This window comes from Gobius niger (assembly GCF_951799975.1).
Source record: "Gobius niger genome assembly, chromosome: 13".
In the NCBI taxonomy this organism is placed as follows: domain Eukaryota; kingdom Metazoa; phylum Chordata; class Actinopteri; order Gobiiformes; family Gobiidae; genus Gobius; species Gobius niger.
The window spans coordinates 31838014-31910102 of NC_136864.1; the positions used below are offsets into that span (position 1 = coordinate 31838014).

At 44.4% G+C, this 72089-nt stretch overlaps 3 protein-coding genes across 3 annotated transcripts; 2 read left to right on the top strand and 1 right to left on the bottom strand.

Moving 5' to 3' along the window:
* Positions 1–248: 248 nt before the first annotated feature.
* saga (S-antigen; retina and pineal gland (arrestin) a) lies at positions 249–20822 on the top strand (the record flags this gene model as incomplete). The annotated part of the gene is made up of 13 exons (XM_079570169.1): positions 249–296; positions 4120–4180; positions 4810–4854; positions 6688–6887; positions 8101–8160; positions 10358–10425; positions 10604–10739; positions 11557–11641; positions 11721–11793; positions 14204–14341; positions 15892–15969; positions 19279–19331; positions 20665–20822. The coding sequence occupies 13 exons, from the start codon at positions 249–251 to the stop codon at positions 20820–20822; spliced, it is 1203 nt and encodes a 400-aa protein (XP_079426295.1).
* Positions 20823–26589: 5767 nt separating this feature from the next.
* LOC306972824 (uncharacterized protein) lies at positions 26590–33217 on the bottom strand (the record flags this gene model as incomplete). Its single annotated transcript, XM_079569531.1, has 5 exons — positions 33039–33217; positions 32098–32178; positions 28750–28830; positions 27297–28139; positions 26590–26603 (listed from the first exon to the last, which is right to left on the bottom strand). The coding sequence occupies exons 1-5, from the start codon at positions 33205–33207 to the stop codon at positions 26590–26592; spliced, it is 1188 nt and encodes a 395-aa protein (XP_079425657.1). The 5' UTR covers positions 33208–33217.
* A 10087-nt stretch (positions 33218–43304) lies between these two features.
* Positions 43305–57548, top strand: proca (protein C (inactivator of coagulation factors Va and VIIIa), a). The gene is made up of 9 exons (XM_079570220.1): positions 43305–43351; positions 47026–47124; positions 49364–49521; positions 50998–51022; positions 51109–51219; positions 51545–51685; positions 54433–54551; positions 56766–56883; positions 56965–57548. The coding sequence occupies exons 2-9, from the start codon at positions 47052–47054 to the stop codon at positions 57543–57545; spliced, it is 1326 nt and encodes a 441-aa protein (XP_079426346.1). The 5' UTR covers positions 43305–43351; positions 47026–47051; the 3' UTR covers positions 57546–57548.
* The last annotated feature ends 14541 nt before the right edge of the window (positions 57549–72089 follow it).

A 72089-nucleotide genomic window follows, 5' to 3' on the forward strand; every position in this document is an offset into this window, starting at 1 on the left:
TGCACCAGCAGATCTGAAAGTCTCGAACGTAGGTCAACAAAATCAAAGCATAAAAATAAACTGAGCTCTTTCCATTATTCAGATTTTGTTGCCAAAAATGTATGTAAATGTAAATAAATGTCTTATAAAAGACCCTGCAATACATTTCCCTCATGTTTGTCAGGGATCTACAGCAGAGAGTGGATGGAGGAAAGTTATTATGCAGAACTAATTGTCTTTCTCCGTGCTTCCCCCTCAGAGGAGCCAGGATGAGTCCCAAAAATGTGGTCTTCAAGAAGGTCTGCAAGGACAAGTCGGTGAGTTCCGGTCATTGTGTTGGTTTAAGCTTTTATTACAGTGCAGTAAAGTGCATTAGAGACACGATCAAACATGTGTGAGTGCATCAGGGACACATCAGGTGGACACATCAGGTGGACATATGAGGTGGACATATGAGGTGGACATATCAGGTGGACATATGAAGTGGACATATGAGGCGGACGTGCGGCTGACAGGGATGTGTTGGTGGTTGCTAGGTTGTAAAGTCTTCTGCTCCATATCTGATGCAAACATGACCGATCCGTGTCCCCAGATCTGAGGTCATCTCGCTGTTACCGATACTAACCATCGTACTGTGGACTTATGCACATTTACAAAAAACATCTGACATGATGAATGACATGAAGTCGTACTGTTCCTCCGGTTCAGTTTTACTCAAACGTTAAAGCTTCTTGAAAAAAGGGTGAAAATAGTGACAAAAAGGAGACGAAAATGTGTGACGAACAAAAAATCAATGGAAAAAGATGTCTATAAAGTGTCCGTTTAGATCAGTTTTGTAGGTCTTAGCTTTTAAATCAGGCATTACACTGGCCTGTAGGCTGGGAGCTTCAATCTAGAAGCTTTTAGATTAGGGTAAAGCTGAACCGGAGAAAATGTGCTGGGTTCAGTAAGAGGTTAATGCAGGGGTGTGAAACACATGGTGGAGATGATTTAATCCGGCCCCGGCCCTGTAGATCTTAAATTCCAGAGTATGTGAAAAAAAAAAGTAAGTCTCTCGCCCATTCCTGTGCGGAGTTAAGATTTTTAAAAGAATAACCAGAATGCTCATTCTCGCCACTAGGGGGCATCACATTAAAAAAAAAAGTAGAGTTCCACACGTGTCCAGCAGAGGGCACTGACATAATAAGAGCTCAGGATATGGACAACACATTATATAGCCACATGGTAAATGGACAGTCTGCCCCAGGGCGGCTGTGGCTTCCGAGTGTGGAGTGAATGAATAATGATGCCTTGTGACACAGGCTGGTAAAGTGCAATACCAGCGTCAATTTGAGGCTTTGACCAAATCACAGCTCATTATTATTTATTTATTGGAAACATTTCTTTATTAAATGTGGCCCACTATGAGTTTGACCCCCCTGGGTTAATGGGCCTGAAGAAGATAGAAAAGTGCTTTATTAGTTCAGACCTTTTACCATTTAATAATAAAGACAACACATAAAACATACAAATCAAATGAAATGGACAAAACACACCTCACCATACGTTAGTATCGTGCCTGGCTTCACCATTCCCTTGTATGAGGATAGATCCATCCATTTTCTTCCACTTGGTCGTTGCCGGGTCGTGGGGGAAGCCAACCTGCTGTTGGAGCGGCCCTGTGGTTTGGCAGGTTGGTGAGAGGCCAACAGGCCCGGTTAGATCCATGAGGCCGTCCTTCTGTGGACCCACCACCTGCAGGGGGCGCCATAAGGGGCTGGTGCCATGGGATTTGTATGAGGATAGAACACTTGATTAAACAATGAAACAATGAAGAAGACTTATATAGCGCTTTTCCACATGCTAAAAGACATGGTGGCACAGCGGTTAGTGCTCATGCACACACACGGGTTTGGTCCCGGGCGGGGCCTTTCTGTGTGGACTTTGCATTTCCTCCCCGTGCGTTGGTTTCCTCTGGGTACTCCAGTTTCCCCACCACTAAAAACATGTACAATAGTCCAGGATGAATGAGAGTGTGGATTGTTCATTAACATACACTGTCCCAAACCAATAGACTTAAACATAAACATACAGCTGTACTTCTGTGTGGTTGGATGGCGGTCAGTTGATTAGCTGTGGTCAGGAAGTTGCTGAAGCTTGTGGAGGAGAGTGCTCTGTAAAGCGGCTCAGCTCGGTCAGCCCGGAGGTCGGCTCAAAGTCACGGCTGTGTTTGTCCTGAGGCAGAGCGGAGCGGGATTCCATCCACGTGCCTCATAAGCTGTTTTATTGTTGTTCAGCAGGAGAGACTTAGGGCACTCACACTTGTCCATCCTTTAGACGTCCGTCTGCAATTCAGTCACATCCAGGTCCAGCTTTGGCAGGTGTACACATGCACTGTCATGTGAATGGTAAACAAGAACAAGACAGGCTGTACCTTTATACCTCACTGCAACACCAAAAATGCAATAAAAGGCATTAAAAACACAATACAGTTACATTAAAAAATGTATGTATATTGTATATATTAAAATGTATTAAAATACAATCAGTTGCCATAGGCAGCAGTAAAAAGGCGTCCTTTCAGCATGGACTTAAACATAGTCAGGATGCTTTTTCACGTCCTCACTGAGGCGGTTCCAGACTTTTGCTGCGTGAAAGTGAAACGCAGCCTCACCATGTTTGGTGGTGACTCTGGGAACCACCAGGAGTACCCCTCCCTGAGGTTCTCAGGGCCCGAGGTGGTTCATACGGCTCTAACATGTCAGAGATGTACTTTGGTGCTAAGCCATGAAGGGACACAAGCAGGGCTATTTTAAATTCTTTTCTCTGAGTAACAGGAAGCCAGTGCAGAGACCAAAGCACTGGACTAATATGGTGGTATTTCCTGGTTCTGGTCAGGACTCGAGCAGCAGCATTTTGGATAAACTGCAGCTCGTTTAGAGAGGCCAGTGAACGTTACAAGAGTCTAACCGACTAGAGACAAATGCATGAATTAATTTCTCCAAGTCTGGTTTGGACACTATGGTTTTTATTTTGGTAATGTTTTTTGGATGGTAATAGGCCGCTGATGTAATGGACTTAATATGACTGTTAAAATTCAGGTCTGAGTCCATGATTACCCCGAGATTTCTAGCTTGGCTTTTTCGTCCTGGTGAAAGAGCTTCAAGAAGACCAATAACAACCTCTCTGTGTTTTTACAGGCAGTTTTGTCTGTATTTAACTGGAGGAAGTTGTTTTGCCTCCACACACTAATCTGTGTGACACAGTCAATCTACAGGCCCATGTTCTCCCACTGTCAGTGAAACATAAATCTGAGTATTGTCTTTTCCTTAATTGTGATAGGACACGTTATTACTGGATATCAATTAACCCAGTGGAAGCATGTACAAATTGAACAATAGGGGCCTCAGAATCGACCCCTGGGGAACCCCACAGGTCAATGCCATCCGGTCTGAGACACAGTTTCCCATCGCGACATAGTAAGTCTGGTCCTCTAGGTAAGCAGGTGCTGCTGTCTGTCTGAAGGCTGCCCGGGCCGTCTCTCGCTCGCCTTGGTCAGCGCCTTTGTGCTCCTTCCCCCCCCTTTTTCACTCTAACTGGACCCTGATTTGGCCTGATTTTGATTATCTGACCCATAAATGGTACATGTGTATGGATCGGTTCTCTTCCCCTTGTGATTTGGTGCATCACTTTGCAACCAAAGGGGAAGTCATCTGTTCTGTTCCCTCAGCACTCTCACATTGGCCAGGTATGTACATCTAGGCTCCGCCCACTGGACAGAGGGACAGCCTTGTTTCATAGATGATACGCATATTTTAAAACAGATCATTTCTCTTTTCCACACATGAGCTCGAGTAGTGGCTCCGGGACTGTTAGAGGACAACATTACATGGCTCTTTATCATCCTGGGGCAGGCTGTACAGTCGAAGGAGCTAAGGGGAGTGAAGGGGCTGAAACATGGAGGTGAGTCCTACTCCACGTTTCAGAAGCAGACGTTTGTGTGGGGAAAAGACCACATTCAGAAGGTCCAGGGTTCCTCATGGGTTTCCTGCGGTTGCTCCAGTTTCTCCCATCAACCCAACAAAGCACTTGACTGACTTAGCACTGCAGTGTCCTGATGTCCTGATGTCCTGATGTCCTCTCCTGTCCCCTCTGTCCCAGGTGACGGTCTACATGGGGAAACGTGACTTTGTGGACCGCGTGGACTCTATGGACCCAGTGGGTGAGTCTGGTCAAAGGCTGGAATTTTAAGAGCATCTTTTTGAAGCATTTACTGTATACTGTGTACAGTACTATGCTGTGTATTTCTTAGAATTGTTATCTGGCAACAAAAGCACTTGAGTCTGTAAATATTTTTTACTTGAATCAAGAGATTATCTAAAGTTTGAGTAGGTTTGGTCCGGCCGTGGATCAAATAAAACCTTCTATCGCTAGTGGAGCAAGGATATGAACAATGGCATTTGTCTGCTTTCAAGAAGGATTGATGCTTGTTCCATTGGCAATAGGATTCTTGTCTTCTCTTCAATTAGTTCAAACGGACTCAAATTCAATATAAAGCACCTTAATTCAAGTGATTTAAAGTCCTTTATCTCATTTAAGACGGCCCTTTTCCCAGCGTGCTAAGTTCTTTTAATCATGTTTTATTTCATCTTTTAATCACATTATAATCTAAAGGAAATATTTGATTCACAGAGATTCACACAGAAAGAGTTTTATGGGTTTGAAACAGATCTTTTGATTTGTGTTGAACATGGCCAGGGTAAAAGCACAATCTTTCACATGGGAACTAAATCTGCTGGTACTGAACATGGCAGTAATAATGAGTCTGAGCTGTTCTCTGTCGTCCACTAGATGGCGTCATTGCCGTTGACCCAGAGGCGCTGCAGGGACGGAAAGGTCAGTGATACAACACTGGGACTGACTGTTCATGTCATGTTTATGGAATGAGTAATATTCTGGTATGTTTTACAGAGTGAACACTGTGACTTAATCAGCATAACATTACGTCCAACAAACACAATCAAATACAAGCTTTCAATTTGCATTTGGTGAAATTACTTTTCTCAAAAGGAAAATGAAAACACGCCTGAGAGGAGCACCCTGATTCTAATTCTTTGCCTGATTCACTTTTAAACAAACATGTGTTTGATATCCCCTCTTAACAAAATAGAAAGATAATGAAAACCTACAAAATCCATCATTTTGATTTTGTCATCAAAACTAAATTTCATTTCATTCATTTTTCATTTATTTATTCATTTGAGCAGAAACATATTTCAAACATTTTTTACAGAAGAAAGAAAATAAAACAAGACTATGGTGCCCCAAAGGAGTAGGAAGAAGTTCAAAATCTTACAATAAACCTGCCCCTTACGTCTCATTCAAACTCTCAGTTACACTCATGTCACAAACCCATGCATGAGTCTGTGCTTATGTATTAATATAGATCATTTATGATCGTACAACATGTCATAAAGGATTTATCGATTACAGAGGCGGGAGACTCGAGTCACATGACTTGACCAGAGTCAGACTCCAGTCACAAATTTCAGGACTCGAGACTGACTTGACCAAAGCTCCAAATAGACTTGACTTGGGACTTGCTGTTTGTGACTTGAGACTTAACTTGGACTTGAGGCCAATGACTCTCAGTGACTCGCTGTGACTTTATAGTTATTATTTACATATGGTGATTAGCCTAGTGCTTTTTCAGCTTCCTGACACAGGCGTCTAATCAACACAGAAGGAAATGTGTTTCTTTGGATGCATTTGGCAGTTTTCTACAGTGAGTGAAGAGAGGACTCATAGACATGAAGGACAGGAAAAGGTTTGTGTCCTTCATAGTGCCGACAGCAGCCTCCACAACGACGATGCGTGAGAGCTGGATTAATGACAGAAAGGCGATGGTGTTTGGTGGTGTTTGAAGGCCTTCTCTCGACAGTTGCAGAATTTAGAAGTTATTTGCCACACAGAGCCCAGTGACAGCAGGACTGAAGGGACTTTGAGCAGGGGCGAATCCGAGTATACAGGGGCTGGGGCATTACAGGGGAACCACTGACAGAAAAACTGCCAGAAACTAACAAAAATACAAATATTATTTTATATTTATCTCTTAGACTGGGGGGAAAAGCAACGCATGTTTAAAAGACTCTGTAAAATGCTGTAACAGTAATTTTGTACAAAGACTGGAGCTTTCAAAATATATACTATATATTAAATACTAATTTGATTTAATAAAATCCGAATCCATTATATTTTAAAAAGTTTGATTTTAGCCTAAATTTTAAAATTGTAAAATCTTGAGAGAGCACTTGTTGCATATTTCCAAATAGATTAGACACATTTTGAAAAGAAGAATTAGGCTTAACGCTGACTTTTGCGACCTGAGGTGACTTGCCGGCTAAAGCAAGACTTGACTTGACCGATTGACTTGGACTTACTTGGGACTTGGACCTTCACGACTTGGACTTGACTCGAGACTTGCATTTAGTGACTTGCTCCCACCTCTGCCATGTGGTACGTAAGACTTACAGCAAGGCACATCTCTTTTTCAATCTGATCCTACAGAAACACACACACCTCAACATCGCACAGCCCTGCTATACCAAATACACCCACGAGTACAAGCTCTGTATATCATATACAAACACAAACTCTCTGCCTAAATCGAATGCTTTTATCAGTAAAAGTGAATGTCACTGTTATCTGTTGTTGACCTGTGACCCCTAGTGTTCGTCACCCTGTCCTGCGTGTTCCGGTACGGCCGGGATGACATGGACGTGATGGGGATCGCGTTTCGGAGGGAGCTGTACCTGTCCACGCGGCAGGTGTACCCCCCTCTGCAGGACAAGGAGAAGTCTGTGCACACCAAGACCCAGGCCAAACTGCTCCGCAAACTGGGAGACGAGGCCTACCCCTTCTTCTTCGAGGTGAGGGGTTAGGTTTAGTCCTGGCAAGAGTTAAAGAGTAACTAAACGGGCGTGGCAGAGCCTTTCCCCACCCACAAACTAAAGTCAAAAATTGCTGAGAAAGGGGTGGTCTCGGAGGCTTTGGGGGAGACGAGGGGGGTGAGTGTGTGGGCGGGGTCTGCTCTGTTGACAGTCTCAGACTACGCCCCTAGATCTGACAGGACTGACAGACGGCTGTTACCGCTGTCACCACTGTGCGCAAGGTTTATTTTTTCGTAGGAGAGTTGGTACATTTCAAAAAAAAAAAGATGGCCGCCGATACTTGCTCGCTGTCAGTGACTGCGAACAGAGAGAGCATCGCACAGTAGCTTTTCTAAGGGATTTATTCCTCTACACCTCCTCAGCCGAAGTGTGAGCATCGCGGGGCGCCATCTACTGGTTTGACTCATGAGCTCAATATGAAACCTCCAGATCTCAAACTATAAGTTAGCATCGTAGCTAAGGCTAAATAATACCACTCTCCCAAGTGAGCTGAATAAAATACCAGTAGAAATATTTATTACGTCGTTTGTTGTAAATGTACGTGTGTGTGGGCGGGGCCACAGAGGCGTGTGTGGGCGGGGCCACAGAGGCACAGGGGCAGAACCACGGGCAGATCTGATGACGTTTTCTGGACGCTGTGGACACACAAAAAAATCAAATGTAGTTGATGCGTGAAACCAGTAGAGGCGCTAACCATGCGGTTTTAGACACAAAAGTGAGATTTTGAACAAGTTTGCACCAAATGTCAAAATATTGACTGGGACATGTAGCTAACTCTATTCAACAACCATTTAGACCGTTTATCAGCAAAAGTAAGTGGATTTGGTGTTTAGTTACTCTTTAAGGTCGGTTAAAGTTAGGTCTAGTTAAGGCAAGATGTGTGGTATTTTGCATGATGATATAACATAAACACATAAAACGTTCCATGTGAAGCAGCCAGCGAACCACCAGAGGTAACTGAGAACTTTGAGAAACGCTCTACACAATAAGATAATACAATGGAGATGGGCCAAGTAGCAGGTCACTGTACACGGTTGCTGCACCAATGTGGCTTTTGTTTCTGAAACAGCAAAATATAGTTTGAAATGAGCTATTTATGTGGTTGGCGTGTTAATCAACAAACTTGGAGCATGAAGAAATGTAGAAACCCTGAACTGCTGGATCTTAACATGTGTGTGTATGTCTTTGTCAGCTTCCAGATAACCTGCCCTGCTCCGTGGCCATGCAGCCTTCAGCCACCGATGTCGGAAAGGTAAGCCTTTTTAACCCCTGTCCAATCAGGATTTAGATCTGGGTTTTCTACTACAACCGCTCTGCTACAATTCACCAATGATGCATTTTGTTTGGATCATAATCAGTTTGTGGGATCCTTATTTCTTGATCCTCATTATTTACTTGACAAATTGTATGCAATAGGTCTTGACACTAATACAGTTTTGTGGTTTAGTTCGTATCTTCACAATAAAAAACAATATGTTCTTTTTAATGGTTCTCAGTCAGGAAATTGTGTAATCGAAAAAGGGGTGCCTCAGGGGTCAACTCTTGATCCTTTGCTATTTTCAATTTTCATTAATGACCTTCCTCAAGCTTTTACAAATTGTTCTATTAGTTTGTATGCTGATGATGCGGTGCTTTATTCTTCTAATTCAGACCCTTCCGTGTTACAAAATCAGTCGCAGCTTGATTTCAGTCGTGCTCAAAACTGGTTTTACAACAAAAATCTGAAAAATGGTTTGCTCTTTGGCACTCATCCTAATTTACGTCCTGATTTTCATATTCAGTTTAATAATGGCTCTACTGTTCATAAAGCTGACGCAGTGAAATATCTTGGACTGTGGCTCGATCCTGAACTCACTTTTAAACCACATATAGATTATATTATAAAGCGAACTCACGCCACTTTAAATCCTATTTTTTGTTCAGCAAATTGCTCAGAAAAAGAGTGATCGCTCAGCTGGTTCTGCCCATCATTGATTATGCTGAAACTATTTATGAAAACACATCTGATCTGTACCTTAAGCCACTTCATATTCTGTTCAACATCATTGCATTTTGTTTGAAAAACTCGACTGGTTGCAGCCAAACAATAGATTATAATAATTATCACTGGATTATGTTTATTTTTGAATGTATTTACTTTAGCTGTCCGCAGTATCTGGAGCATTTTCTATTCCATTTACATCCATATATTCACTCAGAAGTACTCACTCTCTTACTTTTACTGTCACATGTATTAATAAAGAAATAGGACGCAGAGCTTTTCAGTTCAAAGCCCCCTCTGATTGGAACAGTTTACCTTTATCCATTTGTCCTTTAACATTGTTTGCAGAGCCGGTGCTGGCCCTTCTGGGGCCCTAAGCAAAAATCCATGTGAGGGCCCTACAGTTCGCACCCCATGGTTGTTCGACAAAGAGCGAACCCATTTACGGTCAAAAACAGTTTCACTGTGCAGGAGTGCAGGGCAGAAGGGGGACATAATGACCTCAATTCAGGCCCCGTCCCTCTGTGAGAACCACTAAGCCACTGTGAGACTGGGATTTAGGACTACAACTAGTCTATTTCCCAACTTTTTAAAATGGCAAATGGTCCCATTCTCTCACCTCTGGTCCCTGACCCACAGTTTGGGAACCGTTGATTTAAAACTGAAACCTGCACCTGACGTTTTTTTCTGTCTATCCTCTGAGAATTAGCCTGTGAGTCGCCCAACTCGTTTTAGACTGTGCACATTCAGAGAACCAGAGTTACTGTAAGTAACTGCATGCATGAGAACCGTGTGGATTCAACTCATCTTTGAGACAAAAAGGCCCGTACTAACGCATTGATTAATCAGTGTAACAACACCGTTGTTTGACTGAGATGTGGGGCCCTTGCGGCTGCGGGGGCCCTACACAACTTGCATAGTTTGCCTATAGGACAAACCGGCTCTGATTGTTTGGTTCATTTAGAGCCTCCTTATTTTCTCACCTAAAAACACCTTGTTTATGTCTTTAAGTGTATTTGTATTTTTGTACTTTTTGTTCATTTCTTGGAAAATGTATATATCTGTTTTGTTACTTGTCTCAACGTTTTTGTCTCAAATTTTCCTTTTTTTTTTTTTGCTTTTGACTATATTTCTGTTGTTGTTGTTTTTTGTTTTTTTTTAATTTTGTAAATTTTGTCTAAGCATCTTGGAGGGGTTTGGGAGGACTATGGAGCAAGTTTGTTTTATCTGTGTGACTGTCCTAATGTGTGTTTTGTCCTGTCTGTGTCCTGTCCTTTACTGTGTTTTGTTAACTGTAATCAGTGTTTTGTGTTAATGGACCCCCTCGAAAACGAGATGGCACAACTCAAGGGGCATTCCATCAATAAACTCTAAGCCCCGCCCCCTCTCTTGCCCTGGGGGTCAGCGCTCCTCCCGGCGGAGTTAGAACGTACGGCCACTGACAGTTCACCTGTGTGTGTGTCTGCAGCAATGTGCCGTGGAGTTCGAGATCAAGGCCTTCAGCGCAGACAGACAGGACGCCAAGGTCAAGAAGAGGTGAGACCAAGAAACATCAACCAGGAAATGACCACGAGGAGATCGGATTTACAAATCTGGTTCATCAGGCCAATGTAGAAATGAAGGATTTTGGGGAGATCCCTGGTCTATGCAATGGTTACTGTGCTGCATTAGTCCCGGTAAGAAGGACTAAGGAAGCTGTTTTGTGTTGGTGCAGGAGCGCCGTGCGTCTGATGATCCGGAAGGTCCAGTTTGCCCCAGAGTCCCAGGGCCCTGCTCCCTGTGTGGAGACCACCAGAGAGTTTGTGATGTCGGAAAAACCGCTGTACGTAAAAGCCAGCCTGGACAAACAGGTGAAGTCCTTCTCCTCCTCGAGCAAAGCCAGATCACATGTTTGTCAATCCACCATCATGCCCCACAGAAAGCTATCAATCTGTCAATCCTTTCCGTGTCCGGGCCGGGTGAGGTTTCCCGTGTTGAGTCAAATTAAGCTGCAGTCTCCACTCCTGGTGGTGCTCGTCTGTCAATTCCTTTAAGTTTCAGCTTTGCAACCATACTCCCCCCGGAGCCCAAAGACTTTGGTTTCCAAAGACCCCACTGATCTTTTTATGACCCAACTGCTGCATGGGTGGTTTTCACGGCACCTTTACTTTTGAGCACATTGGCCTCTCCAACGCCCCAGGGTCAATTGTTGTGTAGCTTTTCTGGTGAAAGAGTCGTCAGCAGTGACAACCTAAAAGAAACCCTAAAAACAATTGATCCTGGAGCATCATAGAAACCGATTTATGGAAAGTAAAGGCCACTGGGTTACTGAAAGGTCAAATATATATATATATTTCACATAAAGAGTTGCATAAGGCACCTATAATGTACCGTTGGGAACTCCAGATCAGAATCCCCAGGATCACCAGCAGTAGGCATTGACCTGTTGTGCATGTTTTGTTTAGTGTGGAGGGTTGGAGCTTGGATTCGGATCCACAACGCTGAAAACTGAAAAGCGTTAAGCCATTTCTCCACCACTAAACCATGAGCTGCATGACAAATTAGGGTATTTTTTGTAAACGAGACAAAATAAGTCAAACTCTGTTACCACAGACTGAATCTGCCTTTCTTATAAACATTATTATTAATGCTATTTGTCCATATTTCCACTGAATCACTGACCCTCAGGTTTACTACCACGGGGAGACCATCAAAGTGCATGTCCAAGTCACCAACAACTCCAGCAAAAACATCAAGAACATCATCCTCTCCGGTACGTACTACACCCCCTGATTCTGGACCCGCTCCCCCTCCTCCTGCTCTGGGCTGAGGGACCTCTGCTGTGCTTTCAGTGGACCAGGTGGCCAACGTGGTGCTCTACTCCAACGACAGCTACAGCAAGTCTGTGGACATCGAGGAGTCTGGGTAACTTCACCTTTGTTTTGTTACAGAGCCTGACAAGACAAGAGTTTACAAAACAGTCATATATAGTTAGCAGTCGTCACCACAGAGAAGATGAGCCAGTTCTGCCTTCTCTGCCCTTCAGTACCCGCTGTGCATGTTTGGATGTTTTATCGATTAGGGAAACCTGAGCAGTGAGCACCCTGTGATAACCCGCCCAACGCCAGGGAGAAAATGGTCCAGGGATGCCCTAACTTTTGTCTCTGAGGGCCAAAATGAAAAAGTGCCTGTGGATCAGCCCGCATCCAAGCGGACTTTGGCGAAGCATATTGCCCATAATTTTTTGCGGTACAGACCAAAGAGACAGAAACATGTCTGCATCTGCGGGTCTTGCGCCGAAAAAGAAATGCTTTTAATTAAATATTTCAACTTTTCTCATGCTGTACATGTGTAAATACAATAACGGTTTACTATGTTACTTAGAAAGAAGCATAAAGATATGATGAAGTATTTCGATGATTTGCGCATCGGTATTTACGGACATTATGCATCAATTTCAATACTTTTTTTGTGCTGTCATTCATATAAATCCAACTTCAACCAAACTAACTAATCGTTAGTTACCCACTCTACATTTAAAATAAAAAATATACAGTGAGCTCAAATAAATTACTAATATCTAATCTATATTTATTTTAACGTGTTTTAACGTCAACTCATTAACTACTACTTTTCACAGGGACGGACGAAATCACCTTCAACTTTATTAAGTTTAGGTCTGAAAATGACGTCAGCCGCACTGTCCCAATTCTGCCATTTTTGCACACTTGTAACCTGTGCACTCGAACCCTGCATGCACTTCAAACAAGTGCACACTTTGTAGAGGAGCGTAGGGCGCAGTGTGGGGATTGGGACAGGGCCAGTGTTTCCTTAACTTTGCAAAAGGAGTGAAACAGCGCCCCTAATTTGCCGCTGGTGGCCAAACAGTGTACTGCATCCATATTTAGCATTGCTTAGCATTTAGCATAGCGCTTATTGGTGAACGTGGTTCACACGGCAGGTGCGGGTGATTCCTGTGTATTGTCTTACGCACTCCACAGAGCACCTGAGGCAAATCACTTATAACACCAGACTGACCACATAAATGTCTGTGTCCATAGAGTAATCTTTGGAATATAACTGACCTGCATCACATGAATGATCCCATTTTGAGGGACTATTTTCCAGCAGATCACTCCGCCGCTGCTGTAGCTTATACAACCACGAAGCTGATGCTGCTCAAATATAAGGTATTTTAAATACAAAATGGTTAAAATGACTATCGACACATATATAGTTAGTCTGGTGTTTTAAGTGATTTGCCTCAGGTGCTCTGTGGAGCGGGTCACACTGTTTTTTAATGTAGGCTAGCTGATACCATAGAAATGCACTAGCCTTGCATTAGCCTAGCGCCACGAAACTCTTCAAATATAAGAACTGCTTGAATTACAAAAAAAAAAAAACACTCTGGATAACTAGGAAATGAGGCCCTATGTCAAACATCCTGAAATATCCCTTTAAGTCATTTTACCCACTCTCTACTGCCTCTGCTGGCCAACAACCTTGACTACTCCAGGTATGTTTGTTCTTCTGTCCAAACAAACCTGTAGTAGCTAGCACGCAGATCAGGGTCTGAATACTTTATTAATCCACATGGGGAATGAATCAGTTGCGACAGATATCAAAACACTGTGTGACACTGGTGTGTGAGTGGGTGAGTGGTTCCTTGATGTAAAGCGCTGTGAGCACCGAATGAAGATATATAAATGTTATCATTGCATTTAAGATAAGATAAACCTTTATTGATCTCACAAAGGAGAAATTCACTTGTTACAGTCGGCGTTCAAGAAGAAGAGTTAATAAAGTGCAGCTGATACAGAGATTATTGCACATGTTTACTTTACTTTATTTAGTGTGATTGTTCAAGGTATCAGAGAGAGGAGTTGTACAATCCTTCAAAGGAGCTTTTGTAGCGCTCTTTGGAGCATTTTGAGCAGGTCTGTAACTGAACGTCCCCTCAGACCGTCCAGTGTGCTGTGAAGAGGGTTAAGGGAGTTTCCCAGGATGGACCTGAACTTCCCCAAGATCCTCCTGTCCATCCCAGTTTTAAGAGAGTCCATCTCCTCCTGCATCACATCACTGGCCATCGAAATAAGTTTACTGAGCCTGTTGCAGTCAGTATACCTTCAGCCTGCTCCCCCAGAATGTGCTACGACTGGCTCACAAGACATTCAGAGCCCCGTCCTGCAGATGTTTTTGTGAACAGTTCTGTTGTGTTCATCCCTGTGCCGTTGATTTGTTAGCTTATCGTTGGCTGTTTTTATGTGGACTCGACTTACGACTAACAGCGGTCTAAACACAGTTACCAGAGCTAAAGCGGGTTTTCTTCTTTTAGGGATTCCGTTTCTGCCGGTGCTACCCTCCAGAAGACCTACTCTCTACTCCCCCTGCTGGCCAACAACAGGGAGAGACGAGGCATCGCTTTGGACGGAAAACTCAAGCATGAAGACACCAACCTGGCTTCCTCCAGCATGTGAGCGCAACAGCGGGCTAGTTTTGTCATGGAAATTCTACGACAGCTCAAGCTTCAAGCGTATGGTTGTCTTCCTTGTGGTGTCGCTTATGAAAATAGAAGAGGTTGACTGAGGAATGGTTTATAACAAGCAGCACTGAGAGCGGTGCCCTGATGGCAGCCTCACAGTCCTTTCCTCATTTATATAGAACACAGGATTAATATGAATTCCTGTGTTCTTCCTTAAGCACTATAGGCTCTCACAGGTCAAACTAAAAACTATCTGAACCCCATCGTAAGCTAAACAATGTCTGTATCCCGAACAGAGTTTTGAAGCTCTCAATAGCCTGTCTAAAGTTCAGAGGGAGTTCCACAGTTAAGGGCCTGCTACTGCAAAAGCTTTATCGCCTTTACTTTTAAAATGAGATCTTGGACGGTCCAGCAAACACTGGCCCGAGGATCGCAGAGCTCTGACAGGGGCAAAGGAAGGTGAATCAATGACTGCTTTAGACCAAAATACAAAGAATTGTGATCAAGGCATGGACAACCTGCTCAAACTGGTTTAAAGGCAAGTAGCGCTTTACCTTACTTAGAAGCCTAGATTGGAAAAAAATAGTTTTTCCTACTGTGTTTATCTGTTTTTCAAACTGAAAACTGTCAATATGAAATCCAAGACTTTTGGCGGACAAACAGCAGCGAGACGCAGGTGAACCAAGGGCACTGCCAGAGACTGCTGAACAGCCAGAGTTTGTAATTAAAAAAAGATCATTGAAAACCTTTAAAAGAGCCGTTTCAGAGCTGTGCAAAGATTTAAAACCCGAAAAAGTACTTTTTCAAGAATTTTGGACAAAAATGGCAGCTTTGAAATTGGCCGACAATTAGATAAAACAGAAGGATCCAAATCAAAAGAGGCTGAACAATAGCCTGTTTAAAAGCACTGGGAACAATACCAGAAGTCAGTGAAAAATTTAGTCTAGCCGGAAGGTTGTCCAGTGGACACTTAGATGGTTTTAGACTCTGGACAACCTTTAACAGTTCAAATAATGATACAGTCAAAATCACTAAAAACAGTGGAGCATTCTGGGGAAACACTAGGATCAGTGGCTACAAAAGGCAGAGATATGTATATAGTTACATATATGTATTTGTCAGTTCTTTATTTTGTCAATACAACTGACAAAACTTCTCACACAAAGAAGCAGAAGGAACAACACCCGTGGTTTCAATTGGATGAACAATCTTGTTCAAAACATTCAAAAGAACCTGAGGTTTACGGCAGTTTGAAGACAGTGTCGAGACAATTGTACAGTCACTCCACACTCGAAATACACATACATTTTTCGCTCATTTAAAGCACTTTGACTAATGTAAACTGAGCATTTAGAGACTATAAAATAATAATAATAAAAAAATGAAAGCACAAACAATTCTTCCATAGTTCCAGCTTAGTAAATAGTAAAGAATTTTTTGTACTTTTCAGGTGGACATTGTAATACCTCTAAAAGTCGAAGTCTATAAAGTCCATGGTCTGAGCTCTATCATTCTGAATATTTCTTCCTGATCTGTTGCAGAGTAAAGGAGGGCGTTCTGAAAGAGGTGCTGGGGATCATGGTGTCCTACCGGGTCATGGTCAAACTGATTGTTGGAGGGTGAGTCAAACACGCCTTTGAAACTGAGAATCGACATTTATCAGGAATATTTTAGATGAATGTCATACAGAGCTACACTTTTTGTTAAGTTTTTAGCTTTTCACCATGTTGTGATGTTGCTGCCAAAAAAAGACCTGGAGTAGTGCTGTGTGTCAACAATGCCAGTATCCATCCATCCATCCATCCATCCATCCATTTTCTCCCGCTTTATCCGGGGCCGGGTCGTGGAGGCAGCAGTCTCAGCAGAGATTCCCAGACTTCCCGATCCACACACACCTCCTCCAGCTGTTCTGGGGGGGCCCCAAGGTGACACCAGGCCAGCTCGGAGACATAGTCCCACCACCGTGTCCTGGGCCTTCCACGAGGTCTTGTCCCAATAGGACATGCCTGGAACACCTCCCACGGGAGGCGACCAGGAGGCATCCGGAACAGATGCCCGAGCCACCTCAGCTGCTCCTTTCGACGTGAAGGAGCAGCGACTCTACTCCGAGCTCCTCCCGGGTAACTGGGCTCCTCACCCAATCTCGAAGGGTGCGCCCAGCCACCCTGCGAAGGCCGCTTGTATCCACGATCTTGTCCTTTCGGTCATTACCCAAATCTCATGACCATAGGTGAAGGTGGGAACGTAGATCGATCGGCAAATCGAGAGCTTTGCCCCGACTCAGCTCCCTCTTCACCACGACAGACCAATACAGCGACCGCATCACTGCTGACGCCGCACCGATATACTTGAACTCCTCCACTTGAGGTAAGGACTCCCCACCGACCTGAAGAGGGGAAGCACCTTTTTCCGGTGGAGAACCATGGCCTCAGATTTGGACACACTTGGCTGCAAACCGCCCCAGAGCAGCTGAAGGTCCTGGTTTGTTGAAGCCAACAGAACAACATCATCTGCAAACAGCAGAGATGAGATCCTGAGGCTCCCAAACCGGACACCCTCCGGCCCCTGGCTGCGCCTAGAAATTCTGTCCATAAAGGTAATGAACAGAACCGGTGACAAAAGGCAGCCCTGGCGGAGACCAACACGCACCGGGAACAGATCCGCGAACCAAGCTCCTGCTGCTCATACAGGGAACGGACAGCCCTTAGCAGAGGGCCCCGGACCCCATACTCCCGGAGCACCCCCCACAGGGCACCACGAGGAACACGGTCGAACGCTTTCTCCAGATCCACAAAACACATGTGGACTGGTTGGTCGAACTCCCACAAACCTTGAGCACCCGACGGAGGGTATAGAGCTGGTCCAGTGTGCCACGACCAGGACGAAAACCGTATTGTTCCTCCTGGATCCAAGGTTCAACTATCGGCCGGATCCTCCTCTCCAGCACCCCGGAGTAGACCTTACCGGGGAGGCTGAGGAGTGTGATCCCTCTGTAGTTGGAGCACACCCTTCTTAAAGAGAGGGACCACCACCCCGGTCTCCCAAACCAGGGGCGCTGTCCCCGACCGCCACGCGATGCTGCAGAGATAATATATATCAATAATGCCAGTATTCATTCTCAAAAGCTCAAAAGACTGCTTCATCTGACTCCTTCAGATCGTTCATTCATTAGAACCATCTTAGGCACGTGAGGTCACCAGAATGCTGAAATGGTAAATGGTCTCAACTTATATAGCGCTTTTCCACCTACATTAGGCACTCAAAGCGCTTTACAGCAAGGATCCACTCACCCATTCATACTCTCATTCATACACCAATGTACGCAGACACTGGGCCAATGTGGGTGAAGTGTCTTGCCCAAGGACACAACGACAATGTGCACTTTCAGGAGGTGGGATGAAATGCCACCCTGGATTATCCTTGTGGGAAATGTTTGGACAAACAAAATTAGAACATGGTCAAAAGCTCATTAAAGTATGTTTATTAGTATAGAGACCATGACTGAAGTCAAAATGACATGTGCTAACCTCCTGTTCTGTGTTTGCATGCCTTCAGAATGATGAGCACCAGGTTAGTTTCAACATGTATCTGTGGACGTTGTATTGTGTTAAACCTTTTATGACACTGTAGTGATGGTCTTACTTCTTATTGTAACTGTGCCTCATGTGTCACTGCACGTAAACACGGGCTGTAATCTATACTGTAGTTCTGGAGTTCTCAGATTATTAAAGATGCAAATAGCATAATCTGATATACATTATCTGATATTCATATAACGTGATTTCTTCCTGATCTTTCACATGTGCCTAAACTAACCAGGAAAATACAGCTAAATGGCCAAAATAAAAATGAAAAATAAATAATCGCAAAAGTTATCCATGAAATAAATCTCAAATTAGTTTGTAGAGTAAAAGTCTTATGCAGAACATTACTAACTCCCTTAGTCTTGTGAGTTTGAGTTCCCACTCTGATTATTTACTAAACTGTCTCTCCATTCTCTTTGTCTTTGAGTAACTAAACTGTGCTGTACCCACTCAGTACCGAGACACCACAAGACACTAATGCAGGGGTCGGCAACGTCATAATAGAACCTGTGGCCCTCCAGATCATTTTGAGCAATATTATTACACAAATCAGAGATCAAATGCCTGTCAACCTCTTTATCCCCACCTTAACCTTTTTCTCCAGTTCAGCTTTAAAACTGTTACAGCCTATAGGCCAGTGTAACGCCTCAGTTGAAAGCCAAGACCTACAAAACTCATCTAAACAGACCTGTTTTCTCGCTTTGTTGCCGCGTTGACGTCACATTTTCTGTTGCTCTTTGGTTGCGTTTTCCTCCTCATTCTGGACTCATTTTTGTTGCTATTTTGACACTTTTTTGAAGAAGATTTTAGATTTGGGTAAAGCCAAACTGGAGAAAACCGGTTGGTTCAGGTGGTGGTTAAGAGGTTAAAGTACTCTTTCTTAGCAGAACACACATAGTAAATGACACACATTGGCATTTGTAGAGTGATGCTTCACTCTGGCCTAAAATTGGGGTCGGCCTTTTTGACTTTTGACGATGAAGAAAATCGTCCCTCCACAATTATTAAAGAGTCATGGACCAGGCACAAGATGGCTGCCAGAACATAGCCTGGGAACCAGACTCACCGCAGCGTCAATTCCACTTCCCACAGTGGTGCATACGCAAGCAAACAGGAAGCAGAGTCAACCGATCAGCCAAGGGTGGGCGCCAGGGGGTCCAGACTAATCCAGACTGATCAAAAATATAGAGGGGATTCAATTTGTACTCTCCAGGGTAGCCAAAAGGTCAACATTAGAATGAGTTGAACATCCACAGAACTGTCCATCATCACTTTGGTTTTGCTTTGTTGGAATGACACGTGTTTCCTCACATTGTAACGCTGTTTCTCTCTCTCCTGCTGCAGTGAAGTTGGACTCGAGGTCCCCTTCAAGCTCATGCATCCAAAACCTGATGCAGGTAAATTCGGACTAAACGGGACCCTGACCAGACTTAAACCAAGAGTGAAGCACAAACCAGGGCTTTCAATTAACGATCCCTCCAGGATTTCATATGCAGTATTTGTGATTACTGCGGGGAAATGTCGGATTTTGCAGGGCCACTTTTTCAAACGTTGCAGTGAAAAGTTGAGATTTATTTCCCCTTAAAGGGTGTGTATTATGCTTCGTACAGGTGCTTGGAAATCATTTGAAAAACATTTTGGTTACTGTCTCATAAGTTGGTTAGAAAATGCTATATTGATCTAGAATGGCTTCAGCCAATGTTTTGTGTCATTTCCATTATTTATTCCTGTGTCCATGTCAAATAAAGGAACAGGCCACCATTTTTCCATACTGAGATATATTCTTACTAGGCGATATAGCTCGATATATTGAGGCAAGAAAGTATCGCGATAAACGATATTATTGACTCTAACGATACTAGATACTGTCAACTCTCAGGCATAAAAATGGCAGTAAATCTTAGTTCTAAAAGTGCATAAACACATCGCTGCACAAGTTGCAATAAACATGACATATAATATACCTCAATTGGCTTTAGTGAAAAATCAAAGTTTTGCAAAGAAAGAATAGTGGGGAAATGCTGATAAATGTACAGACGATAAATATCGCGTATTGTTAATCTTTCATTTATTGAACGATAAGTGGATATAGTGATTATCATGTCAGCCCTAGTTCTTACCTGAGCTTAGACAAGTTGATGTGTACCCCAGGAAGAGCGTGGTCACTTCCAACTTCACCCCGGTTTGGAGCTATGGAAATACACTAGGAGAGGCCAAACCACATCTTTGGTCGGTAAGCGTGACTGAGCGCACGCACAAAGACCAGACAGGTACACATCAACTCGTCTAAGCTCAGGCAAGAACATATCTCAGTGTGTAAAAACGGTGGCCTGTTCCTTTAAGTTGTGAGAAAGTTACAGTCATGCAGTAGTTGTGGGAAAGTTGGGTATTTTGTGAATATTCGCAGGGAAGTTGCAGGGTTTTGGAAACATAACAGAGGAACTGTGCTTTTGTAGAATTTGTGCCAATAGTTGTGATTGCAACATTGCAAAATCTTGGGGGGACTGTCTACATCTGAACCTAAACTAGGACTAAACCAGTGTGAACAACCAGGACTAAACCACATCTGAGCAAAACCAAGAAAAATCCTATTTCTTGTAAGCACCAATCTAACTGCTGCTCTTGTATTTTGCTGCCGCAGTGAAGGAGAGGTGAGTGGCTGTTCTCAGATCTGTTTGTCAGAACATTAGTCTCCTCCTCATGTTTTTTATCCACAAATGTTTACCTCAGCCGTGGGTCTAAGTACTATGTGTGTGTGCAGCGAGCTGGAGGAGGAGCTGGTCTTCCAGGAGTTCAAGCGCTCCTATCTGAAGGGCATGATCGGGGATGACGATGAGGAAGAGGGAAACGTATCCGGTGGAGATGACATGGCCCCCAAGGAGAAGTGACCAAGTCCGGCACCCAAAGGACATAGCACCCAAGAAGAAGTGACCCAGACCAGCACCCAGAGAGAAGACCCAACGTCATCGTCAAATGAGTCACCCACTGCACAGTACTCCACCTGTGCCAGACAGGTGCTGATTCTGGTTCTTATTTAGTTCTGAGGTTCAGATGAACACTTCTGTTTTATAAAGATTACTTTGGGCTGTCAGTAATGTCAAGCTTTGAATCAGTGACTGCAGTATTAGTAAGGTGACTCTGTAGAATATGCTAGCTAAAATGTCTGTTTGTATGAATAACTCTACAACATAACAGAAAACTGTGATGTTGATAATAAACAACAGTAATATCAGTTAATCGTCATTTCAAATACATAGCCACATGTGACTTTTAAATATGGTGAAATAGAAGTATTTTTTTCGCCATGTGGGTTTAACTGGTGGAAAATGCCTCTACAAACATGGTTACACCTGGGTAACACGTCTCACATATACGCTTAGGTGCATGAGCTCACACAGGCCTCGTAGACGGCACTGTGACCCCTGACCCCTGGCCCCTGTGTGTGAATGTGGACACTGGATAATGGATTAGTCCACCAGAGCGTAAATCAGGGATCTCCAACCATGGCTCTCCAGCCCTTTCTAGGTAAAACACTTCATACATTTCCACTTGATAACTCTTCGATGCACTTTCTTTTTGCTCTGATGCTGCTGAACACAATCAGCATTTGGATCAATATAGTAAAGTATAAGGACAAAAGTCAAGGCATTTTCTTTGAAATATCATCTTGGCTAAAATTTCTCCAGGGTCAACTTCTCCTACCTCACATTTTACACAATTGTCTTTGAAGAATAAAGTGCTCTCCAATGTTTTTGTTGTGTCAAAGCAGCCATGTAAAAAAAAAAAAAAATCGTTGGAGACCCCTGGTGTAAATGCACAATAGGTAGCGTTCACGTGACATCACAACATTCTAAAGAGCCCACAGTTTAACATTGAGGTGGAGGTCAACTGACGGTAACTATGGTAACGGTGGTAACTGACAAAATGCATATTTTTATGTCTTTGTTTTTTGGCTCATATCTCAGTCATTACTGGAGGAATCCACATGAAACAAAAACTGTCACAAAGTTCATCGTCTCCTCTGTCGGCTCATATGAGCTGATGTACAATTATTATCTCTGAAAAATGTCCAAAAGTGGTGACAATATGCGAAAACATGACCATGATGTTGTCCAATAGAAAGGACTTTCAAACATAAAAATAATATCACAGGTTTGTGAATCCAATCACGATCAAATACTGATGAGGAAAAACATTTGTCAATTTTCGTTTTGGAGATTTCTTCCAAAAACTGCATTTCTCCCATAGAGTTGTATTGGCCCCACCCTCCATCTGACATTATGACATCATCACATTCTAAATCGTGAACGCCACCTATTAGAACAACAAAAGTATTTCTTTTGAACAGCTCCCAACGCTGGACGCAGTCTGTGAAAAATGGGATTGATTGTGTTTTGGCGACGCCCGTACCTCTGGCACGTTGCTCATGACATCACTTCTAATCGCATTGGAAGCTAATTCAAAACGAAGCAAAAATACACAACACTCGTGAGACGTGTGGCCCAGGCTCGTCTCTCCTCACACCTGACTCATAACACTTAGCTGAAAGTGAGACACCACCAGCTTGTCTCTATGGAGATAGAGACTGCAATACTGTGACTCCCGCTTTGGTGTTTCACAGTAAGAATAGCACATCTGTGTCTCGCTGATCATTTGGGGTACGTCTAGTATTGCTGCAGGCTAAAACGCCTCATTTCACATTTTTCCAAAAGTTGTGATTTCTTGTCCTGCTAAACAGTATAGTCAGAATCAGAAAGTCACTAGTTGCGGGGAAGTTGCTGTGTAAAGGAATAGTTGCAAGAAAATTGCGGATTATTGGAACATTTATTTATTTGGAGAAGTTGCAATGACGCAGTGATTATTCAGATTTTGCTGTAATAGTTGCGATTGCATCTTCACCAAATCCTGGAAGGACAGGAAAGCTTGTGGAGTTGCTCTTGTGACACAGAAACATATAGCCCAGTTGTTTGCAATATAATTTTAAGCTCAAGCTTCATTCATTGCATTAGCCTACATATTGTAACATTCTATTATTGTTTGTGACCAGTTTTACATGTCATGTGCTGACAGAATGATCTTCTAACGTTTTACTACACTGATCTGCTGCTGCTTTATTGGCAAAAAGCAGTGGCTGCAGGCTGACAGTACTGTAGTAGTGTGTGTGTGTGTGTGTGTGTGTGTGTGTGTGTGTGTGTGTGTGAGCAAAGTCATTGAAAATATTCAATTTCCTGAGTGGTTTATTGTGTTGTAAATAAAAATGAAAAGCTTCAAAAAGTGTGTTTTCTTTTAGTTGTCTTTGTCACTTTGACACATGTCCAGTTTCTGGAAATACACATTGTCATTATTTGAGCCTCAGTGGTAGTCGCGAGGGGCCTTTGGTGTAATGACTAGTTCACTAACTTGGACCTTCAACTATTCCAACAACTCCACCCTTGACTTATGGTCCGAGGAACCTAAACATGTACACTGTACAGTACATCCCCACAGATTTAGGTCTCTCAGGTTTGTTGGGTCGAGGCAGTTTAGAAAGGCATCATCTGGTTTATTATTTGTCGAAATGTATTGGTTATTTTTAACATGTTGATTAGGTTTCCAACAGCAGCAGCAGGACGATGTACACTGGGAGTACCCTGGTGACAGTTCACTCACTGTGGGCGATGTCCGACTGCTCCTCTCTGAAGCCATTACCTCTTCCACTTTTACCGTCGTTCCACATACCGCGACCAGACCGCACACGCCACCATCTACGTGCATGTATGGACTCTACCCCGCACATGCTTCTTTGTTTCCACCACACACACACGCATTTGTTGTGGGCGGAGCCCCCACTGAGGAGCACTCTGTACAGAACGTCATTAAAAGTTTTTAGAGCCGCGATGAGAACAAATGTGGACAAATGCTGCCCTCTGGTGGAGTTATGGAATCATTCAGAGGAGCCAAGCTGTATTAGAGAAACCGCTAAATACAACTATGAAGGTAAGCTACATGCAAATGTTATGCTAACACCAGCTAAAGCTGCGCTAACAGCAGCTAAACGCTTACTAATATCTGACCTGCGTGTCAATAGTGAGGACTGTCCTGTCTCTCGTTGTCAGAGGCCAGAGTCTGTTCACGTCACATCAGACACGGGTCAGCGCTTTGGCCACAGCCAGAGGTCGGTCCCAAAACCCTTGACCAGACCGGTTTGGCCCTGGTCTTTGTTATGGAAAAGCGGGTGAAACAGCCTTTCGGCTGACACGCGCCTGTATATGGAAAGAAATCTTTACAATATCTGCTTGGTTAATGACGTTCACTGCCCGTTTTGCAAGGAGCCTCGCACAGCACCACCAGGTGGTCACTAAAGTCACTCAGCCCAATACTGGGTCAACTTGGTTTGGCAAGCTTTTCCACTGCGGAGGCCAGGGTCAAAACAGTCTGACCAGGTATAAGCCGACCTCTGGCTGCGGCCAAAGCGCTGACCCGTGTGCCATGAATAAACTGCTGGCCTCTGATTGGCAACGAGAGAGAGGACACCCCTCATTTTGCCGATATTAGCATTTAGCCGCTGTTAGCGCAACTTTAGCTAGTGTTAGCTTAACATTTACATATTTCGTATTTAGTGGTTTCTTTTCTGTTTCATAAGCCTTGGTACCTCTGAACGATTCTATAACCCACTAACCTCGGAGCTAGGTCTAACTTTCACTGTTGGACTACTAATACTTCCTTAAAATACTTTTACAATAGGAAATGGATTGTCATAACAACGAAAACATAATATTTTGATGATCAAAGATGATGTAAAAGTTGTTTTCATTCATCCAAAGGAATGCACATTTCCTTATCCTTTTCCCGCGATGTTGAGGAAACCAAAAGAACCTGTGGCTGAATAATTACCATACGTGTACTGTATAAACATACTTACACTGTACTATACGTATACTGTATAAACACACATGCGCTAGTTTTACGCACTGAATTATGTTGTCTTTCATCAGTTACACTCAAGTCAATAAAAAATACGTCACAGTAAGTCAGGGGAAGTCTTTCATTGGCCTCGAGCTAAGTCTCAAAGCACAAAAGGCAAGTTTACATAAGTCAAGTCTTTTTATAGCCATGGTCAAGCAAGTCAAGTCCTAAAATTTGCAACTCCCAACTCTGCCACAAGGAAGTGACAATGAAGCTGAAACGCTGTAGAGGGCTAGGCTATGTAAACGTGAAGTTTTACCAATTGAATATAGAGATAAATGAATCTAATTTCTGGTATGTTTCATTTGGATGAATTGTCGATAAATGAAAACTTTACCAGGCTCTTCGGTGGTCCAGTAATTCCACATCATTTGCTACTCAATGTACAGTATGACTTAGTTGGTCGCCAAATGATGCGTCAGCGAATTGACAGTCTAAACATGATTCACTGAAACGGCAAATCCAAGGTCCCTTTGTAACGAGTGGCAAGAGATCAGTCACAACAGAGAAACACAACAGCAGCTTCAAGCGGGTTTTATTCTGGACAAATTCACAAAATCAGCAAATCAAGGAGCACATTAAGATCACAGCTTCGTGTTTTCATTGACAGTTGGCCCCTAAAACTACTGGGGTCAAAGTGAGACTTCCCCTGATTCACATATGTACAGGAGCAATCAAAGAGAGGAACTCTACGTGAAGCCATCAGGCTAAGTCATTTGGACGTTTCTATTCTAGTCACGTGGAGAAAACAGAAGACAATGCTTTGACATTGATTCTGGAATACGGTGAAGTATTAGTCATGCATTACTTTTTTACCTTCTCCCAGACATCTCAATGAATCAAGGCCAGGCTGATGCAGTGTGAAAGACAAGGATACAGATTGAACTGCTGCAGGGCTCTAGCCTGGCCAGTCAGACTACACACTTTTCCTATTCTTCGCAAAGACATGTACATTTGGGTTCAGTTATGCACTGTCCAACCAACAAAGCAGCTTAACTAAGGACAAAGACGTGAAAACCGAGGCCTGAGACACTGTGGTATCTTGGAAAAACTCTTTTGTTTACACGTGACAGAAGTTGTACAATTGTGTTCCGAATGATACGGTGACGATTTAAGAAGGTCTTCCACGTTCGGGGCCATGTCACAAATTTGCACCTGTAATAGAATCTCTAAAAAACATGGCTGCGGTCCTAGACGCTCCTGCTTTTGAACAGACAGTAGGAGAGGCTGGCCGGCCAGGCTACAGCGGATTGGAGCAAGTCCTTGTTGTGCAAGTCCAAGTAAGGCATTATGTTCAAGTCAAGTCTAAGAAGCACAATGCAAGTCTTTGGAGACAAAATGCTTTCAGATTTCTAGCTTTTTTTGCCCCTTGCTGAACTTTGGCTAGTTCTTGAAGGTCTCTGCCACGCGCAAAGTTGTTTTTAATGTGTTTAATTTATTTTTGAGAAACATCTTCCAAGTGGAGTCACAGGTCTTAGTCCATTTCATCAAGTTAAGTCGCCCAAGTTGAAAGGAGTCAGTTCACACACACACACAGGCCAGGATCACACTAACAATCTTTATTTCTGGACTATTCAAAGTGCATTACAACATCTGACACTAAGGAAGGAGTGCAAGGCGTGATTTGACCTAAAACATATTTGTTTCTAAGTAAATAAATATTGATTTTATTTCTCAGCTAGTGGGCTCTGTGCACAAGAAATAGTTGGTTCAGGGTTTAGGTCCTGAAGGGAACATCAGCAGAGTCTGGCTCAATTAGCTCATGTATCCAGATTATGCAGCAGACAGTAAGTTACCCGTAAATACTCACTGACATGCCAACGTTATGAAGGCGATTTTGCCTTTAAGATGATAATGAATAATGATTGTTGTTGACTGATGTTTTGTGATTATACACTCGTAATCTTGGAATCTTTCTGTATTTGAGCGAGATTCAGCTGACGCCTCAAAGGAAAACAACAGGGAGCTTGACAGAACTCTCAGCTGCCCATTGCCCTTTCCTCAGATACACGGAATGTTCACCCAAATGTGAGTCAAGCATAAGCTCTGTAGTATGGTTAACATTTACATGATATATGAAACCAATAAGTAGGGTTGATTTTTCCATTGCATTGCAGTCGGTAATGGCCTCTTAATATACAATAAATAACTCATGTTAATGATTGTTAAATTAGACTTTGTTAAATTTGTTTGTAAATATTTTGTGGGATATGATAATAAATAAAAAACCTGCTGTGAGAGCATCACTGAAGAACCAACTGACAGGAGACAGAGCACAGCACTATGTCGAACACGAGTATCTATTCTGAGGCTAAAAATACATTCCGTGTATCTGTGGATACTTCCTTTAGATAAGAAGGAATTTTAACCTTAAGTCCATGAAAATGGCTTATCCACCGGTAAAGTAGTAGTATTACCAGTAAAAGATCGATCTAGGCTGAAGTAACATTCGTCTGGAGAGAGCAGGAAGCCAGTGAAGGTGCTGCTGATCAGTTCGTCCGCGTACATGCCGTTGTGGACTTGGTCCTTAACCTGAACCCACAGTATGTCATTCCCTGTGAGGTGCAGCACTATACTCCGACTGGCCGTGGCAAAGTTGGTTGTCTCGGTTATCTTAATAACGGGGTGGAAATTATGGAACAAGGCGGCTATTAGGACTCTGTCTCTGACAGCGAGGTGAAAAGAGAAAACATAAGTGCCGTTGACGGGGGCGATGAATATGCCCAGGGCCTGGTTGTAGTGACCCTGGACATTGTAGAGGACCTTAGTGAAGCGCACAGGTTTTTCTGGGGCTGGGAAGGGTGTTTCCAGACCAACGGAGAAAGCTGATTGGACAGCGAGTGTGCAGGGTCCGGGCCGCCCAGGAAAACCCGGGTCTCCGATTGGCCCTGGGGCACCTACTTCACCCTGATCTCCCTTTGGACCTGTGTCTCCTTTACCTCCTGTGTCTCCCTTATCCCCCTTCTGACCATCTGCACCATCCACACCGTCAGTGCAGTCACACGGACCAGGCTCACCCTGCGCTCCCTTTAACCCCTCTGCACCATCTCTGCCATTCACTCCTAAATCGCCCTTATCACCCTTATCACCAGCCGGGCCCTTAGAGCCTGGAATGCCTGGTAAACCACGAGCCCCTGCTGGTCCCGAGGGACCTGAGTACCCAGGAGGACCTATGACAGGCTCACAGAGGCAGGAGCCAGCCACACCCTGAGGCCCCAGTGGCCCTGAGGGGCCATCGTCTCCATCGTCCCCCTTCTCTCCTGCCAAAACATGCACAATGTGGAGGTCAATAAACATCCTTTTTGGAGCTGAACATTGAGTTTTGAAAAATGTCCCCTTTCATTTCAAACTCTCCCTTTATGATGGCTAATTTATGAGGTTTTGTCAGTTTGTGCTTCAGAGTTTGTCTAAAATCCTTCCAACATGGCGGCGTTTTCATTGACAAATACTGACATGTTCTGTCTCCACGTGACGCACAGAATCTCCCCATCAAGTCTAAATAAACAATGTTTTCCTAATACTCCAACATGTTAGCTCCTACAGACTCCAAACTTTCAAGGCGGTGACTTAACAATATTTTAAAGGTTTCCTCAGAGGGACTTTTCAATTTCTAATGTCTAATCTGATTGATTGAGAAGAAATTTGCATTTTTGCAGAATTAAATTACTTATTCAAAATCTTATCTTGATTCAAAATCCTTTCTGAGCAAATCTTTGTAACTAACATGTCACAAAATATGCAAATCAAATGTACATTCTACAGTAAGCAAGGTTCAAACAGAGTCTGTCCTTAAGTGCTCACATCTTGGAAACGCTGACCTATGAGACCGACTGAACCTCAACCTACAGCTGATGGTGTTTTGATGATCACCTTTAACTCCGAGCTGTCCCTTGATGCCTTGGAAGCCGATGTGTCCGGGCTGTCCTTTGTCCCCCTGGTCCCCGTTCTGACCTGCCAAACACACAAGTCCAGAACACATCAGACGATAGGGCAGCAACTTTTGAAATACTTCAGGAACATCAGTTCTGCGTACAGTACAATTCCATAATTAAACAAAGAAGACAACATGCTCTTCTTACAAAAGTAAGACTCTTTACATGCTAACTCTAGTCTTTTGAGCGTTGAACCATGTATATATGCTCATCGGGTTCTAATTTGTTACAGTAATCCTGCATATCTGTTCCACACTCTGGTAAACGTCACACAGAGGAATCCTCAAAGGTTTAGTGAGAGGAATGATGTGTAGACACATTCACCAAACTCACATCTTTCGCTATAATGTTAAAGCAGTACTCAGTAACGTGTTTACCTTAAAGGTCCTATATCATGCAAAATCGACTTTTTAGAGCTTTTAGCCATGTTGTTCTGCTATTTCCTTATCAAAAACATCCCCAGAGTGTCCTCCTGAATCCTGCTCTCTGAGGCTCCGCCCTCTGCTGGTGAACCACTGACCTGCTGAGTTGGGAAGTGCTCGTCGACTGTAATGTAATGCATTACGGCCTGATTTGAATTTGTAAAACAGCTTTTTCATTATGTCTGTCGTAAGAGAGAAACAACGAGAGAGAAAAAAAAAAAAAAAAAAAGGATGTGCCCGAGGTGCTTCCAGGTCAGCTGGGGCCAAAACAAACCTGAGCGTCTGAACAGATCAGTCATGTTTGTGCTGCAGCTGAAGATGGAGCTCGTTACCTACTCTGGACACACCTGTTCCTTTTTCTTACCTAACGATCATGTCACGGAGAAAAAGAAGCGCGTTTGGCTATGAGGACTTTATTCAACCTTTTTAAAGAAGAGGCCACTCGTCAGAAGTTGTTTTTATCTCCGGGATTCGGCGACTTTCACCAAAACAGTGTTTTTCTGTGACTGTCTCTGATGGATGTTTGTGAACCTTCACCAGAATCAAAGTGGATTCACTTTTATAACCAACACAAGTCCCACAATGTAAACAGCGATGGAGCAGAGCAGTGAGTTTATCAAAACGTGTGTTAGCTTGCGTGTTAGCTTGCGTGTTAGCTTGTGTGTTAGCATGTGTGTTAGCATGTGTGTTAGCCTGTGTGTTATCGTGTGTGTTAGCATGTGTGTTAGCATGTGTGTTAGTGTGTGTGTTAGCGTGTGTGTTAGCATGTGTGTTAGCGTGTGTGTTAGCGTGTGTGTTAGCCTGTGTGTTATCGTGTGTGTTAGCATGTGTGTTAGCATGTGTGTTAGTGTGTGTGTTAGCGTGTGTGTTAGCCTGTGTGTTATCGTGTGTGTTAGCATGTGTGTTAGCATGTGTGTTAGCGTGTGTGTTAGCCTGTGTGTTATCGTGTGTGTTAGCATGTGTGTTAGCATGTGTGTTAGCATGTGTGTTAGCATGTGTGTTAGTGTGTGTTAGCGTGTGTGTTAGCATGTGTGTTAGCATGTGTGTTAGCGTGTGTGTTAGCGTGTGTGTTAGCCTGTGTGTTATCGTGTGTGTTAGCATGTGTGTTAGCATGTGTGTTAGCATGTGTGTTAGCGTGTGTGTTAGCGTGTGTGTTAGCCTGTGTGTTATCGTGTGTGTTAGCATGTGTGTTAGCATGTGTGTTAGCATGTGTGTTAGTGTGTGTGTTAGTGTGTGTGTTAGCTTGTGTGTTAGTGTGTGTGTTAGTGTGTGTGTTAGTGTGTGTGTTAGTGTGTGTGTTAGCATGTGTGTTAGCTTGTGTGTTAGCATGTGTGTTAGCGTGTGTGTTAGCTTGTGTGTTAGCGTGTGTGTTAGCTTGTGTGTTAGCTTGTGTGTTAGTGTGTGTGTTAGTGTGTGTGTTAGTGTGTGTGTTAGCATGTGTGTTAGCTTGTGTGTTAGTGTGTGTGTTAGCTTGTGTGTTAGCTTGTGTGTTAGCGTGTGTGTTAGCTTGTGTGTTAGCTTGTGTGTTAGTGTGTGTGTTAGTGTGTGTGTTAGTGTGTGTGTTAGCGTGTGTGTTAGCCATTTATGAAGCTGTGTTGCAGATGTCAACTCCTCTGTATTGTGAAGTAACTTCACTTATTACTGTATATTTATATTACGGTTAAGTTGCATGTCCGGAGAGAGGGGGGTGGAGTTAACTGAATCGAAGTGCATTATATTTATCACAAAAATGAGTACTCCATAGTGGTAGAGGTACAATATATTATGAATGCCGATACTGCTAAAATAGCAGGATACAGATCCTTTAATAAATCCTCTCCGTAGTCCCTGTGGGGGTAATACAAGTGTTTATGGGATGATTGGAGGGTCTTTCATCTCCCCCTGGTGTCTCTGGCCAGAAAACCATGTTTGCAACTTGACTGCTACCGGGTCGGAGTCACCAATGCACACTAATGCAATCACAAAGAAGAGGCTAACATGCTAATGGGCAAAGCTAACTGCGGGCTAGCGTCACTTTAAACCGTGTTTACAGCCAAGATTGAGTGAAAAAAATTATTTCCATTGTATAATTGGATGAACAATATCCCTCTGTCCCTTCGCCTTTCCTGTCAGCGTAGGATTCACTCTCACAGACAATTACCAAGTTAAAAAATTGCAACTTGCTACGACACCTGCAGTTGCGCTTATGGCCTCTAGGGGCAAGAGTTACTTAGTACTGCTTTAATACTTTACATTTGAACTACTTCACAGCTCATTGCAGCCAGTGGGAGCAGATAGTGCGCCCTCTCATGGCGTTCTTTATAACTACATTTTGTAACATCTGAACTCCCAGGAGCACTTTAACAACGCACAAGTTATTTTAGTTACAGTGGGGGAAAAAGTATTTGGTCAGTTTCCCATAGATACTTTTTTTCACCACTATATACTTTAACGATATCGAGGCTAAGCAGTTCACACATACGTTAATAGGCAAATAAAATTGACTTTTTGATTTACTTCCTGGTTTCTTCTTCTATTGCTGTAGTGTTCCGATCTGCACTGCCTCATATGTCATAGAAAAAACACAAAACTCACTCAAAATGTGTTCAATAAGCTTCATATAATAAGGTTCACGTGAAATGACTTAACTCCTGTGAAGCCAAAAAACATTTCTGTGACGACATAGTGAAGCTCATTGAGAAAATGGAAATGGTCTTGTAATAAAAGAAAAACAATTATAATCAAACCTATAAAAAGTGTCTCCAAAACTTTTGACCGTAAATATGTCTCCTTTAAAAGTCCTGAATAAGTCATAAAAAGACTGTGAATGGTCATGAGTGTCGCCTCACTGCCCTAAACAACGATGGAAGAGTCAAATACCTTACCTTTGGCACCCTGGGCTCCGGTAAACCCACGGCGTCCGCGAAAGCCCATGAAGCCCCTTCTCCCGGGGCTGCCCGTAAAACCTGAGCACAAGCACACAGCATTCAGACAGAGGGAGCCACTTCTTCACCACAACATCTGAGATAAGTTTCTGCTCTGACAATGCCCAAATCTAGGCTGTGTGTTATCTGAGAAAGGACATAGGAGATGGCCCAGATGATAAAGCCTGTCTGAAAAGCACTTACAGTTCATCCTCCCCGTGTTTGCACAGCGACATTAAACTAGTACAAAAATAATATGTTTGGTACCTTTGTGCAGTTATGGTCAAAGTCTAAAAGTCAAATTACTGTATGACAAAAGTTAAAGTTAGTCCTGATCAAGATCAAGTTTGTGGTTTCAAAAAAGTAAATTGTGACCCACTTCACCTCCTGTACTTCAACACAACAGGGACAAACTCTCCTTCTGGCATCCGCACAGTAAAGTGAAGATTACTGCGCGGATTTCAAACTACTCCTGGTATTATTACGCCTTACAATATAGTTCCCCCTTTTATCCGCTTAGAAAATCCACATTGTTTCATTTTGAGTAATTATACTTGGTAGTGTAACACTTCACGTAACCATATTTAAATAGGGAAAACGTGGAAGAGCTTGGTAGCTTCTATCTTGACCTGTTTTGGAGCTATAGAGGAGAGAGGGAGAGGCTAAATGCTAACGCCGTCTGCGCTGTGTTTACGTGACTGAAGGCACGGGGGAAGATCAGACAGGTCCTAAAGAACTCGTCAAAGCTCAGGTAAGAACATATCTCAGTATGGAAAAACGGTGGCCTGTTCCTTTAAGTAAAGCACAAAGTTCAGATCCCCAAAGACTGTACTGGACCCTCTCTGCCGTTGCAACTAGCTTGAGTGACTGCTGAGATGGGTGTGGTGTGTGGGGACACATGCCTTGCAGGCCCCGGTCCCCTCTCTCGCCCTTGGGCCCCGTCGTGGCCTTGCAGTGTGAGCAGAGGCAGAAGAAGGGGATCTGGTCGATGGCGACCGGCTCTTGGGAGTTGAGAAGGACGTCGCAGATGGAGGTGTCCGGGAACATGACGGGCGTGTCGGCTGCACCCATAAGGCCCACTGGCAGGCTGGATAGGTTATTGAATGCCAGGCTCCTCTGCATCCGCCTCAGCCCCTCGGACGGACCTTCGGACTCCTGCTCCTCCTCATTGTAGAACTGGCTGTCTTGGTTGGTCCAACAGAGCACGCTCAGAACTATGAGCCCAAACAGCCTCAGCAGCATCTGCACAACACAGACAACCAATCAGGCTCAAACTCATCACATGTGTTTTATTACTTTATTTGACCAGTGACAATGGACATCCATCACCATGACTGTAAAGGCACCAATTTTAGATCGAGTATAAAGCTAGTTTTATACCATTGTCCTGGGGAAAGGTGTGATGTGGCATTAGCCTGTTAGCAGCTTTATCGCCTACTGGCTCCTTTTCAAACTCGACAAGGCATGACAGAACATACGAATGTATCAATTTCGCAACACCATCAGAATTTACTTTGTTTTTTTTAAATCCTATTATTCTTGATGTTATGTTTCACCAGAAAATAATCTGTTTTCAGGGCACCCTCGGTCCCAGAGGACATTATTACACATGTTTTAGTGGCTGAGGGGATAACCTGAGGGAAACTTAAACTCTGCACAGAAAGACTCCACCGGCCTGAACACCAGGTGAAAACTGTTTTCTTTACGCTGAGCTTCAATTAGAGATATGTGTGATCCTCCCATGAACATGCTCCTCAGCTGTCCTCAGCCTGAATTCGGCAAAATGGCCAAAGTTTTACATCACGATTCACATTCAATTGAATTCACCTGTCATTAACCAGGAGTACTGACCAATGGGAGGCATGGATGGGTATTAGGGTAGAGCTGCATTAAAGAGAACAGACCTATAATATACAACATTAATATAGGTGTTATTGGCGCTGTAGTATCAATCCGCCTCTTGCTAGGTTAATCCAGCCCTACTCAAAAGGCAGCTGTACCCAAAAGCTCTTTTAAACATCCACCTCTTAAATTCAGAACTTTATATCTTGTGAATATTGACTTGTCCTTCTGATGTTGTCCTCGAGTGTGGCCGGGTTTCATGACGGGCTTCTCCCTCTGTTGATGGGCGACCTGGTTCTCGTCAAAGATCGTTTTCACAGGGCATTGTGTGGACAAGGCTGGGCCCGATCGCTCTCTTTCTCCGCCTTTGTTCTCTCATAAGAGGTTGCAACAATGTAAGACAATACGTGTGTGAAGTCAGTGTGCTCATTACCAACTGTGTATGTGAATTCATGTGCCAAAGCAGATCTCCAAAGAGCTGCGTTCAACCTAGATTTTTACAGTTCACCAGTCAGAAATCGTGCACTGTTTTTGAGCTCGAGATCTTCATTGACTGATAAAACACATCCAGCTCTTGACCATTAAATATCCTTTATACAGATGAATTTTGAGAAATGGAAATGTCGTTTCTTTTTTTGGGACATATCAATGAACAATCTACAACATTTGCAACATAAATATGCCAGATTAGAGCACAGATGCTAGTTTCCATCAGTTTCCATCTAGGCGGGTGTACATCTTGTACTTTCTGTATCTCCAACCCAGAATTCTCAGTAGTTTCAATATGTCCATTGTGTGTTTTTGTATTAATAAAAAAGTATATCAAAGTATATTCTAAAATGTTCAGCATTAAACAGATGTCCAATAATCGATCTTTGTCAATGCAGAGAAGAATTCTAAATCGTCATCAAACTTGCTTTGACAAGTGCAGAAACATCCGAACCCGTGCGACGTTTGTGTGCTGGAGACTCACCTTTGCTTCGGCGCTCGCAGCTCTGGTCCAGATCAAATGAATGTCTTTACAGTTGGACGCGGGCTTTTATAGGCCTCGCCCAGATCTTGTCCTGGTTTCTGCTCTCTGTATGTCAGGTGGAACAGTCGCCTTTGTGCTCCGCGTCATGGAGCCTGACCTGGGTTTATCCTTACAGTACATCTCCCCACCCATGAGACGCTATCAAACACCGCATCGCGCTTCCCGGACAAAAACACAGCTTCACCTTACCAGACCTTACAGTAAAAAACATCCCGGGGTGCCTGCTGCCCATCACTCGAAACTTTGGTCCATGGTAAACTATCCTCACTCCAGAATATAAGCTTCATAGACTCTTAACCCAGAGAGCGGCGATTGTCAACAGGTTTGGAACACCTGTTGACAGGAGCAGAGACCCAGACATCCCTCTCCACACACAGGAGGTCGATCCCAAGCCGCTCCCAGGTCACGGAGAGAAGTCACAATAAAAGCCTGTTTGAAACACATAAATGATCCCGTGTGACCTTTAATGGCGTTTGTGTCTTGTTTTCGGAAGATTTTACTTGAGCGTGACTTCTCCGACACGATGCAAGCGCTCTGGGCGTCAGATTGCTCCTCGTGTAGCAGGTTGGAATTTTATGCCCCACTTCTGTACAGAGCCTTGTCCCTGATAGTTGGCGCGCAGGAATCCATCCAAAACCTTTTGTACAGGCTCTCTACAAGTCCGTATGGGACACATTTGCCTCTGGCAGTGCAGCACATCTCCTTCATAGAGTCGCTGATTGTGATTGTTGGGCCAGTCCACTTCAATGTCTGTGTGAACACGCTGTGGTATAGGCCGGTCCAGAGCATCCCAAACATGCTCAATGGGGACATGTCTGCTGAGTCTGCTGGCCATGCAAGAGCTGGGGTGTTTTCAGCTTCCAGGACTTGTACACAGATCCTTCCAACATGAGGCTGTGCATTATCACGCTGCAACATGAGGCGATGGTAGTGGAAGAATGGCACAACAATGCAGGGGCGGATCTAGGAAAGAAATCACGGGGTGGCAAGCAGGGTCAGGGATCATTTCTGGGGTGGCAACACATTTTACAATGTCGAATGTTTATAGCGGGGGGTCTGCAAGTTCTGCTTGATCGCAAGGTAATTTTTCTGTTTAGATGCAGGCTGAGCCCCCCCAAAATTAAACAAATAGTAGCACTGTTCATAATATAAGTAGGGGGTTTCTAACTCAGGTAAAATTTAAACTTATGTTATAGAAAAAAAAGAAAGAAAAAAATTCTTTGGAGCCACAGAAGTTGCACCTGGCTCCTTCTTTAGCTCTGAAGTTGTTATAATTCTTTGTCTTGTCAAAAAAAAAGAACGGAGAGAGAGGCCTCTGTAAGCACCCAAGTAGCTTCTAGAGCAGATGTGAGACATCACATGACAATGGGCCCCCCGTGCCACCCCTGCAATAAAATGCACCTGAGTTCATTGTCCACATCAACAACTTGAACAACTCTATGTGGCCCAACCAGATCCCTCCCCCAATAAAGCCAAACTGAACATTTCAGAGTGTCTTTTTATTGTAGACAGCCTAATGCACCTGTGCAATATTCATCTTGATGAGACTGTTGTCCATCAGAAAACGACACAAGGGCTCGTTTGTCTTATCCCTGAATTACGACCATATAAGACGTCTACTAAAACAGCGCCCCCAAGCTCCCATTGAGGGGATGTACATTACATTTAACCCAATTCTCCCATCTCCCAAAACCCATCTCCAGATGTGGAGCCAGGCTGATGGTCAGAATCTCCTGCTGGAGGATTCACCTAATGCACATGTGCTCTGGGACATGTTATGGACCTCAGGTCCAGATGAAACGTGAGGGTTCACGTTTCATGAATACTATGAGAATTAGCTATGCTTTTATTTATTTGTTTTAGTATTGTTGAAAATACCACTGAGCCCCAAAGTAAATGTTTGTCTGATTAAGGTTTAATGTTGATAAAGCAGAGAGAAAACCTAAAACAATGGTGATAATTCTGATATGTGTAAATAATACCCCAGAAAAACAATCATAATTCTTATGATAAGACACAAGAAAATTAATACAGGTTTAGATTTATTGCGCTTGAGTTAAAAGAGAACTATACACTCAAGAGTACAGATACTTCAAAATAATATCACTACTCATCTCAAGTAACAGTAAAAATACAAATAAATGGATCCCAGGAAGAATAGCTAATGCTGCGGTAAATACACAAATAAATAAATAAATAAATCATAGATAATAAAGCATTTATAAATAAATAAATAGAATCAAATACATAAACGTTTTTCTTTTTTCCTTTTTTCTTTCCATCATTAAACTCCATATACACCATTCGCTATATACACGAAGACATCAGTGGTGAGTTGTGCTTTGGTGTCGCTGTTGTTGTGAGTAAAATGGTGCTAACCTATAGCCCACACATATAATATGATATGATATATGATACATGAGATGAGATGAGATGAGACGAGACGAGACGAGACGAGAGTGGTGAATGGTGCTGCGGTTGGGGAGGTGATGCGTTGTAGCGCAGAGCGCGCTTGGAGAGCCTTTGGCACAGCTGGACGTTCAGTTCCTCCACAGATGTGGCGGGGCTGAACATCTGGGGCTGCTATTTGCCCTAACATGTATTGCAATTGGGGCTAATTTTGCAAGTTTGTGATTCATTTCTTTGCGTTTGACTTTTGGAATCGTCGTCAAAGTTGTTCAGATAAACTACGTCAAATAAAGTGGTTTCTGAATTGGGTTAAATGTAATGTAATACCCTCAATGAGAGCTTGGGGGCGCTGTTTTAGTAAACGTCTTATATGGTTGTAATTCAGGGACAAGACAAAAGAGCACTTGTGTCGTTTGGATTTGGAGGACTTGTTGATCTTGATATGCCACGCGTCTGCAGGGGGCATAGAAGTGCTCACTAACTCAGATTAAGACAAACTTAAGAGCAATATTTGAGAGAAATGAGTTTATTGTGTTTAAAGTTTTATGTCTTTGAGTTCAGTGCATGAAAATGGGAGCAAAAACAAAAGTGTTTATATTACTGTTCAGTGTAAATCCCCCCATCACTAAATGAGGCCTCCTCCAGCTCCAGAATCCTGGGATTCGGGCCTGATGTAAGAGATAGAGACTTAGCATTCTTGTTTTGGAATCTGCTGATTGTTGCCTTTCAAATGAGCTCCACTGAACATGAATGTCCTGAATAAATCAGCCCTCTGCCTCTTAGAAAGTGCCCAGAGTTCAACACTGACACATTTTTACAGTGTAGAAGCATCATACACAGGATTAAAGGCACAACAGTTGCTGAGTGTGGGCCAAAAAAATCAATCAAAACCTATTTAAAAAGTAGCATTAGTAAGTAAAAGTAAAAGCTGCCATTATTTAGGCTGTATCTTGCCATTTTAATATTCAAAGTGATCTATAAATATGTTTGATGTAGTGACTTTGCAGACCCTTACATTGCACAGTATGAACAGCTAAAGTAAGTGAACAATTGCAATTCGGAGCATGAAGCACTTCTACATGTTGGAAATGTTCTTGGTATTAGAATATAATTCAGAAATCTTATCAAAATCGCACCCCCACAGAGAAAGATTTAGCATGAAAACAAACTGCAACAATTACATTTTCCAAAATCAGATGGCCTTAAAGAGGGGGTGTTCTGCTTTTGTCAGTCCCATAGCACCAGTCTATATCACACTACAATGATGACAAACCTTCTGTTGGTCTGTAAATGCAGTAAATTAGAATAACTGCCTTGTATAAAATGTCTCTCTCAAAATGGCTGTAGTGAATGTCTTGAAATAGGCCTCTGTCTCTTTAAGAACCTCTGACCCTTCCCGACACGCCCCCTCCACACGCTGTCTGTGGCATCAGTGGGGAGGGGGCTCTGCTGAGGAGCAGTGGTTGGTTACTCGGCTTGTGACGAAAGCTCGGAGGCGTCTCCAGGAGGTGGGGGCGTTCCTAGGAGGACTCAGGCAAACCTATCCCTAAAATGGCCGCCATCAGAGTTTTTACAGATTACTCAAAACACTTCAGGCATGTTTTTAATGAGGGAATGACATAATAACATGAGTGACTTTATCAACGGCAGCGAACACACGCTAGTCGACTCTCAGCTGGTATCCACAGGTCCATCGGAGAGCGGCTCTGTAGGTTTACAGGCAGCAGGCTCCTCGGGTTAGAGTCAGATCAGGAAAACTCCTCAGGAACCACACGAAAGGATCCAGTTTAGAGATGGCTCATTTCCAGTTTAGATATTATCCTCAGTATAGGATGTTTTGTCTCAGGTGGAGGGCAGCGGCCTACATACAGTAACTCTACTGGCAAGAAATATAGAATGTTTTTGTTTGGCACAATTGTTCAGTTGGTGATATATAATTATGCTTGTGTATTGCTTGCTGTTTAAGGCGCGGTTAATAGACCCAACACATATATTTCTATATCCTCTTTGAACTAGTATTATTGTAGTTTTTCCTTAATTAGAGTTGCCCTCAGCCCATTACACTTTCATCATTTTTTGCTTCATGTGTTTCATTGTCATTGCAGCCTCTATTCCATTCAGCTGAAAATGGTGTGTTTTACGTCCACGAGTGACCACATAGCCTTTAAACTCAAACCCATAAAGGCCTGGGATTTTTACTTCCTGAACTGTTCCAAGAAGTGTATTTTACTGAGATGTCTGTCCTGGGATCTGCTGTGGTCACCCCTCCAGTTTGAAGGTTATTGCCCCGAGTAGCACCACTGATGCCTTCAACCTCCAGGCCTTCTCCTAGCCTGGCTAACACCAGACTAAAATCACAAGTGATATTTAGTCTGGGGACCACCAATTCATTTTCTCGTAGGAGAGGTGTGGTTTACCGGGCGCTACAAATGTCTATCATGCGTCTGCACGTAGCACAGCCAATCGTATCATCGCATGAGAAGACGTATGACGTAGGTACGTCGGCGCTGTAGAACAACAAGGTCTAAAGCTTGATCGAAAAATACCCTCGCGTCTGCTGCTGTCATGTTGGATCCGTGAATACACTTCTTCATTTTTATCCGTAAGATCCATGGTAAATAAACTACAAGCTTCCGTATATCGAATAGCGCGTCATCGTCTTGCCGTCCCTCCTCGTTTTGTGATTGGTTCCCAAATCCATGCGAACATTTCGGCCATGGTCCCAGGCTGTTGTGCAGTTCGAAATGATTCGAGCGCACACAGCAGCATGGCGTTAGCCAGGTTAGCCTTCTCCAGCTTTTCGTTGGAATGGTTGGTATTTCTCTTTGATCAATCAAATTGTTTTGTACAGCCCAATATTACAGTTGCCTCACAGGGCTGGAACATTGACACCATGAAACAAACTCTTGCTCCTTTTTCCTGACGTTAAAATTGCTTGATATTGCTATGTCAACCCCCGACATACACTCTGCTCTTTGTCCATCACCACCACGTCCGGTTGGTTCGGGATTACCATTCTGTCCATCCATGTTTGGACGTCTAGAGATCTTAGCTCGGTCGTTCTCTACCACCTTTGGAGGTGTTTCCCACTTTGATCGTGGGGTTTCCAGCCACCCCTCTTGGAACCGTCACCTTAACGCAGTGGAGGGGTTTGAGCTCCCGAATGATCCTGGGGGCTCTGTTGTCGGGGGCGTCGTGCCCCTGGTAGGGTCTCCCAGGGCAAACAGGTCCTAGGTGACGGGTCAGACAAAGAGCGGTTCTTATGAGAGACCAACAGGCCCGTTTAATCATGAGGCCGTCCCACCACCTGCAGGAGGAGCCATAGGGGCTGGTGCAATGTGATTTGGGCAGCTCCAACATCTGTCCCCATGACCCGGCAACGGAAAAGTGGAAATGGATGGATGGATGGATGGATGGATGGATGGATGGATGGATGGTTTCCAGCCCATACTCTGCACAGATGTTCCTGTACACTCTGCAGTTATGTGCTGGATTGTCCCATTTTCCTTTCTTAAGATTTGCAAACATTCCGTCAAACAGAGGAATGAGGGAAAAGTGCAGAAAGAAGTGACTGCTTATTAGTAAAAGTCAAAGTCCCTGCTCTGTGGTGTTGTGGAGCCCGGCCTGTGTGACTGTGATGATGCGTGAGGAGGATGATCAGCTTCAGGTGTGGCCCGTAACTCAAACCTAAAGCATGTGATGGCTTTGTATGGGAAATGCAGCTGTGTTACCCAATACAAGGGCAGACTATGAGATCACAATCACATTAAAGACCTACAAAAGTGACACCAAACCATCAAGTTGCTCCAATATGAGGATCTGTGTGAAAGTCCATGTGGACGTGAAGTCGCAGGCATGTTTATTCTGGAAGTGTGTTCGTTGTTTCACTGAAACATTTAGTGGCAGTTTCCTCTTTTTCAATAGCGTGTTGTTTCATACTTTGACCCCAGGGCATGTTCCATACAACCTTTGATGGGTGTGAAGTTCCCTGTTTGTAGTGTACAAAGGAGAGCCTTGGTGGAGTCAAGGAGCGGGTCTTACACATGCGACAGCCCAGGCCTGTGTGCGGGGCTCAGGTTTTACTTTCTTTCTTAGTTGTTTTGATTTATCCATAGAGGGGTGAATAGTCCATATTTATTGTGTATTTTACTAGCCAACAAAAACATCTGGTGTGTGAAGTGTGATCTGTTAGCAGCTCTTGTTGGACCAAGGCTGGACACTTGGACTGGAAGGACGTGAGTTTGGAGGCACTGCCTTAAACGCTAAGGCAAAGGCAAGGGCTTTGGGAAACAGTCAATGAAACGCTTCACTGTTTCTGGACCAAAACTTCAAAAACCTGCCCCGATCTGAGGGGACTTGAGCTCTGTGATCCTCCGGGAACAGGCTCACCGATAAGCAAACGCCTCATGTGCTAAACCTCTCCTGTCGTGTGCAGCTTGGTCGTAGAGAGAGGGCAGATTTGGAGCTAAAGACCGTAACCACATGAGGCTCATTTCGCTGAACTCCAGGATTAGTCACCGTTCATGTTACAATCAGTGGAGCACAAATGTGGGATTTTCGCGTTGTTGGGCGTCTCTGGAGAGCCAACGGCGCTGGAGCAGGCTCCCCTCCCCTGTGCCTCCGCCCCTGAGTGTGTGTTGGTGGAAACCAGGACGCATATTAAGGTTAAACCATTCAAGGGCTGCAGGCTTTTGTGGCCGCGCTCTTTTGTGCCACGTTGCCTGCACTTTCCTCAATAAAGGCTGGAGATGGGCCACAATGAGGAGCCTCTCTGGTGTCAGAACCAGGAGAACGAGGAGGGAGCTAGGTTTAGACAACAAACAATCGGATACTTCCTCAACACATCCTTCCAGAATGTTCACAGTGTTTGGAATACACTTACTTCAGTGGAGTCCGGCCGGGGCCCACAGGAAGGCCTCTGTGGCACAGCAGAAGGCCCCGAAACTTGTCTACGCAGCATAAAAGAATGTCAATTTGCAACTTTAATTCAGAAACTATCTTCCCATTTTTGTTATTTTAAAGAGTCAAAAAGGAGAAATGGAGGCAGTGAGACAGACAGAGAGGGGAGAGAGAGAGAGAGAGAGAGAGAGAGGGGAGAGAGAGAGACAGAGAGAGAGAGTGAAAGAGAGAGACAGAGAGAGAGAGAGAGACAGAGAGAGAGAGTGAAAGAGAGAGACAGAGAGAGAGAGAGAGACAGAGAGAGAGAGTGAAAGAGAGAGACAGAGAGGAGAGAGAGACAGAGAGGAGAGAGAGAGAGAGAGAGAAAGAGAGACAGAGAGAGAGTGAAAGAGAGAGAGACAGAGAGAGAGACAGAGAGAGTGAAAGAGAGAGAGACAGAGAGAGAGACAGAGAGAGTGAAAGAGAGAGAGACAGAGAGAGAGTGAAAGAGAGAGAGACAGAGAGAGAGACAGAGAGAGAGAGACAGAGAGAGAGACAGAGAGAGTGAAAGAGAGAGAGAGAGAGAGACAGAGATAGAGAGAGAATGATGAGGGAGGGAGGGACAGAGGGAGAAAGGGGGGATAGAGAGAGAGGGGGGAGACCGTGCAGCTCGACTGAGGGGATGTAAGGGGTCCAAAGTTGGGGTCCGGACAGGTTGGAACGTGTGTCCAGATCCAGACCGAGGTCCGGTGACCTCTGCTGTGTAGCCTATTATATATATTCACTACATGGCCAGTTTCCGGTTATAGAATATGTGTGACTGACTCCATTCTGTCCTGAACACCTTCTGTTTTGGGCACATCCAGACTGATGTGTTCTAGCCCTGTGCTTTGCCGCAGACGCTCCGGTGGGACGTCCCGTCGCTGGACACTGGGGGGGCAGACTGTGGACAGACTGTGGACTCTGGGTAAACACTGCAGTTAGTCATTAACATCTGCATCGACACCAAACGCGGCGCCGGAGGAGGCTCCGTTTCTTGTGTCTTCTGTGTCTGTGAGTAACCGCTTCATGTTATGGATGTATGAATTATGACTGTAACTCAGGGCCTTCCCCACAGAACAACGCTCACGGGCAGAGAGGTCAGAGTTCATGGGGTCACACAGGGATCCAGAGCTTTGTGCTCACCCGATCGATCGTCTGGAAACGACGATCTGCGGTTATTTGAGCAGTACTGTCACATTTTACAAAATGTTCTAACGTTTTTTTTAATAGATGCTTTTGTGTTTTTCAAAATTATAGCACATTTTAGAAAATACTACCACAGACATGTCTCACTCATAAAGCAGAGTCACATTTGCCAAGATACGTTCATGTTTTTATATACAGTATTGTTAATGCTCGGAAATCAATGATAGTTTCGTTTAAAGCACATCAGGCTTTATACTTTGGCGGTTTAATCATTTGGTAACAATAATATATCCATGAGTCATGGGCACCACAACTGCCTCTAAAACCCTGCACTGTCACTCAGAAAGCTGTTCCTTCAGGTCTGAAGCACCGTCATGTATGAGCTTAAAGGAACAGGCCACCGTTCTTCCATCCTGAGACATGTTCTTACCTGAGCTTAGATGAGTTGATGTGTACCTGTCTGGTCTTTGTGCCAGACAGGTACAGGTCTTTGAGCTTGATCGCCACTAACTTCCCCCCTCGTTGGGAGAGGCCAAATGCTAACAACATATTTGGTCTTTTTGCGTAACTGAGCGCACGCACAAAGACCAGACAGGTACATATGAACTCGTCTAAACTCAGGTAATCTCAGAATGGAAAAACGGTGGCCTGTTCCTTTAAAGGGCCTGTGTTAGGCTTTTTAAGTCATCTGAAAGTAAACCGTAGGCATTATAAGTGACACTCAGAAAATTATCTTTCAAAGTTCTTTTACCATAAATGCTCTAATATAGGCCGGGGCCTTTATTTACTCAAGGGCATCTAGGACCAGGCCTTTATTGGAACCAGGCCACAATTAGAGACAGGCCTTTATTTCTATTTGAGCAAAACAGACGACCAGAAAAACGAAGAAAAACGAGATTTGTGTCCATTTGCACCAAAAATATTACTATATTTATTAATTAACATTTCAAACCCTCTCCCAGCGGCTGGAACATTGACGCCTTTTATTTTGTCGGGACAACAGGAAGTGTTTCGTTGCTGTTAGCGGAGCTTTGGCATCAGTGTCACTGCAGGTTTCTGTTTCGTTTTTACCGTGGACCGGATTATTTGTTGTTATCTTGTGTAAAGTTGAGTTTAGACGGAGCGTTTGTGTTTGTGATTGATCATGAGACTGACCCGAGAGAAGACGAGACGCTCGCGCTGATGGGAGGAGTTATTTTGAGGCGTGGGACTGACCTGCACACGGAACAGCTGGACGTGCTTTGAAGACGCGATGGTGACTTTATTAAAACCCTGGAGGGTCACACAACATGTGCCCTGTTTCCAAATATGGTCACAGGAGGTTTGAAAAGTGGCTAAATCTTTGTCAAAGTTACGCTGGGATCAGCTCCTCCGCAGCGTCCTCCTCGGCCCGGGTTCCCGTTTCTTACTTCCTGCACGTGAGTTTTCATTTACACTCGTATGAGACAAATTCCTAACATGGGGAATTTTTCTACCACTATAGTTTAAATTAAAGCCCCGGCCTGTTTTAGAGACCGGCTTTAATTTGCCTCCGCCAGCCGCGAACCTGGCCTCTGTCAGAGACCCGGCCTCTGTCGGAGACCCGGCCCCTGTTGGAGACCCGGCCCCTGTCGGAGACCCGGCCTCTGTCAGGGACCCGGCCTCTGTCAGGGACCCGGCCTCTGTCAGGGACCCGGCCACTGTCAGAGACCCGGCCCCTGTCGGAGACCCGGCCGCTAATGGAATACAGGCCAGTATTAGAGAATTTACGGTATTTCTGTTATTCACCTTAAACTGTGAAACTAATATATGATATAGACTCATTATGCAAAGTGACATATGTCAAGCCTTTATTTGTTATCATTTTGATGATCATGGCTTACAGTCCATTTTCAAAATATTCAAATATTCAAAATATTCAAAAATATTCTGAATATTCAAACTCATTAGATCTTTAATTTGGGGTTTTTACAAGCTGATCAAACTTGATAACAGATTGTCATGTCATTGACATGTCACTTTGCATGTAATGAGTTTATCATAGTTTCCCAGTTTAAGTTGAATCACAGAAGTAAATGCACTTTTTTTTAAACGATATTCTAATTTTCTAAATTTCACCTGTGTATGATATATTGTACCTCTACCACTATGAAGTACTGAAGTATTTTATGGAGGTATTTTTCCAACACGGAAGACACGATGCTTGGATTCTGTTAACTCCGCCCCTCCCCCGAGTTGATTCCCATGCAACCAGTAAAAGAAATATAATTATTGCAGCAATAAGTGAAGTTACTTCACGGTGCAGGAGTTGACATGTGCAAAGCAGCTTCATAATTACTTAACACACATTATCATTAACATTTAGCATTTACATCAGGTATCTTTCTTTAGGGAATCACCTTGGACATAAGTTAATCCACCTTGGTTCTGGCCAAGGTCCACCCATCGGTGAAGACAAACATATTCTGGCTGGTTAGTCGCAGGATTCCGGAGAGAAAGTCCAACTTCTGGCGAGTGGACTCGTCTTTAGGCAGAGTGACTGAAGTCCTGTACCTTTCACAGCCAAACATGCATGTTCATCGACACATTATCGTTAGGTAAGAACAAAAAAGAACAGGCGTGTCCAGAGTAGTTTAAAAAGGAGCCACTTCTTTACAACTTCAGGGGAAAAATGACTTTGTTCAGATGCTCAGGGGTGTGTTTGTTTAACCTGCAGGGGCAGCGCGGACATGTCAGGCACTTTTTCTTTTAAATTAAAATCAGGCTTTAAGGCACACATGCTCACATTCTGCATAGCATTGCAGACGATGATCAAAGCCAGTGCTTTACCAGCAGAGGGCGGAGCCTCAGAGAGCAGGATTCAGGAGGATTACTGAGAACTGTATGAATGAAGCCAAAAAACACTCTGGGGGTGTTTTTGATAAGGAAACAGCTTAACAACATGGCTAAAAGCTCAATGATATAGGACCTTTAATATAGAAATTGCAGTTGCGCGTAAGACCTGAGGGGCAGTAGTGAGTATAAAAATGACAACTTCCATCTAGTCCCTTTAAAGCGTAGTAGCCATTAGAATAGTGAGCTGAGAGCCAGATTGATGTCTCTAATGTAGTGGCTTTGAAGCTTGATAACACTTTGTTGTCAGCACAGAGTTTACAGCAAACCTTAAAGGGACTAGATTCAAGTAAGTCATTTTACACTCACTACTGCCACCTCAGGTCTTACTCATAACTGCAGCTTCTATATGAAGCTCGTGCATGACGGCACTTTGGACCTGATTTAACACCTTTTTCAGAGACAGTGCAGGACGTGCAGGTCTGAGCTCATACATATCAGGACATGGCTGGAACATGTAGGGGGAGGAAAATACATAATGCAGTACCAGCATCCCTGATCCTGAAGGTGGTGACCAATGAAAAAGGTTTGATTGTTCAGACACACTTCAGCTCGTATCTGATCTGCATCTGGATCCTTGTACTGCAAAGGCATTTTCCCAGTCGCAGATCCGACATTTAACAGCTACCTCCCATGTCATGTCATATCAACTGTTTGGTTTTTTCCAGTATCCATTTTAATTGGTTGCTGTGCCATGATGCCCCGCCCCCTGCTGCTAGCTTTGCTGAGCTTGGCTCTGTGGAATGCGTCGGTGCTCAGTTTGTCTGGTGGGTAACTTTTTACACACATTTGTTTCTTTTTAGTCCTGTCTTTTGCGTCTGTAGATTTGCATGTTTGCAGATCTCTGCATCGCTGCTCTTTCACCAGGTTTCAGCAGTAGGAGTGGTCCGCCCTCTGCTCCTGTATTAGATAGCTCCATCTGATCATATCTGAACTGATGTTTTCCACTGTACATTATTTCAAGTCATTTTGTAAGCTGCGCCTGAATGCGACAACGCCACCTAGTATTTTAAAAGAGGCTCGGAACTCTAAAACCAATTCAAACAAGGCAAGCAGTGTAATCCACCAAATACACAGTTAAAAGGTTTTAAAAAATAATTTATTACACAAACTAAAAACAACAGTGAATAATGATGATGCCAGAACAATAAAACGTTAAAATTCTAAGAGTTTATTCAAATAAATTTAAAAAAGGACCCAAGAGGTAGAGAGGGGAGGGGCGGCCAGCAGAGTTTGGTCCCGTTCCGACCTTCCTTTCCTCGGCGTCTCTGTAGGCAAACAGGCCAAAGGCAGTAATTTGTCCTTTTACTTAAGAGGCTCTAGAGCCAACACAGTCACTCCTGCCAGAGTACTACAGAGATACTTACACGTGGGGGCAGAGTTACTCTGCCCGCCTGCCGTGATCAGCGTCGTACTCTGGCTTCACTGGATGTTGGTGCCGTGACTGATCCTCCCGCTGGCGGAGCCGCTGTGGAGGACAAAACTCAGGGGCAGTCACTCGGCCCACACAGCCAAACACTCTAGGCAGCAGCTAACCCAAAATACGCCAGAGTGCTAGTGAGCATTACTTACGCACAGGGGCAGAGAAACTCTGCCCACCTGCCGTGTTGCACGTCGTACTCTGGCTTCACTGCTGCTGCTGCTCCAGGTGCTGCTTCTGCTCTTCTGCCGTCTCCGTTGCTCGCCCAAGTCAGCCCGTGCTTCCTCTTTCCTCGCCACCCGCTCTTCTCCTTCAAATGGCTCAGTGTCCAATAAAAGCCCATTGTCCGCCACCAGCCGCCACGCTCATTGGATAAAAACACGTTAAAACAGCCTGTCACAGGTGTGAGGGTCCAGGTGATTAAAAACAGGAAATAAAAAGCACAGCAACAGACCACGCAGAGGTCCCGGTAGACTTTTTTTTTGTCGGCCACTTTGGCCGGCTGGGTCGTAAAATGTTGGTCATTCGCAAGAATTACCGGCCATTAAAAATATATATATACATTATGAACGTGGCTTATTATCAATAACAATCTACATGTAGACAGAGCTACACGAGTGCTTTAGTGGGTCCCAAAACACGGCTATTTCTAATTAAAGACTGACGTGAGAAAAATGTAGCAACAGCGAAAATCCAAACATGAAGTTGTGCGCGTGGAGACGGTGGAGCAGCAGGTGTCACTGATATACACCACTCATATGCACTTCAACTCAGACAGAAAGTAGCCGATATCTACGACCCTAACGCTGTCCTTATCCAGGTCTGACCAGCTGCACAGCGAGGGCTGGGCTGTAGATGCCCTTCCGCGCTTTTACGTGGCTTCAGGTGTAAAATAGTGATTAAGTCCCTCAGCACTGAAATATTGTGGAGACAAATCGACAGCACTAAAGTCACAACAGTCAGTCTCGAGCGATTCAAAACGGACCCAGCTCTGCCGCGCTTTAGAGCGGCTCCAACACCGGTGACTGAGCCGAGGCGTCTGCGCAGACTGACCGAGGGAAGCGGCTCTAAACCCGGCCACTCTCCCAGGAAGAGCTGCTGCGGGACAGCGCGTCAGTCTGACTGAACACATGCACGTTTCAAGAATATCCTAATCAAACGTATTAGCTGCTGAGTTCTAGACACATTATATAAAAGTAAATGTACCTGTAGTTTTGCCGTTTTCTTGGAAAATGTGACGAAGCACGAAGAAAAAGCGTTACATATCCAGACAGCGATGATGGCGCTTCGACTGCGCTTTGTAAAACGGGCTAAAGGCGTAAATCAAAACTTTTTTGATAATTTTTACCAGCCATTTGCTTTTCAAACCGGCCAAAAGCCGGCTACAGCCGGCTAACGGCACCACGATAAAAACACTTCAAAATAAAAGCAAACACAAACAATAAACTCAAATGTGCAAAATGCTGCGTGCAAATTTATCATCCTGTGACAATTAGATACTACGTGTCAATACTCAGGTTTCCTAAAGCCTAATATTGGACCTTTAACCGTCTGGAGAATCAGCTCCTTGTGTTGTTCCTCTGCAGTGTTCCGGGACACACGCTCGGCCCACTCCCTGCTGCGCACCCGCCGAGCCAACTCCTTCCTCGAGGAGCTGAAGCCCGGCAGCCTGGAGCGCGAGTGTGTGGAGGAGGCGTGCGACTTCGAGGAGGCGCGCGAGATCTTCCTCACCAGAGAGGCCACAGTGAGCTCCTCCTCCTCCTCCCTTTGACAGGGACCCAGAAAATCTGAGCCTTTTCCCCACGGATGGAGCTAATCTGTCACACACTGAATGCAATGGTTTTAAAAGGCCAAACACGACACAGACACACAAAGGTATCCAGTAAAACAATGTGGTACACAGAAACCACAAATGCAGTTTGCAGAGAGGGAGAACAAAAGCTCTTGGTTTGAGCCATAGGGTCTAGCCATCTTAAAGGTGCATTATGCATCTTTTTATTTGAAAAAAAAAAAGTTTAGATCTGTGTGTATTTGATCTTGAAGTGACCCAGGGGCTGTTTAGCCGTCGTTCCACATAGCGCGACTCGGCCGTGCACGCCACGATCTACGTGTACGTATCAACACTACCCCACACACACTTCTGTTTCCACCACACACACACACACATTTGTTGTGGGCGACGCCCCCACAGAGGAGCCGCAATGAGAAGAAATGTGGAGAAATACTGCCTCCTGGTGGAGTTATGGAATCATTCAGAGGAGCCAAGCTGTATTAAAGAAACCACTAAATACAACTATGAAGGTAAGCTACATGCAACTGTTATGCTAACACCAGCTAAAGCTGCGCTAACAGTGGCTAAATGCTAAAATCGATAAAATCCCTTTTAGAACAGCCGTATGACCTGAGGGTCAATCGTGAGGCCTGTCCACTCTCTGGTTGTCAGAGGTCAGAGTCTGTTCACGTCACATCAGACACGGGTCAGCGCTTTGGCCACAGCCAGAGGTCGGTTCCAAAACCTATACCTGGTCAGACCGGTTTAGTGCTGGCCTTTGTTATGAGAAAGCTCGACAAAGCGGGTGAAAGAGCCATTCTTATGAGTGTCCAGCCACTGGGTCACTACAAGGTCAAATATACACAAATACAAACTTTTTTTTCTGCATAAAAAATTCATAATGCACCTTTAAATGTGGAACAATTGAAGCTTAATTATTATGTCTCTTAAAGGGGATGTTATGCCAAACTGACTTTTAGAGAGTTTCACTATGTATTTCACTGCATTAAAAACAGGTTAGAGTTGTGCTGGGATCCACTCGCACATGTTTGAGGTATCTCCGCATCTTCCTCAGTGACTATTCTTAGCAACCTGACAAATCCAGAATGATTCTCCACAGAGGGATACAGCATTTACTAGCCAGCAACACTAAATACCTGCAAAAAACATAAAACCACCTCTTTAGGACGAGGAACCCAAACGAATTATATTTCATCGCCACGACCTGTACACAAGTAATAACTACACACACTTGTACCTAGTGTTAGCGTAGTGTCTCTGGTGATCAGAAAACAAACTCACAAACTCGCTGTTGCAGATAAAACTCATTTCTGTCGCTGTGTTTGACGATTAAACTTGGATTCATAATAAAAATGTATAAGCATGCAAAAAGACGAGGCAACTTTAGAGAGTCCCGGTCTCTGAACTTGTGTCTGTGTCTGTCCACAGCTGGAGTTCTGGACCGTCTACACAGGTACCCCCCCCACCCCCCGTCTCGGTCTGACCTGAAGGTGAGGAGGCCCAGTGCATGTGTGTGACTGTGTGGTGTGTGCTGCGCAGATGGGAACCAGTGCCGCTCCAGCCTGTGCGAACACGGGTCGTGTGTGGACCTGTTCCAAGCCTACGCCTGCCGCTGCGAGCCGGGCTACGAGGGGCGCTACTGCAACCAGCGTGAGTCCGAACGGGACGTCCACTCTGTCGCTCACAAAGAGAATTGTCCTGAACAGAATACAAAAGGGCAGAAAAAACACTCTCCGTATTGTTAGCTGTGGTCTAAACCTTTGTGTGTGCTGCCCCTCATGGTTAAATGGTGAACTGTAATTTGGATTTTGTTTTTGTATCTGTGTAAAAGTGTCATCGACCAAATGAGGCGTACGAGCTTACACATTTCACAGTTTGACCTTGTTCCAGCCAGAGTTTTCAGACGTTTATTTAGCGAAGGCTGTGCACAGGGATGCTCCTCTTTTGTGGGTGAGATGTTAAAGTTGTGTTTCAGCCCGGATCTACACTAACTGCTCTGTGGACAACGGCGGCTGTGACCACAACTGCGACGAGAGCGATGACGGGCGGAGCCGCAGCTGCAGCTGTGTGGACGGGTACGCGCTGCACGAGGACCACCGCAAGTGCACGCCCACAGGTGAGGGCTTTTCTCTTGCTCTTTGTGTTTGTAGAATTGATCAGAGCTATGTACAATTATAGAACATTCAGTTCAGCCAGCTTTATTCTACCACATGTAAAGCACATGCAGAGAATTGAGAGGAGAGTTTAGTTCCTGAGCTCAGCTCCTGACAGCCTGGTGGATTAAGGTGTCCTTCAGTCAGGTAGACCTGTCACTGATGGAGACTCTGCAGTCTTCTCCTTGAGGCAGGAGAGACAGTCAAAATGGTTGTTGTTGATAGAACATGTGTCTTTCAACCCAATTGCACCATGACCACCCCATTGTTCTACATTGTTCTACCTTTAACCAAATACCTTTACCTTAGCCTATCCTTAACCTGTTTTCTGCCGGCTTAGGGTTCGGGTTAGCAATTATACATATTCAAATCTCATGATTGAAGCATATTGACTAGAGCTTACAGCCTATATGCCAGTGTGATTCCGCATTTGAAAGCCAAAACCTTCTAGTTTCTAAAACTATGTGTAGGATCTGTTTGAGTGAAACACAAATGACATCACATTTGCTGTTCATAACCCTAGTCCTAACCCTAACTCCCTGATCTGGGGGTTGGCAAGTAACAGGTTAACCACAACCCTGCCCCTAACTATAACCATAACTGTACCTCTAACCCCATCTTAAAGGAATAGGCCACCGTTACATACTGAAATATGTTCTTACCTTAGCTTTGACAAGTTCATTTGTACCTGTCTTCAATCACGTAAACACAGCGCAGACGGCGTTAGCATTTAGCCTCTCCCTCTCTCCACTATAGCTCCAAGACAGGTCAAGATAGAAGCTACCAAGCTCTTCCACGTTTCCCCTATTTAAATATGGTTACGTGAAGTGTTCCACTACAAAGTATAATTACACAAAATTAAACAATGTGGATTTTCTAAGCGGATAAAAGGGGGAACTATATTGTAAGGCGTAATAATACCAGGAGTAGTTCAGCGTCCGCACAGTAAAGTGAAGATATTACAGCGCAAACTGGAGGAAATTTGGAGGAAAACCTGCTGGAGTCAGAAAGAGAACTGAGGCTGGGGCGGAGATTCACCTTCCAGCAGGACAATGAGCCTAAACACAAAGATAAATCTACAATGGAATGGTTCAATAAAAACATATTCATGTGTTAGAATGGCCCAGTCAAAGTCCTGACCTAAATCCTAGTGAAAATCTGTGGAATAATGTGAAAACTGCTGTTCATAAACGCTCTCCGTCTAATCTGACAGAGCTTGAGTTGTTTTGTAAAGATGAATGGGCTAAAATGTCAAAAAAAAAAAAAATATTAGTCTCTACATGTGCAAATCTTGTAGAGTCAGACCCCAAAAGACTTGCTGCTGTTATTGCAGCAAAAGGGGGTTCCACAAAGTATTCATGCATGCTGTATGAATACTTATGCACTCCCCACTTTTCACTTTTCTATTTCTTGAAAAATAACAGAATCATGTATCATTTTGCTTTCACTTCACAGTTGTCTGTTACTTGTGTGTGAACGTTCAGTAAAAAAATCTAAATAAAATCTTTATGTTTAGGGTTGTAAACATGACAAAATGTGCAAAGGTTCAAGGTGTATGAATACTTTCGAGAGGCACTGTATATACATACAGCTGATCTTCTTAATACGAACTTGAGATTGCTCTCTGTCTAGTTTCACTAGATGCTAGAAGTTACCAACCTTTTTGCACTTGCCGTGCGTGTTGTCAATTTGCTCCTTCTACGTCAATTTTTGTAATTTTTGTATTTTGTATAAGATGGTACCATGTAAGGACTTCCCAACATTATACTTCACTCCATCAAAAATATTATTTATCATGACATTGAACAACACAGGGCTACAGACACTTCCTTGTGGGATTCCATTTTCCACTACATATGGACTGGACGTTTCCGACCCAACTCTAACCTCTATAAATGTCCCAAATAAAAATAAATAAAACCCAGTAATATAACTTGCTTCTAACGCCTCGCTTACTGCAACCCTTGTATCCAAACTATGCCTTTCCAACATAAAAAAAGGCGGCTACTACATGCTCCTGATTTACTCAAGCCTTTTTGATTCTAAGCAAAGGACTGCATCCAATGTACTCCTGCCCCTCCAAAAAACACTCTGAAATGGACAAAACAAGTCGTTATTTTTCAAATGGTACGTATGTCCATCAGTTATCATACGCTCCATTGTTTTGCCCATTTGTGAGGTCATATGTCTGTAATTCGAGGGATCCAATGCATGCAGAGATTTTACCCATATCCCACACAATGTTAAAAAGCTTAACTGCCAACGACAAAGATGCATCACTCATATAGGCAAGCATGGCATAGCATACTCGTTCCCTCCCTTGGGCTGCCTGATACTGGTGAGGGACGAACGAAAATGTTAGATCCAAATACTAACACTAACGACAATGTGTCCCGAGACTTTTTAACCACATCTGACAGATGTGTCTAGCTACATTCCCGCTACTTTCCAGAACAGGAATTTCATCACTCTTACCATTCCTTTTCTTTAAAACGTCTGCATTCCACCAGGAAACACTCCTTTAACTGTTTTATTCATAGCTCTTGTAATAGCAGACACTATATTCAACATTAGTCCTTGAAACTCCTGCTCTATGAAATGTTTGACTCTCTATACTGGACTGGAGGTGCAGTGACAGGACAGTAGAGACACAGTAGGATGGTGACAGGTGGGCAAACAACTGGACTGTAACGCTGTGGATCTCGTGCAGGTCGCTCGTCCTGCGGTCAGCTCCTCATCAGCCGCTCTTCGTACTCCGAGCCAGTGGTCGGTCTGATGCCCTGGGTGGTGGGGGGCGAGGTGGGCAAGAAGGGGGAGAGCCCCTGGCAGGTGAGATGTGCTTACCTCGTGGTTCATGTGGTCAGTATACATGTTAAACACTTCATTTATTCCTGGTTTTAAAGCAGTACTAAGTAACGTGTTTACCTTAATAAACCCTCCCTGTAGTCCCTGTGGGGGTAATACAAGTGTTTATGGGATGATTGGAGGGTCTTTCATCGCCCCTGGTGTCTCTGGACAGAAAACCATGTTTGCAACTTGACTGCCACCGGACCAGAGCCACCAATACACACTAATGGAATCACGAAGAAGAAGCTAACAGGCTAACGGGCAAAGCGAACAGCGGGCTAACATCACTTTAAACAGTATTTACAGCCAAGTTTGAGTGAAAAAAAATATTTTTATTGTATAACTGGATGCACAGTAACCCTCTCTCCCTTCACCTTTCCTGTCAGCGTAGTATTTACTCTCCAAGACAATTAATAAGTTAAAAAATCATAACTTGCTACTACACCTGCAGTTGCGCTTATGGCCTCTAGGGGGAAGAGTTACTTAGTACTGCTTTAATGCTGCTTTGTTCAAAGCTGCTAAAGTCGTGGCTAGTTTGAAAAAAGAGACATTTAAACACAGCACATTGGACCATTTTTTTCTCAAACGTTCTACAAACTTTCTAATTTCAGAAACTTTCTCTGTACACACGGTGCCAGCTCAGTAAATGTGTGCGTCCACGGGAAGCCAGTCATGTCTGTAAACAGCGATGTGATGTAATGGCTTCTAGAAAAACAAACTGCACTCATGACCTGTAACAACGTCATGTGGGAGCGACCGTTCACCTCCAAAAAAGGACCGGAAGAAAATGTTCTAATGTTCCAAACGTATTTAAATTAAATGTATGCTATTAATGATGTCAAAATGTATAAATCCATGGTCAAGTATTCATCTACATTTAAAATCAGTTTTTGTGCAGCAAAATCAACCTGCCCAGGGACGACAGGTGCAAATGAGCATTTTTGCTATATCCTGGCACAAAGCATCTTTCCTTTTGGTCAATGTTAAATTGTGCACTGTCCCTGTCTAAATAAAAAACATACCATTCCTCCACCAGGCCTGTGTGAGGCGCTGTGACGCTTCCACAGAGAATAGAACAAGATGTAGAGGGCGCATGCGCAGTAAACGTCTGTGGAATTTAAACAGTGAAAATGAAACCGCTTCATGGATTTGGGATGGACAGGAGAGATGAGGAGGAGAGTCTATTCTCCAGACGTAACGGGACTAAAGCAGAAAAACCTGATGGAGATGGATGGCTGATGGAGACACGCGGTGTGCACGGAGGCATAGCAGGGAACAAATGCCGCTTTAGGGCCACTGGTGGACACACACCTCCGTCCGGGGTGGCTATTCCCTCATTGCCAGACCCTGACCTCCGTTCGAGGTGGGCCCCTTGTGTCCCAGAGCCACTGCTTGGCTCCATTCTCCATCCAGGGTGGGCTCCGATTGTCCTGGGACTGCCATCGGGCCGAGATCTCCGTCTGGGCTGGGCTCCTCCTGTTCGTGCCCCTGGGCCCACTGCAGGACATTATTCTCCATCCTGGGCGGGCCCTTCCTGCTCCTATCCCTCCTCATCACCCAGGGTTTTCTCAGCTGCCTCCAGTGCCTGCGCCTCATCTGGGGTCTTCTCATCCCTGCACCTCACCTGAACTCGTCCTGGCCACTGCAAGTCGCTCAGACCAGACTTCATTGCCTCTGGGGCCTGACTTGTCTCTGTTTATGGACCATTCTGCCCTTTGACTGCAGTCTCTCCTGACATGCCAGAGCTAGATGTCGGGCCTTTTAGGGTCCCGCTGGACTTTCATCTGCCAACTCCCTGACCTCTAGCCTCCTTACCCTCCAGTTCCTGCCGGTCTCTTCCATGTCCGTCCTGTTGATCCCCTAATTTTGACTCTGTATCCCCTCCACCCTCATGTATTGATACCCTGTGTATATTTCATTGTCTATGTCAGCCCCGATTTGTTTGAGTTTTGTCGTCTCTGGATTTTATTTTTTCGGTTTTCGTCAGTCCTGCATTTTGAGTTTCATTTTCCTCGTTCCACCATCACACCATGACAGCAGTCAGTTTGCACAACCAAAGAACTTCTGCTCAAACTGTCAGGAACCGTCTCAGGAAAGCTCACCTGCTGCTCGCCGTTCTTTTTATAGAAAGCACAAGGTCTTTGAGTTCACTTTTTTCCCCCCGAGTGTATGCATAATGAAGCTGGTTCTCGGCAGGTGATGGTGCTGAACGCCCGCGGCCATCTGCACTGTGGGGGGGTCCTGATCGACGAGAGCTGGGTCCTCACAGCGGCCCACTGTCTGGACAAAGTCATCCGCTTCAGAGTCAGGCTGGGTAATCATTTCTACATGTATCAGTTTTATTCAAAAAGAGAGTGCTGACACTTTGTGAACGGCTCCGTGTTCTTGTGTCCAGGGGACTACGAGCGCCTGCGTAAGGAGGACAGCGAGGTGCTGATGCGTGTGGTCAAGACCTTCAAACACCCGCTTTACAACAGCCGCTCCATGGACAACGACATCGCCCTGCTGCGCCTGGAGAGCCCCGCCCCCCTCTCCAACTACATCCTGCCCGTGTGCCTGCCCCGCAGAGAAATGGCCCAGCGGGTGCTCCACCGCAACGGCACCCAGACCGTGGTGACCGGCTGGGGCAAGGAGGACGTGGACAGCGACCGCTACAGCTCCACGCTCAACGTCATCAAGATCCCCCTGGTGGAGCGCTCCACCTGCTCTCAGCTCATGACCAACAACATCTCGGAGAACGTGCTGTGCGCCGGCGTGCTGGGGAAGCCGTACGACGCCTGCGAGGGCGACAGCGGCGGCCCCATGGTCACGCTGTACCAGGACACGTGGTTCCTGGTCGGGCTGGTGTCCTGGGGGGAGCAGGGCTGCGGGCGCGAAGACAAGCTGGGCATCTACACCAAGGTGTCCAATTACAACGAGTGGATCGAGCAGGTGAGGGCGGAGTGGGACCGGATACACCACCCGCACGCCGGCTGAGCGCCGTCATTCAGGAGGATGAGGGAAAAGCTTTCATTTAGAGATGTCGAGTTTGAGACTTTAGCTGGAGATTACTGAAGTGTCTGTTTTCCATGACCAAATATGAATAAAAGATAGAGCCAAGTTAAATGAATGGTTTTATTTTGTGACAAATCAGTCAGACTCTGCAGCTGAAACGTATCAATTTGAAACTTTTACTGTTTATTGTAATTGGGATTTTATTTCGTTGACATGTCAGTCACAAAGATTTGTTCAGAGGGATTTTGGATCATGTTTAATATTTGAATAAACTAGTCATTAGTGGAAAAAGTGTAAAACGGCAGGAATTAGACGGACTTTCCTGTCTGTAAGAGCTGCTAAAGTGGAATAAAAAAGCCCGTAAGGTTTTGTAACCTGTCTGCATGCGCGAGACTCTGCGACTGGTGTCTGTCACACACAGGGCCGCCTTATCCACTGGGCTTGCTTGGGCTGAGGCCCAGGGGCCGACAGTAGTCAAGGGCCTATCAGAATTCAATAATAAACAAAAGCAAAATCCAATTTGTTGATTTTTCCGTCAATCACTTTACATTTGCGACATGAGTTGACCAACCTGCAGGCGCGCTCTTCTGCAGTTGCCGTAGTTGTGCCAAGAGAGGGCCCAGGCCATAATAGTTTCATATTATTCTATCACTAGTTCACCAGCCCCACTCTAGAGGGCTTAGCTAATGTCAAAGGGCTTCTCAGGACTAAAGTAGCCTTAAGTAGGGTTGGGGGCCTGTATTTCATGGTTAGCCCAGGGGCCTATGGGTAGGTTAAAGCGGCCCTGTTCAGACACTAACCTCTTAAACCCCGCCTGAACCTAAGACCTACAGAACTCATCTAAACAGATATTTTTCCTTGCATTGTTGTCATTTTTATCACTTTCTTTTTCATCTAATTTTTACCAATTTCTTGTTGCTCTTTTTATGCCTTTTTGATTGACTGCGGAATTCTTCTGCAGTCAATTATTGGTTTTCATGTTCTTTATTATTATTCCTCTTCCATCTTTTTCCCGATTTTCTAGAGCTTTCAGCACCTTCATGCTTTGTGCAATTTATGCAGGTTATGCATCAAAATGTTCCGCATGTTGAGGAGAAGGGTGCTGTTACTTTTGGGACTTCTGCAACTTACATTTTTTCTGCAATCGGCCAAAATGTCGGCGATCTTTCCCATTGACTTATAATGGGGCTGCCGCAAATCTATGCTTTTCTGCACTTTTTTCTGCATTTTATGCAATTTCTGCACTTTGTGCATGTTCAGCTTCTGCAACTTGTGGGTTTTGAGAAAAAATTGTCCTTCTGCAGTTTTCCAGTTTTTTTATACGAGAGTTTGAAATTTTTGCATTGGTGTGTATGGGGGAATCCAGCCAATGGGGAGACTCCAGGCCTTTCAGCCATTTGTGCTTCTGCCAATCAAGCACTGAGGCCATTTCAACAGTTTGACCAGTTTATGGAATATAAAAGTTTATGCAACATTAACAATTTATGCAAATTAACCACTTGCAACTTAAGAGTTTATGCCATTTAGGATTTATGAATTTTAAAGAGTTTATGCAATTTACATAATTTATTTAAATCAATCTATTCATGCATTTTACCACTTTATGCAGTTTATACAGTTTATGCAACATGATATTGTATACACTTTACCAGTTTATGCAAATTAAGCAATTTATGCAATTTGAACAGTTTCTGCAATTTCTGCATTTGCTTCCCGCAATTCCGCAGTCAATCGCAATGGCGCATTTCTAGTTTGTAATGTAGTGCTGATGTCAGAAATATTAGGTTTGGAACAATAAATGACAGTGTCATCAGCATAAAGTTGGATATTGCATTCAGTGCAGCTACGCGGAAGATCATTGATCAACATTGAAAAAAGTAAAGGCCCGAGAGTGGAACCTTGAGGAATTCCTCTGTCAATACCAGTGAAATTTGAGACGCTGCCCCCAAAGGACACACACTGGCGACGATTATGTTGATAAGAACTGAACCAAAGCAAAGAAGAGGTAGACAGACCAAGAGTAAATAATGATCAACTAAGTCAAAAGCTTTAGTAAGATCTAAGAATAATGCGCCTGTACACATACGATTATCAAAACCTGAAAACACATCATTGGTACATTTAAGAAGCGCGGTAGTGGTAGAAAAATGTTTTCTGAATCCAGATTGGCATTGAGATAATAGGTTATTGTCAGCTAAATAATTCGACAATTGGAAAAAGATTATTTTGAGATGGGTCTGTAGATATTAAAGGAATAGGCCACCGTTTTTACATACCGAGATATGCTCTTACCTCACTTTAGCCGAGTTAATATATCCCCGTCTGGTCTTTGTCCGTGCGCTCTGTCAGGCAAACGGAGCACATACGCAGCCTCTCCCACATGTCACATAGCTCCAAAAAAGCTCACGATAGAAGCTACCAAGCTCTTCCACGTGTTCCCTATTTAAATAAAGTTACGTGAAGTGTTTTCATGCGAAGTATATTTACACAGAAATGTAGCATGTTGATTTTATAAGCAAATAAAAAGGGGGACTATATTGTGAGGCGTAATGATACGAGGAGTAAAACGTCCGCGCAGTAACTCCTAAAGGTTATTGACGGAAGTGAGTGGGGGAAGTCTTTAGGAGTTACTACGCGGACGCTGTGCTCCTCGTATCATTACGCCTCACAATATAGTCCCCCTTTTTATTTGCTTATAAAATCGACATGTTACATTTCTGTGTAAATATACTTCGCATGAAAACACTTCACGTAACTTTATTTAAATAGGGAACACGTGGAAGAGCTTGGTAGCTTCTATCGTGAGCTTTTTCGGAGCTATGTGACATGTGGGAGAGGCTCCGTTTGCCTGGCAGAGAGCACGGACAAAGACCAGACGGGAATATATTAACTCGACTAAAGTGAGGTAAGAGCATATCTCGGTATGTAAAAACGGTGGCCTATTCCTTTTATATTTTCAGGCCTTTGTGAAGTGGGATCACTTTGGCACGTTTCCAAGCTAAAGGAAATTTACAAGAAGAGAATGACAAGTTGAAAAGTGAGGCCAATGGCACAGCTAATACATGAGAATCAATTTTAATACATTTATTCTCGATGCCATCTGGACCAGCACCACTGTCAGAGGACAGTTCACTATGGCCCTTTGCACATCAACTGGGCTGATCTCTGTAAATGAAAAAGAATTGCCTTGCTGGAAACAAGGGGCCAGATCCGGTTGAGGAGTAGAAGTCTGTCCTTGTGGTTTTAGGGGAAAATGCAAACTAAAAGCATTAGCAATGCTTAGATTTCCCAAGTACATTTTTGACTTGTTTCCAAAATTGTCGTGGGTTTTTTAATTCATTCATTAAGCAATTTCTAAAATGATTTAACTTGGAGTTTCTTGTTTGCGTAGTGCAGATATTCCTTAATCGTTTGTATTCATCCCAGTCACGTGTGCATTTTGTGCGTCGATATTTGTACCAGGCCCTACCAGGCCCCAACCAAAGAGCCCCTCTCAAAACTGCCTCAGTGTCCTTCTCCACCTCCGCCCCTTGGTACACCCAAGATCTCCACAATCTCAAAAAACAAAAAAAAACAGCTTGACAGGCTCCATAAACAATCCGGTCTCACTGTCCACGCCCAAGCCTACAAACATGCTGTAACCACATATAACTCCGCCCTCAAAACTGCCTGGTCCAACTTCTACTCACAATTCATCCACTCTAATTCTTCCAACCCCTGTACGCTATTCTCCACATTTGCAAAACTGACCAAACCCAAGAACAATATAACCTCCACAATCACTAGTGACAAATGCAGTAACTTCCTGTCATCCTACCATACTAAAGTCCATCCCATACATTGTTCACTAGAATCCACTTCCTCCGCTTCTCCTCCCTCTGAACATGAACTCACTCCACTCACACTCCATAGCCTTCCCTCCATCTCTCGTCTGTCTCCCTCCGACACCACATCCACCTCATCCAGGCATTCATCACTTCCAGACTCGACTACTGCAATAGCGTCCTCTACGGACTGTCCACCGCTCATCTTCAAAAACAATAACAGGGGGTATGCAAGTAACAGGGGTCAAAACGTAGTGCTCCGCAAGCTCTAATTTTGGGTGGGGTTCGCGAGAGAAAATGATAAAAGTTGGCTCTGTGGCGCCCCCTCAAACAGGCAGTTTACATTGACCCAATGGAAGACCGGTCGCAAAAAAAAATCATCGTACAAAAGTGACATTGGCCAAGGACATAGACCACGTCAGGACATGTAAAAAATGATATTATGACCCTGCCCTATATGCTACAGGAAGTCAGCCATCTTGGCCCGAACCTCAAACCTTCAAAATCGTACCTCTTGATCCCCGAGTTTTCAATGGAAAGCCTCCAATTTTGGCCAAAATGTCCCAAACCCATGTGGCTTTCAAAATCATCATTTCAAATGTTTTTAATTATTGGGCGTGGTCATGACAAGGCCGCAACTGAGAGGCCATTTTCAGCAAATTTCAAAGCCTCATATCTTTCACAGACTTTGTCGGATTGGGACGGACCCAAGCCGGCACACGTGCACATTCCCCACCTGTACCTAATGGTGTGCACACGCAGCCGCTATTGCCAAAAATGACTCACTGGAGCCCCCTCAAAGGTTTTGTCTTTAAAAATTCCAATTAAAAAAACGTGATGGTGTGGAGGTGTGGAAAAAATCATACAGACCTTGTCTGTGATGGGGAACAACATATCAAAGCCACGTCGCTCTGAGTATTGTCTTTGTGGGATAGAAATAATGGGCGAAAAATCGTTTGCATTATTAGGCCCGAGCAACAGACACGCAGTGTCCCACAAGGGACTAATTAATATCATTAACGGGGGGGGGCAAAAACGCAAGAATTCACGTAGCAAACGTGAACCGATATGCAAGTAACAGGGGTCAAAACGTAGTGCTCCGCAAGCTCTAATTTTTGGTGGGGTTCGCGAGAGAAAAAATAAAAGTTGGCTCTGTGGCGCCCCCTCAAACAGGCAGTTTACATTGACCCAATGGAAGACTGGTCGCAAAAAAAATCATCGTACAAAAGTGACATTGGCCAAGGACATAAACCACGTCAGGACATGTAATCCTGTAATCCTGATTTTTGCAAATACACAACTGCGGTCTTTCATAAGATTAATGCAAAATCGGCTAAGTAGTTTACTCAGCCTGTGTAGCTTCATTGGTAGAGTGCTGGGTTTCCATTCAAAGGTTGCTGGATTGATCCCAGCTTTGACACTTTTTTCCTTTTTCCTTTTTTTTTCTTTTGGGTCCTCTCCTCCAGTGGGGTGCTGGGACCTACTTTCGGCCCGTGAATTTAGAGAATCCTCGCCCTCATCAGGCCCATGTTTGTATGGATTTATAGCTCAGTGATAGTGTGGTCGTCTCAGCCTTGACACTTTTGTAATGCTTTCTCCTTTTACATGGGCCGCTGCACACTTGTCCAAGTTTAAAACACATGAGCGCGGGGCATTTCACAAGATATTTTTTTCAGGTCAGCTGCCATTTACTGTCCCTCTGTAGGGTCATAGCTAGAGTGTTGGTTTCCCAACTGTGAGATTGCTGGATCAATTCTCACCTTGTCTCTTTTTTGTTTTTTTTGGACTCGGCACCAAATGGATATAAGATGAATCAACGCCTATGTTCCCACCCTCTTGAAAAACGTGGAAAGAACGCTTCCAGAATATGCCAACTAAAGACAAAGAAATTGAGGCAACACTGGGGACATTGTTGAAAACAATTGAAAAAATTGTATGGGGGGACACATGACCTGAATTGACCACTCTCCCCCAGTGGTGTCCTGGGAACGAATGTCAAACCGGTAATTTAAAGAAGAGTAGCCCACATCAGGCCCACATTATTATGGAGTTACGGCTCAGGGATAGTGCGCTGGTCTTGGGTGTAGGAGGTTGCCAGTTCAAATATGGTTCTGACACTTCTAGAATGCTCTTGTCTTGCCGACGCAAGCGTGAGGCCAGGTTGGGTGTGAGGCAGAGGCGAGAGCAGGTTTGGAGAGAGAGAGAGCGGGGACGGCCACAAGGGGCAGCGCGCGGGCTTGCAAGGGTATAGAGCGAGCAGAGGTGGTCGCAAGGGGGGAGTGCGCCAGGGGCGAAGGCCTTAATCAAAGGGTCTATAGTCAAAATGTTTACTAAAAGTTTACTAATTGTCAAAAATGTTTACTAAATGTTTACTAATAGTCAAAATGTTTACTGAATGTTAACTAATGGCCCCCATAATAACCCCCATGAGCTGCCACCTTAACGTGGTGGGGTTGTTTGAGTACCCGAATGATCCGAGGAGCTATGTTGTCCGGGGCTTTATGCCCCTGGTAGGGTCTCCCATGGCAAACAGGTCCGAGGTGACGGGTCAGACGAAGAGCAGCTCAGAAGACTCTTATGGACGTACACTACACAAGGACCGTGACGTCGCCCGGCATGGCGCAGCCGGGGCCCCACCCTGGAGCCAGACCTGGGGTTGGGGCCCGAACGCGAGCGTCTGGTGGCCGGGCCTCTGCCCACGGGGCCCGGCCGGGCACAGCCCGAAGGGACGACGTGGGCCCGCCCTCCTGTGGACCCACCACCCGCAGAGGGATCCATAGGGGTCGGGTGCAGAGAGGACTGGGTGGCAGTCGAGGCCGGGTGCCTCGGCGACCTGGTCCGCAAGCTGAAGAAGGAGTCCTACCTGGCCTTGTTGGCTTGTGGGACTCCGGAGGCAGTTGAGAGGTACCGGCAGGCTAAGCGTGCTGCAGCTCGTGCGGTCACAGAGGCAAAAACTCGGGTCTGGGAGGAGTTCGGAGAAGCCATGGAGGAAGACTATCAGTCGGCCTCGACCGATAGTCGGCCTTGACTATCGGCCTCGACCTCGACCGAGGCAAACCGTCCTGAGGCGCCAGACGGTTTGCCTCAGGAGGGGGAAGCAGTGCGGTTTTCGTCCTGGTCGTGGCACACTGGACCAGCTCTATACCCTCCGTCGGGTGCTCGAGGGTTTGTGGGAGTTCGCCCAACCAGTCCACATGTGTTTTGTGGACCTGGAGAAAGCGTTCGACCGTGTCCCTCATGGTGCCCTGTGGGGGGTGCTCCGGGAGTATGGGGTCCGGGGCCCTCTGCTAAGGGCTGTCTGTTCCCTGTATGAGCAGCAGGAGCTTGGTTCGCATTGCCGGCAGTAAGTCAGACCTGTTCCCGGTGCGTGTTGGTCTCCGCCAGGGCTGCCCTTTGTCACCGGTTCTGTTCATTACTTTTATGGACAGAATTTCTAGGCGCAGCCAGGGGCCGGAGGGTGTCCGGTTTGGGAGCCTCAGAGTCTCATCTCTGCTGTTTGCGGATGAAGTTGTTCTGTTGGCTTCAACGAACCAGGACCTTCAGCTGCTCTGGGGAGGTTTGCAGCCGAGTGTGTAGCGGCCGGGATGAGGATCAGCACCTCCAAATCCGAGGCCATGGTTCTCCACCAGAAAAAGGTGCTTCCCCTCTACAGGTCGGTCCTTACCTCAAGTGGAGGACTCCAAGTATCTCGGGGTCTTGTTCACAGTGAGGGACGGATGGAGCCACCCTGCGAGATCGGGTGAGGAGCTCAGTTACCCGGGAGGAGCTCGGAGTAGAGTCGCTGCTCCTTCACGTCGAAAGGAGCAGCTGAGGTGGCTAGGGCATCTGTTTCGGATGCCTCCTGGTCGCCTCCCGCGGGAGGTGTTCCAGGCATGTCCTAGTGGGACAAGGCCTCGTGGAAGACCCAGGACACGCTGGTGGGACTATGGGACTCTCTGCTGAGACTGCTGCCCCCGCGACCCGGCCCCGGATAAAGCGGAAGAAAATGGATGGATGGATGGAACTTAAAGCTCAAATTTTTCTTTAAATATAATGGAATGATCTGTGTCAAAATATCCCAATAATACCGTTACAAAGCAATAAATCAATATTTTGTTTGACAGGACCTTTATTTAACCAGGAGAGTCCCACTGAGAACAATCTCTGGAGACATCCATGAACCTGCAACCAAAAACAAATGAACAGACCACAGGCCAAAGCTATCAGGACATTCTGACTCTAAGGCTTGTATTTGAATCACGAGTTTGAATTGTCAAAATGAATTATGAGACAAACTTTGCACATCAGTTGCTTAAGGTCCTAAAACTTTCATCAGGCAAATTGTTGATGGCCTGGTGTTGGTTCGAGAAGGGGCTAAACTAATGTGCTCGATCAAAAATAAGTGCAATGAAAAGACTAAATGATTGTACTCTTTGAGATTTGACAAAATATCTGCACGACTGAAAATGTTCAACTTTTTTATAGCTTCCAGCACTGCAGATTTGTTTGTCCAATCTCAAAGGTTGCAGTGATTTAGGTCTTATACTGTGCACTTTAGACTTTCAGACCAAAACCTGACCTCTGCACCCTGTATTCCTAACTGGGACGCTGTCAGGACCCACCACAGTCCAAGAATGGCAAATGTGACCCAAATGGAGAATTAAATGTTCTTATATATTTTGTAAAATATTTATTGATGTTGAATAAACATTCAATAAACATATAGAGCTAAAGATATGATCAAAACAACAGTTATGTTTACATAAACAGATGTTTCCATACTTATAAAGGAGATGAATAATGAAAGAAATGCACTCTAGAAAAGGCTTGCGACCCACTGAAAATTTTTCTGTGACCCACTTTTGGGTCCCGACCCACCAGTTGAGAACCACTGCTATAAGGAACTTGACGTGCCTCGCACAAATAAATACATATTTCAAAACTGTGGCAGACAGCAGGTCACTGATGAAAACATTGTGTTGGGTGTAAATACTTTTCAAGGTGATGCTGCTGTGTTGGGAGCAGAAAACAGAAAAGCATAAAACAAAAAAATGAAATAGTTTTGAAATTGAAACGTGCCACTTCCTGCATAAAGTTGTTTGTTTTTTTCATTACTATTTAGTTTTTATTTAATAATTAGCTCTAATTATTAGAATTAGCTCTGAATTAAAAAGTCCTACCTTAATGAACACAGTGTTGTTCTCCAGACAAGTTTTAACATCCAACATAATGTTTTTGAAGCGCTGCCACCGCTGTCCACCACTACTATAATATATTAGTGCTGAAATATTTGTTTTTTTGTGGGAGAATCTGCTAATCCCTCTTTGGAAAGTAACGGAAGCAGACGACCAGCCTCAGTCTGAAAGTCCAGTGGGACTTTCTGTGAGCAAAAGCCAATTATGTTTAGGCCTCACACAGATTAGAATTGAACCCAGAACTCTTTCGGTTAGATGGGAGTGCTAACCACTCAGCCATTGTACCACTAGTTTGTACAAATTGTTAAAAATGTTTCTAATTTTATACTTGACCATCATTTAACCAGTCCTGGTCCCAAAGGGAAACATGTTTTTTGTGGTAGGGGAAACCGGAGTACCCGGAGGAAACCTACGCAGACACGGGGAGAACATGCAAACTCCACACAGAAAGGCTGTGAGGCACGAGTGCTAATCACTGCACCACGTGTCGCCCATAAGACAAGGCTGCCCTCGCTGCAACAACAGGACAGGAAGGAGAGGGACTCATCCAAGCAGGAGGCTCCGAGGGTCACAGGTCACAGATGGGGTCAGCTGAGGTCAGTCAGTAACTGCAGCATCGCGCAGGGATCTGAAACAGAAACACTTCCCAGAGGGGAGTGGGACAAAGAACCAACTGCAGGTGAAGTCAACATTGTTTACAAAGACAGAACGTGCAATAGGAACCAGAAGATAGAGCTCAGCGAGTGTCGGGCAGAGAAGTAACTCATTAGATGTAAATGAGAGATCAGGTTTTTGAGGCGCGCTATGAATTTAGAGTGTGTATCCTTGGTTTTACAGCACTCTTGCCATACTGACTACAGCACCAGTGGACATCAGCACGGCAGACAGCACAGTGAAGAGGACTTGTGCACACCAGACACAACCAAAGATCCACACCCCTGAATTAATTCAAGCATTATCGGCTCACTGCACTCGCTGGTTCTAACTACTTTGCTAATACTGCTTTTTCTTGAGCTTGTTCAAAGAGAAACGTAGAAAAACAACCAGAGCATCAAAAACACAGCAGCTACTGGATGCTATGTAGCTGCTGTGGAGGGGTGGGGGTAACTTGATCTCTTGTGCTGCATCCACGGACTTCTTGAAGCACGCGGCTCTGAGTCTTGTTCTGTTCGAGTCTATTTTAAAATGACCGGTAGATGCCTCGCACGAACGCTACTGTGAAAAAGAAAATGCCAAAGCGTCCTCACTCATAGACTCACTGTGAATGATGACGTCCCAGTCTGCCCTCTCTCTTTTTGACATCAGAGAAAAAGAGTTTCCCAAAGCGTCCTCACTCATAGACTCACTGTGGATGATGACGTCCCAGTCTGCCCTCTCTCTCTTTCGACGTCAGAGAAAAGAGTTTCCCAAAGCGTCCTCACTCACAGACTCACTGTGAATGATGACGTCCTCGTCTACCCTTCTCGTTTCGCCGTCAGTACGAGGCATCTAACCGGAGCTTCAAACAGAGCCGAACAGATGACCAGAGCCGCGTGGAGCCTCGCGTGTGCAGCTGGACATGAGCAGTCCCTCAGAAGCCCCACTGTCAGGTGCTTCCCGTAGCCTTTCTCTCTTCTCTCTGCTCAGCCGGTCGTGAGCGCATTCAAGACCTTAACCAGGGGTGGTTCTTGATGTCCTGCAGGCTCAGGCGATCATCCGGGTTCTTGTCCAGACAGCCCTGAAGCAGGTCTCTGCAATCTGCACACACAAAACATTCAGATTAATTCATATGAGAGCAATATGAGAATAAGCTTGCAATATTCGATAATTTATTACAAGTTAAAAAAGCCTTTAATGTGGCAAGCTAGTTAGTAACATACCTGGTGGAATGGTGTGTGGAATAGGAACAGGCCTCATTGAAGCAATGATCTTCTGTTTGGCCTGGGGCCTTTTCTGGAAGAGCATGATATACAGCGTCAACCCCAGCTGCCACACCGTAGTGGGTCCTGCAGTGTACATCTTCTGCCGAAACCATTCTGGAGAAGCGTACGCCGGAGTGCCTGAAAACACAACAACATGTCAAGTTACGCTCACTGTCAAGAGGAGGTAAACACATCATACTGTAGCATGAGCTAATTTCCCATGAATAGTTTATGTCGTCACTACTACTGTCACACAACTGAAGAATAGCTCAGGAAATTTAAATCACAATGAGTATTTTACCTTGCGGCTCCTGAAACGTCTCTCCGGGTTGGAACAAAGTGGCGTAGCCAAAGTCGATGATCCAGGCTCTTGGAGTGTCGGTCTCTGTCTCCACCAGCACGTTTTCTGGCTTGAGGTCACGGTGGAAGATGCCTTGAGACTCAATTTCAATCGCGCTGTCCACCACCTGACGGAAGATAGTCTGAAACAAGACAACATTCATGTGTAAAGCATTGGTAAACACTCGGCTGACCAACAAATGTGAACGTGTCCTTACTTTGGCCGTATCGATGCTGATTCCGTTGTCTCTGTGTCTGTGCTGGTACGCGTGGAGGTCAATGCAGGGCTCAGGTCTCTCCAGCACTAGCCCGATCTGCTCACCCAGGTCATACCAGTCCAGTAGCTGCGGACACACCCTGCAGTCTGAGGCGTCGGGGCCCGCCCCCACCTTCATGAGGTAAAACACCTCATCTGGAACTCTGCGCTTGTCTCCATCTATCTCCTGCAGAGCACACAGAGGAAAAGTTAGCCATGTTCAAACAAAGGTATGACAATAGAATGTACTTTGAGGAAATATTGATACGTACCACATCCATATACTTGACGTAGGTCTTCAGAACACTCTTTAGAACCACCTGTAGAGAAAAATCCGATGTTGTTACTGGACATATTGGTTTGAACACACACACAGATTAGTTAACTTTTTTTCTCTTAACAATTTACAATTATTCTATAAGGATTCAGGTGTTGTGTAATTTCATGAAAAAATAAAAAGGTACTTACTGGCTTTTTGTCCTCTTTGCGAATTCCGGCAAATACTCTCCCGAAGCCTCCTTCCTGAATCATGTTGAACCATGTGTACTTCTGGTGAAGCTCTGGAGAAGACACAAAAGTAATTCTTAGTTTTTATTTATTTATTTTTTACCTAAAACTAGGTGAATCATCCAGGCTTAAGAATCTGCCTTTTGATACTTACCATCCTGACTATTAGTTGTCGTTCTGTCTTCTCGATGTCTCTGGCCTCTCTTCTGTTTTAAAGGCCCCTTGTTGGCGCAGAGATCTGTAGCTGAATCGAAGGGTTTTGTTTCGCCAGAGAAATAAGAAGGCGTTGAATCCTTTGAGAGGTTTTCCCTGTCTTCTTCGACAGGCCCGTCGACCTCCTCACTGACCATGTGAAACGAGCTATCACTTTGTTCTGGGGAGAAAACAAAAACAAACAAAACACATGTAATAGAAAGTCCTTGTACAGATTTTTTTATTTATTTTGGCCTTAATTGATATCACATTTTTTCAAACCATTATTTGTCTTAACTTTTCTCATTATTGCACATCGCAAAGGTAGGGTTATCAATCATTTCGTCTCAATTACATTAGATTAGACTAACACTAGAAATGGCAAGAATGGTTTAATGCGAAGGACGTTTAAAACTCAATTTAACTTAACACAGAAAACAGAGTAATTGACAACATTTTTCATCTTTGCAAAACCAAACAGTTACTTACCTGATTTGTGAGAGTGTCTTTTGGTCTTGAATTTTGCCTTCCTTGGACGGTCATCAGACTTGGCTTTTTTCTGCGGACTGTCCTCCATCTTGTCTTCGGACTTTCTTTTGTTGCTTTGTACACTGCGAGCTGGAGAGGGACTGTCCTCCATCTTGTCTTCGGACTTTCTTTTGTTGCTTTGTACACTGCGAGCTGGAGAGGGACTGTCCTCCATCTTGTCTTCGGACTTTCTTTTGTTGCTTTGTACACTGCGAGCTGGAGAGGGACTGTCCTGGCTGGCGCAGCTGGTCGTGATGCTCTTATTGTTGACAAAGTTGAGTCCGCTCGGCCCGGGAAGGGGACTGGATGCAGGTCTGAAGCACTTTGGTGTGGCTTTTATCTCCTTGATGGTCGACAGTTTCACATAGGCCGTCAATTTCAACGCTGGACTAGAACTCCACCCTAAAAGACAAATATTATTATCAGTTTGTTGTAATGACTTATGCACAAGCCAGGGCTAAACATTGCTTATTGTAGAGATGCACAATATAGGGTCAAATTAACATTATCATAGTGTATTACACCAAGAAACAAGACATTTTGGCAGCCAACTGTTCTTAAATGTCCAAATGAAATGATAAATCAGAGTATGCTAACGGTTAGCTCAAATTAGCTTCACACTTTATTCAGTTAAGTTGCCAGCACAAAAGAAATGTAGGTTTCACCTCTATTGTGGACGGAAAATGTATATTTCTGACACACTTTTGTAGTGTTTTTAGTTTTAGTCTAATTTCTGTAACTGTCTCGAGTTAGCCAACTGACCTAGCGTTTGCAAGGAGCTAGCAAGTTAGCTAGCTGCAGTCTCAACTTTGCATGAAAGGTTAACATGTCTAGTTGGTTTTGTAGGTAATCTCACATGTAGAAATGTGTGTTTGGAAAAATAAATGAGTACATATTTCTTCAAAGGTCTGTAAAAAGTCAGTTTTGTGTGGCTTTTGCTCTTAAATACAAGACAATATGTTCAACAGCTCAATGCTAACACAATCATAAGCAAAACCTTCATACCTCGAGTTGTCCTCTTTGTCCGGCGAACAGACGGCCAGGATTTGTGACCCATGATGAAGATTTCTTTCTGGATAACGCGAAAACAACAAAAACGTGTTCGGTGTTCGAACTGTATCCAGCAAATCTCTTAAACTTGAACTAAAACAAATTGTCAGTGACCAAAACAGTAAAAGCAACAAAATGTCACTTCTTCTGGCCAACAAACGAAAAGGGCTTGTAACATACAAGTCCAAATAAACTAAATACAGAGACTAAAACAATGTGAGCCCAGCCTGACACAGTGTGGACCACAGAACAACGCTGTGTGACACATTCTGTCCAATGTGTAGACATATGTTATCACCATGACAACCAGATTCTTTTCCTTTTAAGGAAAAGCAATGCAGGAAGTAATTTACATGCAAAGATTCCAATTTCAAACATTAGCTGTAGATTCCATAAATGACATGTAGTTTATATGTTTATGATAGGTGCAGCCAGGTCATGGATTGTTATGTTGACATACGGCCCTATGAGATCTGCTGTTGTTGTTTTATACTTGAAATAAAATGTAAAGATTTGACTTGTTTTTTGGGTTAATGCTCAATAATCAGAATGTTTCTGTGTTTCTACGTGAAAGTGTGTATTTTAATACTTCAATAATCATAATATAGAGATGATGTAACCCAGTGGTTCCCAAAGTGGGGTCAGCCCCGAAAGTTTGTCTACTAAACAAATGCATTGAAATAAAATTGTTTTCAGTCAGGACAGCTGATGGTCCATTTCCAATGGTGTGTTCTGTAGGGGCAGCGGAGGAGAAA

What these genes read in the sequence shown, in the direction of transcription:
- proca (XM_079570220.1), top strand. Translation starts at nt 47,052, where the DNA reads ATGATGCCCCGCCCCCTGCTGCTAGCTTTGCTGAGCTTGGCTCTGTGG. An exon ending in GTCGGTGCTCAGTTTGTCTG is followed by an intron (nt 47,125 to 49,363) that starts GTGGGTAACTTT and finishes GTTCCTCTGCAG; the next exon opens with TGTTCCGGGACACACGCTCG. An exon ending in CCGCTTCAGAGTCAGGCTGG is followed by an intron (nt 56,884 to 56,964) that starts GTAATCATTTCT and finishes TCTTGTGTCCAG; the next exon opens with GGGACTACGAGCGCCTGCGT.